Source organism: Eriocheir sinensis, chromosome 28, assembly GCF_024679095.1.
Source record: "Eriocheir sinensis breed Jianghai 21 chromosome 28, ASM2467909v1, whole genome shotgun sequence".
In the NCBI taxonomy this organism is placed as follows: Eukaryota; Metazoa; Arthropoda; class Malacostraca; order Decapoda; family Varunidae; genus Eriocheir; species Eriocheir sinensis.
In genome coordinates, this window is record NC_066536.1 from 17,457,419 (window position 1) to 17,527,201 (window position 69,783).

General features: G+C 42.1%; 5 protein-coding genes and 1 long non-coding RNA gene across 18 annotated transcripts in view; 3 read left to right on the forward strand and 3 right to left on the reverse strand.

Moving 5' to 3' along the window:
* LOC127004665 (epimerase family protein SDR39U1-like) overlaps positions 1–4,051 on the reverse strand; it is a 5,441-nt gene extending 1,390 nt beyond the window's left edge. The window contains exons 1-5 of the mRNA XM_050872743.1: positions 3,906–4,051; positions 1,690–1,796; positions 1,148–1,287; positions 606–673; positions 343–489 (exon numbers count right to left, since the gene is read on the reverse strand). Of these exons, the coding sequence (XP_050728700.1) occupies positions 343–489; positions 606–673; positions 1,148–1,287; positions 1,690–1,796; positions 3,906–3,939 (496 nt within the window). The 5' untranslated portion in view covers positions 3,940–4,051. The remainder of the gene's footprint in view (positions 1–342; positions 490–605; positions 674–1,147; positions 1,288–1,689; positions 1,797–3,905) is intronic.
* A 946-nt stretch (positions 4,052–4,997) lies between these two features.
* Positions 4,998–10,941, reverse strand: LOC127004664 (DNA-directed RNA polymerase III subunit RPC5-like). 3 transcript variants are annotated; one of them, XM_050872741.1, is made up of 11 exons: positions 10,811–10,941; positions 10,373–10,676; positions 9,304–9,405; positions 8,911–9,065; positions 8,589–8,788; positions 8,242–8,389; positions 7,707–7,933; positions 6,830–7,038; positions 6,286–6,452; positions 5,776–5,854; positions 4,998–5,389 (listed from the first exon to the last, which is right to left on the reverse strand). In XM_050872741.1, the coding sequence occupies exons 2-11, from the start codon at positions 10,412–10,414 to the stop codon at positions 5,228–5,230; spliced, it is 1,491 nt and encodes a 496-aa protein (XP_050728698.1). In that variant the 5' UTR covers positions 10,415–10,676; positions 10,811–10,941; the 3' UTR covers positions 4,998–5,227. The 3 variants fall into 3 exon arrangements, with proteins under 3 accessions (XP_050728698.1, XP_050728699.1, XP_050728697.1); XM_050872742.1 differs by having other exon boundaries at positions 4,998–5,386; positions 10,373–10,889; XM_050872740.1 differs by having other exon boundaries at positions 10,373–10,886.
* Positions 10,942–13,928: 2,987 nt separating this feature from the next.
* LOC127004666 (uncharacterized) lies at positions 13,929–35,667 on the forward strand. 7 transcript variants are annotated; one of them, XM_050872748.1, is made up of 26 exons: positions 13,929–14,066; positions 17,159–17,282; positions 17,742–17,825; positions 18,104–18,201; positions 18,654–18,808; positions 19,173–19,380; positions 19,579–19,742; positions 20,012–20,137; positions 20,651–20,774; positions 21,004–21,185; positions 22,357–22,400; positions 23,283–23,389; positions 26,084–26,174; positions 26,692–26,844; positions 27,569–27,670; positions 27,869–27,964; positions 28,119–28,376; positions 29,057–29,140; positions 29,901–30,054; positions 30,670–30,719; positions 31,123–31,252; positions 31,478–31,635; positions 31,789–31,933; positions 32,537–32,769; positions 33,205–33,391; positions 34,047–35,667. In XM_050872748.1, the coding sequence occupies exons 2-26, from the start codon at positions 17,160–17,162 to the stop codon at positions 34,085–34,087; spliced, it is 3,297 nt and encodes a 1,098-aa protein (XP_050728705.1). In that variant the 5' UTR covers positions 13,929–14,066; position 17,159; the 3' UTR covers positions 34,088–35,667. The 7 variants fall into 7 exon arrangements, with proteins under 7 accessions (XP_050728705.1, XP_050728706.1, XP_050728707.1 ...); XM_050872749.1 differs by lacking the exon at positions 13,929–14,066 and adding an exon at positions 15,022–15,188; XM_050872750.1 differs by lacking the exon at positions 13,929–14,066 and adding an exon at positions 15,453–15,596.
* Positions 35,668–38,157: 2,490 nt separating this feature from the next.
* LOC127004667 (protein bric-a-brac 2-like) lies at positions 38,158–51,271 on the forward strand. Of its 2 annotated transcripts, none has more exons than XM_050872752.1 (9): positions 38,158–38,273; positions 40,743–40,929; positions 41,565–41,756; positions 41,988–42,406; positions 43,362–43,509; positions 43,700–43,868; positions 44,066–44,284; positions 44,665–44,778; positions 45,084–51,271. In XM_050872752.1, exons 2-9 carry the CDS (start codon positions 40,744–40,746, stop codon positions 45,167–45,169), a joined length of 1,533 nt encoding a protein of 510 aa, XP_050728709.1. In that variant the 5' UTR covers positions 38,158–38,273; position 40,743; the 3' UTR covers positions 45,170–51,271. The 2 variants fall into 2 exon arrangements, with proteins under 2 accessions (XP_050728709.1, XP_050728710.1); XM_050872753.1 differs by having other exon boundaries at positions 43,365–43,509.
* A 2,345-nt stretch (positions 51,272–53,616) lies between these two features.
* Positions 53,617–66,617, reverse strand: LOC127004671 (uncharacterized). Its single transcript, XR_007757912.1, has 2 exons — positions 66,509–66,617; positions 53,617–54,790 (listed from the first exon to the last, which is right to left on the reverse strand). It is a non-coding gene; the product is annotated as an uncharacterized LOC127004671 (long non-coding RNA).
* The window catches only part of LOC127004669 (uncharacterized), a 25,198-nt gene continuing 10,060 nt past the window's right edge, over positions 54,646–69,783 (forward strand). Inside the window, exons 1-5 of one of the 4 annotated variants that reach the window (XR_007757909.1) lie at positions 64,534–67,224; positions 67,573–67,797; positions 68,005–68,073; positions 68,221–68,307; positions 68,817–69,783. The exon at positions 68,817–69,783 is cut by the window's right edge and continues 600 nt beyond it. Coding sequence is in view for 1 of the 4 variants with exons in the window: in XM_050872756.1 (XP_050728713.1) it covers positions 55,816–56,067; positions 56,276–56,344; positions 56,488–56,574; positions 57,092–57,193 (510 nt within the window). In the remaining 3 variants the exon portion in view is untranslated. Of the gene's footprint in view, positions 56,068–56,275; positions 56,575–57,091; positions 67,225–67,572; positions 67,798–68,004; positions 68,074–68,220; positions 68,308–68,816 lie in introns of those variants that run through there. The other 3 variants (XR_007757911.1, XM_050872756.1, XR_007757910.1) reach the window with 3 other exon arrangements.

Consider the following 69,783-nt stretch of genomic DNA (forward strand, 5'->3'; position numbering starts at 1 on the left):
CTTGAAAGTAATAAGGAAAGTGGGAAGTGGCACGAGTCTAGGATGATGATACCAATTCTAGACTCCTGGATCACTGCAGCAAATGATGAACCCTAGCAGTAGTTCTACACACTAGAGGTAAGTACAAAAACTTCTCATATTATTAATGTTTGATGATACTAATTATGAATGTACAAGTTTTCAATAAATACAAGTGGCATGGGAGTCAGAAAAAAAAAAAAAAATCAGTGAGGGGCTATTGCTATGTGGATTAACAGACTTTCATTTTATATTCTTATGAAGACCATTCATTTACTAAGAAAAAATAATTTAAAGAACTCAAGAGCAGCTGTGAGGCCATACCTGTTCTGATCTTGACGGTGCGCACGTCAAGGGTGTCTGGCAGGGTGGCTGCGGCCTCCCAGTCAGTGCACAGACGGGACAGGAAGTCAAAATCACCTCCTGGGCCGTCCTCGTTGAACGTCTCCTTTTGGCCAGGTGGGTAATAGCCTGCACACATGCCCAATACCTTCAGTCTAACAGCATTAGCAATGCCATGCACATGTATCAAATGTTCATGAATTATGTCCTAGAAATGCAGAACAACTTGAGTCTGATTCACTTACCCACTCCTGAGGTTGACACAAAGACTTTGGGTTTGACTTTTGCATCTTTTATAGCATCAGCTAAGTATCTGAAAAAAAAAAAAAAAAAAAAATTACTATGCCTGCCAGGGATTTTTAAGTTAATCAATGTTTGGAAATATGATCTATATCAGGGCTACTCAACTGGCGGCCCGCGGTCCGAATCCGGACCTTATGAGTGTTGTAACTGGACCCCAAGTTCCAGCAGTAGAAAAATATAACTGATTTACATGGTCCTGGTAGTGATAGATTCTTGCAAGTATATTTCCTTGCCTGACTGTAGGCCCTACAATCAGTCAAGGAAATACACTTGCAAGAATCCATCGCAAGGACTTTCATAATGTAAAATTATATTTTGCTACTCCTGGAGCTGGGGTCCAGCTACAATATTTAATCGGATCTCTGCATACATTTGTACTTGTCTAACTGGACCTTTGCTCATAATGGTTGAGTAGCCCTGATCTATATGATTCAGTTTTTCAAATACGATTTATTATCTGAATACACAGAAAACTCTCACTGACGTGGTTGTGTTGACGCGTGATGCCCAGACGTTTTGTTTGAATCCTTCGGTCCATCTCCTGAGTGGGTCCAAAACATTCTGTCCAGCGAGACTGACAACAGCAGTGGTGGATTCTGGGAGACCATCCCTATTCAAGTCACTCTGCAAAGAATTAGGTATAAATACCATTACTGACTAACTGTTAGAAACTTGATTCATATGCTCATTACCAATAACCCCTTGACAGCAGATTTCCTACAAGAAGACATTACAAAGCTACTGGAATGGAACAAAGTGGCACTTCAATAAAAAATTTAAGTCATGCACCTTGGGAGGGGAAATCCAGCATACCAATACCACATGGGAAACACTCCACTATCCACCACAGAGGCAAGGAAAGACCTGGGAGTATATGTTACCAGGCTACCAATGAAGGGGAAATCCATGCTAATCACAGCAGACAGATTAAGTGTCCAAGTGTTCCCTGTGATGGCAAAAGTCTGTGAGTATAGAGTCTTACGAAGATTTCAGTAAAGCGAAGGCAATTATTGAAGTGAGACTCACCCAGCTTAGCCTGTAGAGCCCCGGCTTCCTGGAAACCAGTACCACCTCGTAGCCACGGCGACGCAGGCTGTTGGCGAGGGCCGTGCCGATGAAGCCCGTGCCTCCGCCTGTGGGTGATACTTGTTATCAATGACTGGAAGGGACAAGGCTAGTGCAGCATGCCAGGGGAGCAGTGAAATAGTTGGCACCCACCTTATACAATGCTGTCTTCTTAAGAGAGAGAATTAACTGGCCTAGGAGGAAATATTATGAGAATTAACTGGCCTAGGAGGAAATATTACAAGAGAATTAACTGGCCTAGGAGGAAATATTACGAGAAAGAGAATTAACTGGCCTAGGAGGAAATATGAGAGAATTAACTGGCCTAGGAGGAAATATGAGAGAATTAACTGGCCTAGGAGGAAATATTACAAGAGAATTAACTGGCCTAGGAGGAAATATTACAAGAGAATTAACTGGCCTAGGAGGAAATATTACGAGAAAGAGAATTAACTGGCCTAGGAGGAAATATGAGAGAATTAACTGGCCTAGGAGGAAATATTACAAGAGAATTAACTGGCCTAGGAGGAAATATTACAAGAGAATTAACTGGCCTAGGAGGAAATATTATGAGAGAAAGAGAATTAATTGGCCTAGGAGGAAATATTACAAGAGAATTAACTGGCCTAGGAGGAAATATTACAAGAGAATTAACTGGCCTAGGAGGAAATATTACAAGAGAATTAACTGGCCTAGGAGGAAATATTACAAGAGAATTAACTGGCCTAGGAGGAAATATTACAAGAGAATTAACTGGCCTAGGAGGAAATATTACAAGAGAATTAACTGGCCTAGGAGGAAATATTATGAGAGAAAGAGAATTGGCCTAGGAGGAAATATTACAAGAGAATTAACTGGCCTAGGAGGAAATATTACAAGAGAATTAACTGGCCTAGGAGGAAATATTACAAGAGAATTAACTGGCCTAGGAGGAAATATTATGAGAGAAAGAGAATTAACTGGCCAAGGAGGAAATATTACAAGAGAATTAACTGGCCTAGGAGGAAATATTATGAGAGAAAGAGAATTAACTGGCCAAGGAGGAAATATTACAAGAGAATTAACTGGCCTAGGAGGAAATATTATGAGAGAAAGAGAATTAACTGGCCAAGGAGGAAATATTACAAGAGAATTAACTGGCCTAGGAGGAAATATTATGAGAGAAAGAGAATTAACTGGCCTAGAAGGAAACATTAAAGAGAATTAACTGGCCTAGGAGGAAATATTACGAGAAAGAGAATTAACTGGCCTAGGAGGAAATATTACGAGAAAGAGAATTAACTGGCCTAGGAGGAAATATGAGAGAATTAACTGGCCTAGGAGGAAATATTACAAGAGAATTAACTGGCCTAGGAGGAAATATTACGAGAAAGAGAATTAACTGGCCTAGGAGGAAATATGAGAGAATTAACTGGCCTAGGAGGAAATATGAGAGAATTAACTGGCCTAGGAGGAAATATGAGAGAATTAACTGGCCTAGGAGGAAATATTACAAGAGAATTAACTGGCCTAGGAGGAAATATTATGAAAGAGAATTAATTGGCCTAGGAGGAAATATTACAAGAGAATTAACTGGCCTAGGAGGAAATATTACAAGAGAATTAACTGGCTAGGAGGAAATATTATGAGAGAAAGAGAATTAACTGGCCTAGAAGGAAACATTACAAGAGAATAAACTGGCCTAGGAGGAAATATTATGAGAGAAAGAGAATTAACTGGCCTAGGAGGAAATATTACAAGAGAATTAACTGGCCTAGGAGGAAATATTACAAGAGAATTAACTGGCCTAGGAGGAAATATTACAAGAGAATTAACTGGCCTAGGAGGAAATATTACAAGAGAATTAACTGGCCTAGGAGGAAATGTTATGAGAAAGAGCATTAACTGGCCTAGAAGGAAATATTACAAGAGAATTAACTGGCCTAGGAGGAAATATTATGAGAGAATTAACTGGCCTAGGAGGAAATATTACAAGAGAATTAACTGGCCTAGAAGGAAATATTACAAGAGAATTAACTGGCCTAGGAGGAAATATTATGAGAGAATTAACTGGCCTAGGAGGAAATATTCTGCAAGGAACCTCCACCAATCCCCAGTCATCCGCCACACGATAAACGATATATTTCACCGTGGCCAGAGAATCGCGTGGTCATTGTGCCTCATACAGTAACACCCACCTATCAGGACAGTTCCCAGGTGCGCGCAGGACATGATCAAGACGGCAACAACCGCTCAAGGAGTCAAGGCCACGGTTTGTTTTGGTAATTTGGTCTTGGTCTTGGCGGGAAGCTTAGGGCGTTGGGGGGTTTGCCATTGAAGATCATTGTAGAGGGGCCTAGCATAGTACTCTTTCAGTGTTTTAGAGGGCTGGGGAGGTCATTGATGTCATAGAAGCCTTGCTATTGTACCTTCTCCTAACATAGTATTTTTCCAGTGTTTTATAGGGCTGGGGAGGTCAGAGGTCATAGGAGCTTTGCCATTGTAGAGGGGCCTGACATCGTACTTTTCCAGTGTTTTAGAGGGCTGGGGAGATCATGGAATGCAGGCAGAGTCCCAAATGTGCAGGGTGCTTGAGATTTTTATAATATAATGTACCCCTGGAGTGGGAACTAGAGCTTACTGAGCTGGCCAGATGTCTGTAAAGTTGTGGTGAGCTTGAGGACTTGAAATACAATGCCAGAGGTCAGTCACTGCCTAGTAGGTCTTTGAATATATGAGCTCCAACAAAGAGCACCTCCTAACCTATTCTCCCTTTGATAAAAATCTCTATCTTAGAGGATTGCAATGTTCAGCTGTGGCTTTCATCTTCCTTCACTGGCCCTGGTTAACAAGCCTACAACTTTGCTCTCCTTACTGATCTAGATTCTAGAGCAAATGGTTTAGATCTTACACGTATCTGGCCGCCTTGGAGACATGCCTAACGTTCTGGACCTCATAACCTTTTACCCTTCATCTTTAATCAATATGCTCTGTTGGACTCCACCAGTCATGATCTTATTACCTGTATAGCCTCTGGACATACCAAAGAAATGTTGCTGTTGGTATTATGTTTCAGCTAGGGTAAAGAACCTGAGGATGTACGTTTTTGATTTCCAATGAATCATTTACAGCCTCCAGGTCAGAGATCACTTGGTCTTGGTGTGTGCCCAGGCCACGAGGGAAGTGATTGTCTTTGGCATGAAGGAACTATTCCACACACTAAAAAGCTCTGGTTCATTCACTTTTTCTTGTTCTGTCAAACAGCAGAGGGAAAATGAATATGCCAGATGATTAAGTATATAGTGTTTTCCTCAGTCGTTTAATTGATGTCTTACATATATGGCATAAGATGAAAAAATGTAACACATCAAAGTTTTCATAGTTGAGAGATGACTTGTGTAATGGTGATATCAAGAGATACAATGGATGACATAAAAAAGTCAGCTTACTGCCATGATCTGGTTACACAAAATGCATTCAGTGAGACCACAGAGACACACAGTTACTGGAGGCTCCAATCTCATCTTGTTTCTTTGTGGGCCTTGCGCTGCTTGGAAGTTGTAGGCCTGGCTTGGGAGTCCGCCACTTCCTCGTCTGGCTCAGTCTTAATTCGGGGAGACCAATTCTTCTTCAGAGACGCACTTGAAGCAGCACCTCGACTGGCTTCATCCTGCTTACTCTGCTACAGGGAAGAGTGGATCAATGAGTGAGGTCCAAGGCTGGTATTATAAGACACTTTTGCTTCTCACACCAACTATTTCTAAAGGTCAAAGAGAGAATCAATCAGGTTCTAATGCGTGTTTCTTTACGTTCATGGTACAGAAGGGTCATACTACCACCAGGGTCATAAAACTACTCCTGGATATGCCCTAAGCTCTTAGGAAAGCCTTGTCAAATAGGTGAACTTGGGTGATGAAAGACGTATAAGAAAAGGCTACAGAAAAATATGCTGGAGGAGATGAGAGATAAAAGTTTTTTTTTTAAGGGAATGAGGAGGTAAAAGGAGTATGGAAGAGGCATTAGTGGTTTAGAAAATAGCATTAAAATACTTTGATGTAAACAACCTACCTTGTCCTTAAAATTATGCGCTAATTGTTCACTCCTTGACTGCCAGATCATCTGCTGCCGCTGCACCACCTCCAGATACCTGCCAGGGGGAAAAGGCAGTCTAGAGCACACTCCCTTCAGAAATAATTTGTAAGCTACAGAATTATATATAGGCCCAGCATACACAGAAGAAAGATCAGAAAGTGTAAGACTGCAGCAACCATGTCTAGAAGAATACATCACTGAAGAATACTTGTTTGAAAATAAATATTGTGAAGGAGCAAAAAAACTACAGAAATTTGGGATGAAAAGAAAAAAAAGAAAGAAAATGAGGAAAAGAGGAGACCCAGACAGTGAAGAACTACATGAAGGAGTGCCGTTACAAAGGCGAAACTCCCAACCGTGAACTGAACTGAGCTAAATATGATATAAGGAAGGGAAGTCCATATCCAGTCTTTCTGCATAATCAAAGGTTCAACGTATACTGAGAAGATCAAGAAACAACACCGTCTGCAGGACACATTAACTTACTTGTTCACAAATCCTGTGTCTGTAGGCAAAAGGAACTCCCAGATGCCCCGTGCGCCCCTGTAGCGTGACACTCCCCGCAATATTTCCTTCAGGTCATTGCTGGGCAGCCCCACGACATCTGCTACTTCCCCCCGCAGGATGCCTGTAGTCTTGGTGAAGAGGTACAGCTGTGGAAGGATGATGCTGATGAAACGGAATAGTCATAATATACATACCTAACAGTGCTGATCTTATTGAGAGAATGAGCTGAAGCTTAACTTTGGAAACATGTAAGAATATTTAAAACCAGGATGGAAAAAATGTGCACCTGAAACTCTGAAAATAATATACCACGTTACTGATACAAATTTGTGGATAAGCACAGTCATCAAGAAGTAAGCAAAAAACTGTTTGATGATCCAGTTCTGAAGTTGGGTTATTTTTAGCATGATATATCATATGAAAGATTATATAAAAAGATCTTGCAAATGTATCATGCTAAGAATGCTGAGTATTACTTAATGATATTTCCATGTAAAAGAGCAGCATGGTCTGAGACACTCACCACATAGTCCCTTCCTCGCTGAATGAGGTCATTTGGCACACCCGACTCTGACTTGATGTCCTTGGGGTAGATGATGTCTGACTTGACCACCCAGTTGCCCTGAACCAACACTGCCACTTGCTGCAGTACCTTCAGCACTGACTGGGCTGACTCTGTGTTGGCTCCCATCCCCAGCACACTCAGGAGCTCCCCAAACGATGCAACACCAGCTGAAAATTAAAGAGACCTGGCTAGAACCCTAGGCTGTTGAAGGCCACAATTCCAGGGCTTGAATACTTTAACCCCTTGAAACACTCCACTATCCACCACAGAGGCAGAGAAAGACCTGGGAGTATATGTTACCAGGCTGCCAGTGAAAGCCAAATACGTGCCAATTGCAGCGGAGGGGTTAACTGTGGTGCGATTTATGCTTACTGGGGTTACTAATTACCAGTCTATGGGGTGCCGTTGTGCAATCTTTAGAAAAAAACATAGAAACTGCTGAAATCCAGAATGTTAGCTCTGACCGGTGACAGGAATAGGAAGTTGACCACAGCCTTTGAATAAACCATGCCAGAACTGTGATCTAAGTATCTAAACCCATGCTTTTGGTACGAGGAATACAACTGCATCTAATCTAAAGTTACTCAACTTAATATTTCCAGCAGAATATAACAACTTTCATGGGGTTATTACTGCCATCCACTTGCAGATTTTGAATGGGTCAGGGAAAGGTTTGTGGTCATCAGTCATCAAACCTCTGAAAAAAACATGATGAACAAAGCCTAGACAAAGCCTTAATCTCTCTCTCCTCTCTCTGACTTACTTTGCACTTTTTTTTTCATTGGTCAGAGAAGCTTTTCTCATACATTCTACGGCAACAACAGCCTGTCCTCACCATTGACCATGACTGTCCTGACCCGGTCGTGCAGGGGAAGGGAGGCGAGGGCGGTGCGAGACATGAGGTGAGCAGGAAGGCCGGGCGCGGCGATCTGCACCTCCTCTGTGGGTGGTACTAAGTGCTTCATGTACTCAGCAGCTCCGAGGCTAAACTGGTCGATGTGCTCGTCCTCGTACAGGCAATACAATTTCCTCCTTTCAAATTCACTGTGCTCACCACCAAACCTGTAGAGTGACAATTATTATCCCATGAACACTGGAACATGATATTAAGGTCATATAAATTGGAATAGGTTGAGCTCTGATTTAGAACTATGGAAGGAGTTACATAAAAAATAAGATATCAGAAACAAAACAGAGTGGTTCTTCCTTTTCATAATAAACCACAGCCCTTTCAACTTAGTCAACCTACATTACCTTGCAGAAAAATTGGAAGAGAGGAACACTTATGTGCATTACATTTTATTTTAATTGTAATTATCTAATGAAGGCTGCTAATGATATTAATGACTTTAACATCAATGACAACTAACTTGTGGTAGTCAACTTCAATCCACGGTTCTTCATGTATCTTCCGCAGGAGAAAGCCGTAACTCTTCTCTTTGGCCTTGCGACTCTTTTCAGTTTCTGGGTTCTCAAATCTGACTGTTACTTTCTTTGCTTTTTCGTCCTCATCAGAATCTGAAAAAGGAACCAAGGCTCAAACTACTTACTAATATCTATCAATTCCCAGGGAGGTTGAAAGGCCTGAGAAATATAATAAATCAGAAGATCTTATGCTCAGTCCATTTTAATAGTAGTTTAAAGATTACAAGATAACTATATTTCATCCATTTTAAAGATTTTTCAGTTGAATTTATAACACGAGCATGCGTGTCACCTTCCTCCCCAGCCGTGTCCTTGCGGTCCTGTCTGCCTCTTTTGTCTGCCTGGTCCAGATAGGAGAAGGAAGGCCGAAGGGCGAGGACTGTGGTGATAGGCGAGAGGTGCAGGCTATTGTCACGCATGACACCCACAGCATAACGGCTTGTGTCACTCAGAGCTTTGCTGGATGTCAGAATTAGCTTGTCCATGACATTGCTGGAAGATAGAAAAAAGTGCAGTGCAATAATGGACAAAAGCAAATAATTCCTGTCAAATTTTCTGGCAGGAAATAACAGGAAGTGCAAGCAATCCAGTATCTATAATTCATATTAACTTACCTCTTGTAAAAGTTGTCCTCGGAATCTCGCGATTCCCTGTATGTTCCATCTACGTTATATGCAATCTGTTCCCCTTTGCTCTTGTCATAGGTGGGTCCTCTGGTCCTCAGTCCCATTTCCATTTCTATGTGTCCACTCTGGGGCCGGATTCTTGTCTGAAAATTTGTTAAGCGCATACACCGTGCTCTTATTCTCAGAACCTGTCCTTGAACCTCTTTCATGATTCATTATTGTTGGAAAAAAAAATCTAGCTTCACAATGAAAATGTAATTGATCATGAGTGAAAGAAAACAACTATGAGGCAGCCCACTGTACAGTCCCTAATATCACCCAGGTACTAGAACGGTGTAGCTACTAAGTTGTTTTCATTGCAACTCTTGGCTCTGTGCTAACCTTGAGGATGGTGGAGTCATCGTAGGTGTGAGAGCGAGGCCGCACTGGGTACTGCAGCACATACAGTTTGTCCAGCAGAGTCTTAGACAGGAACACAGGAATCTGTAATGGCAAAATATTCATGAACATTTTACGAATTTTAAGGTTAAGGGTCATATTTTTAAACATTTCTGTATGGGACTGTATGGATATAAAAAGGATACAGCAAGAAGAATTGTAAAGCTGACAAGTATTCCTGATGCAGTGCTGGGAAAAAAGTGCACAAATGCTCTACAACAAACAAAATTATAATGCAACAGTGTATTACAGTGAGGAAGTTAAGTAATACAGTACCATTGAAAAGCAAAGTGTGTGAATAAACAGAGGAGAGGACCGAGAGGAGGAGGACCTAAGAAGCGATACTGTAATGCCAAGAAGTTTAGTTTAAGTGGAATGTACAAAACGATCACAAAAGTAGATTTAAGTGTACGTAAGTATTAAGTATGTCCCTCCCAATGGCTGAAAGGGGGGGGCCATACTTAATACTTACATAGGTACACTTAAATCTACTTTAGTGATACTTCTGTACATTCCACTCAATCTTAACTTCTTGGCATTACAATACAAAGCATTACAGGTCAAAAGAAGAAGAAAAAGAAGAGGGATGGGGAGGAAGGTCAGGAGAAGGATGGGGCGGAAGAACAGCGGATGGATGGGGAGAAAAAGACAGGGACAGTAATTCACCACGGCCTGATCACATATTGGACTCGTAAGAAGAAAACATTTGAGAATAGAAGAAAAAAAAGAGGGATTGGGAGGAAGGACAGGGGAGGGATGGGTGAGGAGGAAAGGACAGGGACAGTAATTCACCATGGCCTGATCACGTGTTGGACTCGTAAGAATTAAACATTTGAGAATAGAAGAAATAGAAGAGGAATGGGGAGGAAGGACAGGGGAGGGATGGGGAGGAAGAACAGCGGATGGATGGGGAGAAAGAGACAGGGACAGTAATTCACCACGGCCTGATCACGTGTTGGACTCATAAGAGGGAAATATTTGAGAATACCGCCGCCTGGTTATCTCTGCTCACCTCGGCCACCAGCGGGTCACTCTCTGCACCCTCGGCCTTCATCCCTGCGGCCACGACAGGGACACCAGTGGTAATTTGACACTCCTTTTGACCCTAGGCGAGAGCAGGGACCCGCTGACATGAACCACACGTGTTGTCAAATGTCAGCAGCTCCTCCTTCTTCTTCTTCTTGTTGCGTTTTGTATCTCTTCTTTTAGGTCTTCCTTGGTACTTCTCTCCACTTAAATACTTCACGACGCACACTTAGTTACTACACTGTGCACACTTATATATACTTCAGCCAGCAGCGGTCAATCCTGAGAGGCTGAGAGGGAGCAAGGTGATAAATGTTTTTACTGGTTTATGTGAAATATTAGCAAAAGGAGGACATGTTATTTGCTTTTTTATGGTTTTGTTGTTTTTCTAGGTCATTATTATTAGGTAGGATAGCAGACCCACACGTAGAATAGCCTCCTGCTGGCGATTACGAGTCCAGCACGTGATCATGCCGTGGTGAGTTGCTGTCCCTGTGTCTTTTTCCTCCCCATCCATCCTCTGTTCTTTCTCCCCATCCCTCTCTTCCTCTCCCCGGGCTCCCTTCCTCCCCACCCCACATGTAGAATAGCCTCCCTTCTCCCCCGTCCATTGTCTGTCATTTCCTCTCCATCCATCCGCTGTTCTTCCTCCCCATCCCTCCCCTGTCCTTCCTCCCCACCCCGGTCCTTCCTCTCCATCCTTCCTCTGTCCTTCCTCCCCACCCCGGTCCTTCCTCTCCATCCCTCCCCTGTCCTTCCTCCCCACCCCGGTCCTTCCTCTCCATCCATCCCCTGTCCTTCCTCCCCACCCCGGTCCTTCCTCTCCATCCCTCCCCTGTCCTTCCTCCCCACCCCGGTCCTTCCTCTCCATCCCTCCCCTGTCCTTCCTCCCCACCCCGGTCCTTCCTCCCCATCCCTCCCCTGTCCTTCCTCCCCACCCCGGTCCTTCCTCTCCATCCCTCCCCTGTCCTTCCTCCCCACCCCGGTCCTTCCTCTCCATCCATCCCCTGTCCTTCCTCCCCACCCCGGTCCTTCCTCTCCATCCCCTGTCCTTCCTCCCCACCCCGGTCCTTCCTCTCCATCCCCTGTCCTTCCTCCCCACCCCTGTCCTTCCTCGCCATCCATCCCCTGTCCTTCCTCCCCACCCCGGTCCTTCCTCTCCATCCCTCCCCTGTCCTTCCGCCCCACCCCGGTCCTTCTCTCCATCCCTCCCCTGTCCTTCCTCCCCACCCCGGTCCTTCCTCTCCATCCCCTGTCCTTCCTCCCACCCAGTCCTTCCTCTCCATCCCTCCCCTGTCCTTCCGCCCCACCCCAGTCCTTCCTCTCCATCCATCCCCTGTCCTTCCTCCCCACCCCGGTCCTTCCTCTCCATCCTTCCCCTGTCCTGCCACTCCCTCCCTCTCTCACTCTCCCTTGCCACTTCCCCTCCCTCCCTCGCTCTCCCTTCTCCTCTTTCACCCACCTCCCTCCCCTCCAGACCTCCCCCTCCCGCCTGGTCGCCCCGCACAGCAACCCTAGCTATGATGTGCTATTGGATTCGTGTTGGGGCTCGGAAAGCGGCTCAAATCTGCACTCTTCCTCCTCCTCTTGTGGCCATTCAAGTCCTCCTCTTCTTCCTCTTGTGGTTTTTGTGCTCTTCTTCTTCTTGTGGTTTTGACCGATAAGTTTTGCTGCCTAACGTATGGTTGTGGTCAAGACTTTGATTTTTGACGCCCTTATTATGGCTTTCACGGCGTTGGTTTAGGTCTCGTTTTAATGGGTGTTACTTTTGACGCGTTTGGGTATATTTGGTTTTGTTACTAATGCTCGGGTTTATTTGTTTTGATAATTTATATGCTGTCGACTCTCCTCTTTGTCCCAACAGCAATGAAAACAGGACTCACACACTAGCCTTGTTTCCCTTCATAAAGCGTTACAGACCCCATCAGCCATAAGACAACACTTAATAAAGAATATAGAGCCAATTACAACCATTTCTAGGGGTCAGAGAGGCGTATTTACATTTGTTTACCTAATGTTATATATGCGCACGGCTTGCTCATCTGTTATCAAGACCAGTTAAGTTTAATCAGAAGACAATTGATCTGGCTATCTACGAATATTTCAAACCTATCATACCTCTCAGTCTATAGAAGAACAATTACCAAACATAACTGATCTACTATAGGCCTCTAAATTGTCCCAGAAAAGTAATTACAGGGCCAGAAAGGTATATTATTAACTGGCAACTGATACATGAGGGAAGAAAGAGGAGTGAGATAATTTTATAGGAGGAGGAGAAGGAGGAAACAGAGGAGAGAGGTAAGGAAGAAGAGAGAGAGGGAATTAGGGAGGAGGATGTAACAGGAGGAAGAGAGAGAGGAAGAAACAGAAAAGAGAGGGAAGGAGGAGGTAACAGCTAGCTAGGTGAGAGGAGGAAGGAGAAGAGAGAGGGAAGGAAGAGGAGGAAGGAGAAGAGAGAGGGAAGGAAGAGGAGAAAGGGAGGATAATAACAGAGAGAGAGAGAGAGAGAGAGAGAGAGAGAGAGAGAGAGAGAGAGAGAGGCGACTTTAATGTTGGGTTTATCACTAGGTTTATCACAAGGTTTATCACTATAGGTTTATCACTGGGTTTATTTTTCATTGGGTTCATCATTGAGTTTATCATTGGGTTTATTTATCATTGGGTTTATCACTGGGTTTATCATTGGGTTTATCACTGGGTTTATCATTGGGTTTATAACTGGGTTTATCATTGGGTTTATAACTGGGTTTATCATTGGGTTTATAACTGGGTTTATCATTGGGTTTATAACTGGGTTTATCATTGGGTTTATAAGTGGGGTTATCATTGGGATATATATGTAATGTTATTTTCTTGTATAGTATCTGTATAGTAATATTGAGTATTGCTAAGTTAGATAGGATAAAAAATAATCTTCTGATATTTATTTGATTGACTGATTGATAGTTTAATTATTGCTGCAAAAGTACCTACACAACAAAGGAGTAGGGAGGAATATATTTATTAATTTTTAGATAACAGTTTTACACCCAAAATTGCGATAATATATACACAGATGGCTATGAAGATGGATGTGAACATGATGAATGATATGAATACAATGAATAAGAGAATGAATAAATAATCTGATGATATTTTCCAAATATAACCTAATTTCTGAATACGACCATAGATGGATGTGAATATGAATGTAAAAGTGAATGAATTTGATGAATGATATGAACACTATGAATAATTTTAAGATAATGGCAAAATAACCTGATAATTTTTTTTTTTTAATTCGTGTTAAAGCTGTTTTCCACCAAAAATAGAATACGATAATAGATGAATGTGAAAAAAAGATGTATAAGGAGATTATATGATGAATGATATGAATACTATGAATGAGATAATGACAAAATAATCTGAAAACATGTTTTAATACGTATTTTAAAGCTGTTTGATCCACCCAAAATATCCTATAGTACGACAATAGATCGTGAAAAATATGGATATGAAAATGGAAGTGAATATGATGCATGACATGAACACAGTCAATGAGATAATGACTAGATAACCTGACAGCACTTTTTGATTCGTGTTTTAAAGCTGTTTTCCACTTCAAATAAAGACTCCCAGAATCAGTCCAGTCCTCAAGGGCCGTGACGTCACGCCTCCAGACGCGCCGCATGACCGAGGTACGTACATGTTTTAAGCGTTTTTTCTTCCTTTCAAGCTGCACACGACCTTATATTTCGGTCAGTCGATGCAACAAGGAATGGAGTATCTGTAGGTAGCCTAATTAAGGAGCGTCGTTGTGGCGTGAGGGAGAAAATAGGGGAGGAAAAGTGACCCAGGCCGGAGGGGAGGACTCCGCTCGCAGCCGCAAAATACCTCGCAGAGACATTCAGCTTGCTTATTTTTCTTATTTTGCTGCCGTTTACTTGTCGTGCTTCGGCTCTTACACATGGCACAATGACCAGAGCAACAATTTTCATCCATAGAAGGCAACACCCAGACAGTATAACCAAAGAATAGGGGGGATTATAGAAAGATTATAGAAATTCAGCTTGCTTATTTTTCATCTTTCTTATTTTGCTGCCGCTTACTTGTCGTGCTTCGGCTCTAACACATGGCACAATGACCAGAGCAACACTTTTGATCCATAGAAGGCAACACCCGGGCGTTATAACCAAGGAATAGGGCGGATTATAGAAAGATTATAGAAATTCAGCTTGCTTATTTTTCATCTTTCTTATTTTGTTCCCGCTTTTGTTCGGCTTTAACACATGGCGCATATATCGGAGCAACACTTTCAATCAGTATAGAAGGCAACACCCGGGCATTATAACCAAGGAATAGGACGGATTATATAGAAAGATTATAGAAATATAGCTTGCTTATTTATCTATATTTCACTCATTTACTTGTGTTTCGGCTCCAACACATGGCATAATCATCAGATCAACACTTTTAATCAGTAGAAGGCAACACCCGGGCTTTATAGGAAGCGAATAGGGTGGATTATAGGAAGAATTATAATGTTCACGCCGTGTCCATTTGTCTGTTTGTCGGGCGTGTTGTTATCTTGGTCCTTTAACTCCACCGCATGCCACAGAGCCTAGACAACCACCTGCGGCCAATATCAACCATTATCAAAAGATCACAAGTGGACAAACGAGGACATAGGGGGACATATTTCTGCGAGGAGGTATTTCTCGCAACACCGGAGGGAGGACGTGTGTGGTGTTGCGGGGGCAAGTTTTGTTATTCCGCTCAATTATCTGTTTTGCGTCTTGCCATCCTCCTCTGCCTCCCAGGTGAGTTCAGGCGTGGTGAATTGTGTCGCCTCCCGTGTGCTCGGTGCTGGGGAATGTCTATGGGCGCGGCGACAGGCCTGGATAAAGTGCCTGTCCATTTTGGTTTTGTCTGTGTGGAGGGAAATGGCTCGTGTTTTATTTCCAAGACGTTTCTTGTAATCTTGTCATCGTCGGAGTGCCCATCTGGTGGCCGTCGGGGTATATTCGAGGTGTTTCAGATCAGCAGTGTCTCTGTGTTGGGTATTCACAGTGTTGGGTCAGCAGCTTCCATTAATCTCCTCCAGCTGGTGTTGACCCCCGTGCCATGCAGCTCGGCCCACGGCTCCTGCTGGCATTTAAAAGTGTTATCTCTACTTGAACAGCGTTTCTTTAACTACCTCAGCTGTCGGCCGCTCAGCTGCCTGTTAGGTTGTGGTACATTATTGTTTTTCCTTATCATCATGTTGCCTCCTGTTTTGTATCAGGCATTGGTGTAGCAACAAACACAGCAGCTGAGTTCATGCCATGTTAACTTACCAGTACAGTGAGTGAGTGAGTCCTGTTCTGTCCAACAGTAGGCATGGAATGTGCCTTTTGTATTGGCTCCCATTGCTTCCACTCAATACCTTGTGTGGTCTCTGTTTCTATGCAGTGTTAAATTCTTTGTGCTGTGCTGTTTTATTTTGTGATAAATTATGCCAAGGTGTGCATCTGTGATGCTGTATATTTCTTTTCTTTTCCAATGTTTTTTACTCCTTTGTTGCCACAATTTTTCAATTAAATCTTTTCTGATTTCTATTTCTTCAGAACTTAACTAACTAACAGGGATCATACAACAGGGAGCACTTTGCTTGACTCGTCTGCCGCGTCCACCCGCAATGTTCCTCACAAGTCAGCCCCCACACAGTTATCCTTTCCATTCTAAGCCACTCTTGGCAGGATCGATTAGTTTGCCCCAGCCATGAGTTATATTGGCATTCCCTTGATCTCCTTCACTCAGGGTAGTCTTATATAGAATTAATGAGTGCCATTTCTATGCAAATGACCGGTTGCCTTGTGTCAGTCATAGGGGCAAAGGGGTCGTTGGGCTGAAGGATTTGAGCAGCTGCACAAGGCTGATACTCTTAGCAAGCAGCTCCCAACTACTTGCTTAGAAACCGGATATGCTGATCCAACTAATGACCCCCCCCCCCCTAGTGAGGCCAGAGAGACTGTGGTATGGTTGAGGGGTGGAAAGAAGTTAGTGCCATAGAATGGGTGAGGTGCATATGTCCCTGTTATTAAAGGAATGTCTCTTAGGGAGCAATGTGTGGCCGTGTGCCTCGTCTCGTCAGTCATCTCACAAAGGTGGCTGGTGTTTCAGGTCTTTTTTGCCCGGCCTCTTGGCAGTTACCATTACTTATTGTGGAAATTTTCTCTTTGGGATTGATGAAGACCAAAAGAAACAAAGAAAAATCAGTAAGAATGTGTATTTGTGTGGTAGAATTGATATCATGTGCCTTCCTCTCTTTAATGTCTTGGGGCTATGGCAGCTGGTGCCTCTCAGTGACCAAGTCCCTTATCAGCCAGGGGCAGGAACCACACAGAGTAACATGCAAGATCCTTGCAGATACATTATAACTATGCATTTCTTTCCTGTTATTCTTTTGTTATGATCTGTCATGGCCTGTGCACTGACTTTGACAGCTTGCCATGTTGAGGATGTTCAGATCCATGGCTCTTAGTAACCATGTGCCTTTTTATGAAAATACTCTTAGAAATGCTTGTCACAGGAATGCTTAAATCAACATAACTTATTTAGAACATAAATCATTTGGATTATTTCATATTCAAAACTGTTTGTCCAAAAACATCAGTAACTGTTCCCTCAGCTGCTTTTGAACATTTTCATGGCACCAAAGTCACCACAGGCTGAAGCTTCATTGGTTTGCTCTGTTGAAATGTTACAATGCACTTGGCTTGATCTGAATGACCATTTTTTGTGTGTGCAGGATGCGGCGGCGGGTGAACAGCCGTGTGTTTGACCCTTTTGACGAGTGGCTGGAGTCACAAGGGCTGTACAGGAAGCAGGTGGCTCGGGACGGCTCTTGTCTTTTTCGTGCTGTTGCTGAGCAGGTAAGAGTTTGGGTGTGGTGATGTTGATATAATATGTTGCCTTTTCACCAACATGAGGATTAAAGAAGTTTAACAATAATGTGCTGGTTTAGTAATTTCTTGGATGAAGTTCACACTTTGCTCATGTCAAAAATGTTTTCTGCAAGTAGGAATGACCCATATATATATATATATATATATATATATATATATATATATATATATATATATATATATATATATATATATATATATATATATATATATATATATATATATATATATATAATCAGTAGAATTTGGATTGTCTAGAATTTTGTCTGGAATATCCCAAATCTATATAATTTGAAATCTGTAAGATCAAAGGGAATCTGTGTAGGTGTTTACATTTGTTTACCATAAAATGAGGTTTATGGAGGAAACGGATGGAAAGGGAGACACAGAATTCATGGGCTCTGATACCAAGGCTTTGTGTTGCAGGTGTATATGACCCAGACCGAACATGCGAGTCTGCGGTCACAATGTTTGGAGTATATGATGATGCACAAGGAAGAATTTCAGCCCGTGAGTATTATTTGAGAGAGAGAGAGAGAGAGAGAGAGAGAGAGAGAGAGAGAGAGAGAGATGTATGTTAAATGTTTTCATAAACTAGGTTCTTGTTTCGTGTGTTCAGCATATCGGCATTCAAGTATGTGTCCAACCTACTGCCACCCTATCCTCAGTAAACTGTATAATTATGATCTTTTTATGCAAGTTGCTCTCAAAATTTAGCCACTGAATGTATGAGGACTGAATGCAGTGTTCATGTATCAAATGAATGTATTTATCCTCCCTTTTCCTAGTATTTGGAGGTGCCCGTGGACCACCATGTGTACAAGCTGCAGGATGTGAAGGAGTGGGGCGGACACACGGAAATCATTGCCATGGCACGCCTCTTCAAGTAAGTGCAGTTCCAAGCAAGCATACACATCTGAACTCACCCACAAACAGACAGACACACCACACGCACATTTTGCACATTTTCTATTTTTATTTTTTGACTCGTAATCTCATAAATATAAAACCAAATATAAAACACCTTAAAAACTGCTTGCCCCCTATTTTCCAGAGTCTGAGTGTGTCATATACAGTTAGGATGCATCTGTTGTCAATTGTCATATTTATACCCATTTGAGAAATTAGATTTGTGGCATATATATTGGATTTTTCTCCCCTTTTTTTTCAGTGTTAACTATACAACAAACACAGTACAGAAGTGCATTTTGGTTTCACATTGCTTTTTTCCAGAGTGTACTCATTATGAATGTTGATAATTTTGTGAACAACTATGTTCTTTATTGTTTATTTGATCTCATCTGCATTTCTACTACTTTTGCCATTATATTCTTCCAGGGTAGACTTCCTCATCTACCAGACGATTGGCTCCCCACCCACTAAAGCCACTGAGTACAACTACCCCAAAACTCTCATGCTGAGCTTTACCCAAGGCAATCACTATGACATTGTTTACAAGAAGGAAGCAGCTGTCACCAGGGGATTTTGCCAGTGTGAGTGTCTTTGCCTTGTGTTTGTATGTTTGTATTAACTTTGTACCATGCCACAGCAATAGCACTGTATGTATAGTGATAATGATTTGAATTCCCTTGATGCTGTTTCTTTACCAGCAGTTGACAGTGATAGCTTATTACATGGCATTTTGGGAAGATTTTGTCCTAGGATGTGAGTGTGTTAATAAAGCTTTTATATGTGAAGTGTTTATTGGGAGGAATTTTACCACATGTATCCATTTAATTTATTTATTTATGATTTTTTCTTATCTGCAGCTGTGGAGTTATATTTGTAAGTGAGCTTTAGTTTTGATATCTTTATCATCGCCCGTTCTTGCTCCTAACGTTGATGCTCCCTTTCCAGCACTGGTGTATGAGATCCTATATTGTAATGTGTTCCAACTAAAGGATGTGCGTCTGGCTGTTGACACAATGCTTCATGACAAGGAGTATGCTTCCATCAGGAGAGACTCAGCCAACTCCGCTGAGCTGAAAGAGATCGGGGCACTGGTGGAAAAAATTCTTGGTACTAGTATTTCCCGGGACAACAGCCAGGAAGAGGCAGACAAGGGGTGAGTGGATGATTAAGATAAACCTTAATTTGGTGTTCTGTTGGTGAAAGTATTTTGGAAACTTAGGAACATGCAAAAATTGTCATCTCACTTGTGATTGGAAACATTTGGGATGCCAGAATTTGAGGGGTAAGATGCTCAACTATTTTTTCCAAGGAAGAATGGGAATATTAACAAGCCCATTGCCCCCCACAACAGTGCTGGTGCGGAGGAGCGGCCCAGCATCGAGGACATACACCAGGATGACGTGCGTGGCCTCCTGGCTCACGGTATCCCTCCCTTTCCATACAAGGTTGCCAAGTCCCTTGATCCTGATATTTATAGGAACATTGAGTATGATGCATGGAACACCATACGCCGGGGTGAGTGATCATTTGTGTGTGTGTGTGTGTGTGTGTGTTCATTTACCTAGTTTTAGTGTACATGATTCTTTCCTGTGTTGCCTTATAGTAGTCTCCATCCCAATTGTGATTATATATGGTTTTATTTTTGTATATGATGGTCAATGGAAAGAAGGAATGTTCTTTTTATTAATGTCATGGTAAAGAAAAAAAATTGTACTTGGGATAAGACAGCAAAAAAATTTCAACAAAATGCTGATGTGGCTGACGTTTGCACACCAACCTTGCAGAAGCTCGCTACGGCCCCATTGACTACAATGGCTTCCAGGCGGGTGTCAAGGTGCTTATCAAGTTGGATATGCTGCCTAACCGTGAGGAGGTGGAGGCCATGAGGAGGGCGCACATGGCAAGGCAGGGTAAGCACAGTGATAATTGACTGAAGCTTAAAGTCAAAAGGGCACTATATAAATTATCCTGGGTGGCAAGGCAGCCAGCATCATTGAAGGAAGTTATCACTAAGAGAGGATGGAGGTTAGATGATGCAAGTAAAATGGTGGGGACTATGTAGCTCTATAGAGGGAGTGCAAAAGGTTGTAAATTTTATGTTCTGCTCAAGAGGTTGACTGACATATTCCACTTCAGCATTCTTTTATTTAACTTCATTTTTTTCTCTATCATCTGTCTTGTTACCCATTCACCTTGCAGTTCTTGTTTTCTCACTTCTAGAGGCCTTGCACCCAGCCATGCCTGTTATTTCCACCCCTATACTCTTCGATGTTTATCAAATTTCATGAAACTCTACCACTCACTCACTCCTTTCACACCCTTGCCTCCCTTCCAAATCTCTCCATACATACCTTATCCTGATGTCTCTCACCCACCACCTGTCCGTGTCTACAACTCATAGTGTAATCTTGTTCCCCTCCCAGGCTATGGTGACGGTGTTGAGAGGAAGGGTGCTGAAGAGAAAATCATCACCTACCAAGGCCACATTCAAGAGATGTCAGAGAATAAGGGGCCAGTAGATGTCTATATAGAAGAAATAGGTCGTAGGTAAGTAACATGATTTCAGCTTCCCACTCACACCCACTCATAATTTATATACTTATTCATATACATATTTTTTTTATAGGTTCATAAGTTTCACCTCTAACCCCAACCCTGAGAATAAGTGTTGGAATTAGGGATCGTTCAACTGTCCTGCACCATGGAGACTTGTATGATTCATCTCTATTTTTTTTTTTTTTTAGGTCGTGAAGTAAATTAATACACTTCTTTACAGGTTGAAGGTGCCTTATGAATCCTTAGAGAGGGTGCCTCCTTCCCCCCCTCGTTCTCCCTGGCACCAGCAGCCGAGTGGGGGCCCAGGAGGAGGCCCTGGCGGTGCTGGGTCCTCTGTTTCCAACTATAAGAAGCTCTCAGGATACTACCAGAAGGCACCGCTCCCTCCTGAACCCGACTACTGTGAGCAAACACTACTACGTTTTTAATTTAATGTCAAGGAATAGAATACTGCTTTGATTCCTGGTTTACTTTAGGCAAAGGGAATCCATCAGCCATGCCCCTTGCCTCATCTCTCTGTTGTGAAGTGTATATAATGGACCTTGTTAACCCGTCCGCTGCGATTGGCACGTTTGGCCTTCTCTAGTAGCCTGATACTATATACTCTCAGGTCTTTCTCTGCCTCTGTGGTGGATAGTGGAGTGTTTCCCATGTGGTATTGGTATGCTGTATTTCCCCTTCCAAGGTGCAGGACTTTACATTTTTCGTCATTGAATTGTAGCAGTCACTTTTTGTTCCATCCCTGTAGCTTGGTAATGTCTTCTTGTAGGAAATCCGCAGTCAAAGGGTTAAGTGTTTGTGGTTCTTTATAGTTATGTTTACAGATCATATTGGCAGCATTTTCTCGAGGAAGTTTGCGATATTGATATCATTTAGAGAGGGAAATAAATGCCCACGATACTTATATTTTTTAGAAAGGGAAATAATTGCCCACAGTACTTTTATCATTTAGAGAGGGAAAAAAATTCCCACAATAGTTATATCATTTAGAGAGGGAAAAAAATCCCCACAGTAATATAATTTAGAAAGGGAAATAAATGCCCACAATATTTACATAATTTCTTTCCTAGTTGATCACTTTTTGTCCATCTGTTGTCCCTACTCCTTCATACATGTCTTTACCATCACCTCTTCTTGGCTTTGATTGCTTTTATTATCTTCTCTACTTCTGTCTGTTCTCATTCTCATTTGCATTTTTTTATCCATTCTAGTGATTCCCAGCATCAGTATCCCTAGCCTTCTTTGGGCACATCCTTACCGAAGTTTAAATGGTACTTGTTTTGCACTTCTTGTGCTGCAAATGTCATTATATACTATTAATTAATGAAATGTTTAAAAAGAATATAGAATGGGCTGCAGGGCTTGGCTAACAGGACCACTTAGCACAAGATGACTGTAGCAACCAGGAATGTAAGAGCTTTACTTCATCCTTTGTTTAAAAAAAAAAAAAAAAAAAAAAAAAAGAATAAGGTTACAGTATTTGAGGGAGTTGTCGGAGGTGGGGATGCTGAAGAAAGTATACCGAGACACTTAACCAGCCGCTGTTCTGATGTGTTTTACTGTTTCTCCGCAGCTGCAGGGAAGAGCAAGAAGAAAGGAGGGAAGCAGATCCGAGAGGTAGTAACATTGTACTGATTGTCTTCTGTAGCGTATCTTGTAAGTGGGATGTTATTGTAAAGGAAGTATTTAGCAGAAACTTACATTGTGTGAGGTGAATATCTTTTAACCCCTCTGCTGCGATTGGCACGGATTTCTCCTTCACTGGTAGCCTGGTAACATATGCTCCCAGGTCTTTCTCTGCCTCTGTGGTGGATAGTGGAGTGTTTTCCATGTGGTATTGGTATGCTAGATTTCCCCTCCCAAGGTGCATGACTTAAATTTTTCTTTATTGAATTGTAGCAGCCACTTATTGCTCCACTCCTTTAGCTTGATGATGTCTTCTTGTAGGAAATCTGCAGTCAAGGGGTTAACTATCTACTAACTTCCCATAGAAGTGAGACTTGACTTTCCACTAATTTCACTAATCTCTCGTCATAGAAAGGGAACTCTTAGTGAGAGGAAATGCTTTTGATTTCACCATTAAGACAGGTATTGAAAGTTAGACGTGGCACTCTACTTGTGCATGTGTCACACAGGAACATTTTGTGATCTTGCAGGCATATTAGATGCTGAGAGTTGAGAGAGCACAGACAAGACTAACAGTTTGGTAGGTAAGCAATAGGTTGAGTGGGGGAGTCAGAGGGAAGGGATGGGAAGGAGTAGAAAGATTGGGAAAGGAGAGGGAAGGTTTTGGAAGGAGAAAGAGTGTGTAGGGAGGAGAGGGAAGGTGTGGGAAGGAGTAAAAAGATTGGGAAAGGAGAGGGAAGGTTTTGAAAAGAGAGAAAAGTAGGAAGGAGAAGGAAGGGGTGGGAAAGAGTGGAGAGGGATAGAAAGGTATATGATGGAATAGACTGATATTCATGACATTCATTTATCTGCCTTCTCCGTGTTCTTCCACAGTCTCCAGTCAACAACTGTGGGATGAGGGGAAGGTCCGCCAGCAGTCCCACTCCCCCTAGACCTCGCACACCTCAGGGACCGCCCCACCAGTCTCCGTACAGTGCCAAGTAGGTCCAGCTGCTACTGCACACACCTCCACCGGGTGTGGCAGCATTAGGTACATTAAGTAAGATTTGTGCGTTAATAAAAAATTGAAGGTAAAGAAATAAAAGTTGGTAGATAGATGTGAAAATCATATATTCTTCTTCAGATTGATTTATGATGTTGCCATTGCCTGCATTCTGATGCTTAGACCTTAGTTATGAAATTGTGGTGTGGAAATTGTTGGAGGTAAAAAAGAAAAAAGTGCTTGATTCACTGCAATTATTTAGAAGTGATTAGGACTTGAAGTGAATGTTGGAGGTGGTGAGATATTTATATGCACAGCTTCCTTAATCCGGTAGCTGCGGGGATCATGTTTGTTAATGGTCCCTTTAAGCGAGAAAAAAAAAAAAAAAGAAAAAAAAATCATCACTCACACAAACCATTTCATAATATATATCAAAGCATTTGTGATCAGTTTATGTATCATCTTTCTTGGGGGGGTTATATCATGGCACAAATTTGGCCCGTCGCTGTTACACGGTAAAGCCACAAATTTGGCCCGTCACTGCTACATGGTAAAGCCACAAATTTGGCCCGTCACTGCTACATGGTAAAGCCACAAATTTGTCCCGTCGCTGCTACCGGGTTAATAAGAAAGGGATGATGCTACATGCTTTAATTTTTTCAAAATAAATTTGTTTTAAATTTTAGAGAAAAAGGGAAGTTTCTCTTCCACATGTCATTACAACTAAGGAAATGAAGCTGTAGTGTTAGGTTCAGTGCATTAGCTGCACACCACTGTTCGCATCTCTGGTATAAAATTTTAATGTAATTTAGTAGTTGTATGCAATTTCTATTTAAAAAAAATATATATATATATATATATATATATATATATATATATATATATATATATATATATATATATATATATATATATATATAATATATATATATTATATATATATATATATATATATATATATATATATATATATATATATAATATATATATATATATAATATATATATATATATATATATATATATATATATATATATATATATATATATATATATATATATATATATATATATATATATATATATGTATGAATAGTATGCTTTCTGGGCCTATCCTTACTCTACTATGAATCAAAAGCGTGTAATTTACAAGCCTCTCTGTCTGCTGCTTGAAGGGGACTGGCGCTTTTATGGCCGTAAAAATTGAGTTAATGATTTTTTGCTGAATGCGTCTCTGTATTGTACATGGTGAGGTGTCTTCTGTGGAAGGTCTGCGTGTAACAGGAATATTCATCCCGTCAAATATTAATATTCGAATGTATGCCTTAGCTGGAGTACCCTCCCTCCCCTTGCAATGACCCGCCTTCTGTTTTGTGTTGCCACTGATCAGTGCTATGATATAAATATACGTCCCTGAGCGTCGTTTTGATTATATCCCACAACATATCTTGTGCATACACAATAGATCGTATTGTATAACGTATACAACCACACGTTGTATGTAAAACTTAAGCTTCTGATTTCTCAAAACATCAGACACTTTGTAAACCTGCTAAGCAGTCTACCAATGAATTATGAAAAAAAGGAAGTCATTGACTTGAAGAGCAATGAAAGGGGAAAAATATCCAAAGAAAAAAGTATGTTATATGTGTACTTGTGTGGATCATCCACATTTTTCATTGTGTTTAATAATGCATAAAATTTTTGTCTGAGTGAATTATTTAAATGAAGCAGCTGGATTGAAAATAATGCTGAAATATCTTTCCATTGGAAACAGATTATGGGATTGACTTGAAACAAACAAGGTGTATGTGCAGTGTGTCTCCACAAACATACTTTAAGATAACATTAAAAGACGACTTTACCTGTCAAGAGTAAAAAGCGTCGGGTCCCCTCGATAAATAATGTTGGGTAGCGTGTCCAAATTCCCAGCCTGTGTAACTGTGGTCTCTTATCTGTTGATCCATGTATCAATTCCAATGCCTGCTCTCTGAAGCTCCCAACTCACTGGAGAGGCAGCCAGGACAAAAGAGGCTCCACTTCTTACCTATTTGCATCATGCTCCAATCCTCTCATTCTTTTGTTTCTTCTCTGAGATATAATGATATTTTGCCATCATGTTTGCAGCTTGTTTAGACAAAGTATTTAAGAAACTAGAATGGGATAACGCAAGAGTCAATATATACAGTGAATACTGTAACAACCTTGTAGTAACAGATGATATACTTTTACTGAGTCTGAGGAAGACTCACCAAGCAGAAAATGTAGTGTCTGCAAGAAGGACTGAAGATGAATAACAATGGTGATATGCGATAGCCAGTTAGCAGGATAACAAATAATGATTGGGAATGAAACACACACAAGAGTGAGGAATGCACATATCCAGGACAATTAATCAGTGCAACCTCAGCCCACCAAAAATATATCCGATAGAGAATTGAACTGTGATGGAGTGCTTTTGGTAAACACATTAATGTCAGGAATAGCAACTAGCCATTTTTTTAAGAGGAAGGTGTATAATAAATGTATTCTGCCAGTCCTAACATGCGGTTCAGAATCTTGGTGGCTCACTAAAGCTTCATGGAGAGGCTAAGAAGCACACAAAGATGAAGGGAGAGACAGGAGGTGAACATCTTGGCTTAGAGAACAGACAAAGGTTGAGGATGTTTTAATGACTGTTGCCTTCCCCTCAGGAGCTACCCTCAGCGTGGAATGGCCCGTAACAGCAGTGGGGGCTACAGGGGAGCTCCCAGCCCTGCCAGAGAACCCTTCCCTCCCTTTACGGTAAGAATTGAGAGGGTAATGAGTTAATAAAGTACAATAAACCTTCAGTAGATGGAAATTGGGTATGTTGGATATCTTTGAGCAGTCAGACATTTTACACTATAAGTCAGAAAGTGTTTGACGTATAATAATGGGAGTTGGACACCACTGAGGCAGGTTACTTGATCATAAGGGTTGTGGTCACCTCAGTTCTGTGAACATGCTGGGTGGGCAGGATGGCTCAGATTGGTTTGAAGTGTTACTGTGTTTGATATGTATTCATTTCTCTTGCTGATACATTTATTTTTTGTTGAATGGAGTTAGTAGGAGCTGTAAGGAGAGTATCGGGACACCTCTCCACCTGAAATTGACACCTCTTTTGGCCACTCTTCTAACTCTTTTATAGGGGCTGTGATTAGCAGGCTTTATTTTTCTTCCATTATGGTTTCATTTTTTTGCCCTTGAACCGCTTCCTTTGATGTAAAAAAAAAGTTCCTGTAATTATTAGATTTGTGCTCAATTATCCATATTTTTTCAGCCTAGTGGAATGAATATGGACATGGGTGTGGAAGGTGTGTGGGCAATAAGGGGCAACAATCCCCCTGTCAATATCCACAGTGGTGCTCCGAAAGGCACTCTTCCCTTCCCACCCATGCCTCACACCCCACTGACCCGCCCACCACCGCCATATGTGAGTACCAGTATTAATCCATCTGCTGCGATTGGCACGGATTTCGCCTTCATTGGTAGCCTGGTAACATATACTCCCAGGTCTTTCTCTGCCGCTGTGGTGGATATTGAAGTGTTTCCCATGTGCTATTGGTATGCTGGATATCCCCTCCCAAGGTGCATGACTTTACATTTTTCTTCATTGAATTGTAGCAGCCACTTTTTGTTCCATTCCTGTTGCTTTGTGATGTCTTCTTGTAGGAAATATGCAGTCAAGGGGTTAAGCATCCCAGTAACATGTGATAAGTATTTTCTTCTGCCCCAACTCGATAAAGACTACTGAAAAAGGACCCACATTTAGCATGAAATTTATTTAGCACAAGTTTGTTGGGTTCCCATCTTGTGTTGGGTTGAGGGTCTTCTGTATAATGCAAGCTGCTTCTGTTGGTGAAATGAGGGAGTCTAGAAGGACGCTAGTGTTTTGCTGAGCTGAGCCGATGCAAAGGTCTCTGTTGGGTTTGGGCATTGACGTCAGGTGATGTAAAGGACCTTGGCTGCTTATATGGCCATATCATAATTTGAACACCTGGCCCCAGTCATCTTACAAAGCTTTTCATGTGCAATTTTACCCTTACCTTGACTCTTGCTACTCGTAACTATACTGACCCACTGCTTGAGGACCTACATGCCTGGTTGGATCAGTCTGCTTTTGTTTAACATGGGCTTCCTGTTTATCATTGTCACAGGGGGACAAGGATGCTCAGGTGCACGTGAGGGAGGTCACCATGGAGGCCCTGCAGCAGGTCATGAGTGCTGGGGGCCAACAAGTCAGGGTTACAGGCCAGCAGGTATGTTTCCCTCCTAAATGGGGCCATTCACTACATGAGGAAATAAGAAACTTGTCATAATGGCCAAATATATTTTGATATAAAGTTTACTATTGTCTCTTACATTATTTACATTTGTTTCCCTCACCTGTATCTTGCCAAGAAATACTCAGCATCTATGAACTTAGTGTTGCATGACATGTATGATTGTCCTTACAGCTGGAAGTTGTGCCTGTAGAGAAGCCTGAGGAGATTCATGTTGCATCAGCTGTAAAAGAGACTGCACTGGCAGACTGCACTGCCCCCACAGCTCAGGTAAGGGGTTGTGCCTATCACTCTTTAATTTCAAAGCCATCATCCAAAACATTACATAAATTGTGGAAAATTGTGGAAAAAAGAAAAGCAAACAAACTTAACAAGTAACTGTGTAAGGCATGACAATTAACGTCTTTCTTCTTTTCTTTTGCAGGTAGAGGAAGAGGTTAATGGAACTCCTGTCACAAGTGAAGCTGAAATCTCTGAAATTTCAGTCAAACCCAAAGATGTTCCTCCCCCATCCTCATTACCACTTTCCGAGGTAGATAATAGCCTGCAGATGGACCCTCTCAAGCAGACCCCTACATCACAAGAGCCAAATGGTGAAGTTCCTCAGCCCCTGGTGTACTCAGCAGACCCAAGCATTGCATTCATATCACAGCCGCCGCCACTCCACGTGCCACCCCCACAGGTAGGTCTTGTCAGCAGGGCGGAGAGGCACACTCACTTGTGTCTTCTTGAAGTGTGTCTTGAGTAGCAGGCTCAGGCAAGACAGGCATCCGGTCTGTGATGATGTACGGGAGCTGTTTGTGTAAGTTTATTATATTAAATGGTAAAGTAATTGAGAAGTGTTTCAGCTTGATGCTATCTATGTTGGGACCCATTGATTGATTTCTCATTAATCCCAAAGCATTTCAGCTACCACTCATATTTTTAAATCCCTCCTCTAGAAGTAATGCTGTTATAAGGAAAATTCAACGGTAATATTTGTGTGACAGCTAAGATGTATGTTTCTGAAAAGTCATTAGAAATAAGTTGCACCACCTAGCTTTAAAAGGGTACTGTCCTGTAGAGCCCTTGTACCTTCTCCACCACTGCTGCTGTAGACTTGCTTTTGTGCTGGTGAGAATGCTGCAGTGTTTGCCGGCCCACAGCTGAGTATACTCTTTGGCTTTTAAGTGGAAGGCAGTATGAATGCTATTTGATTTCTTTTATGATTAGGTGTCTCATGAAACTGATATATTATTAAGCTTATTGAAAAGGTGATTGCATTGTAGCTAGATTGATTGATTTGGAAGATTTTCTGTTGCTGTTATTTTTCTGTTGTTCTTTTCCTACTTGTTTTTATTCTTGTCCTACCCAAACTCTCAGCTGGGAGACTCCCCATCACCTCAAACTGCCACTATGTACACGGTGACTTACCCTCCACCCTACTCCAGCCCAGGCCTCATCCAGGTGAGCCTCCTCTTCATCACCACACTCTCATTGATGTCTTCACTAGGAAATTTGCTGTTTGTTTACTAAATTGTGATTTATCACTCAAGTGTATTTAGTTTTTTATAAGTTTTAAAACCACATTTTTTTACTTTAGTAGTTTCAATCCAAGATATACAATTGAAATTAGCATAAGATGTAAAATCTGCGGAGGCTGCAGGATAAGCAAAAGGTCTGTATGCTGATCCCCTGAGGCACATGGCTGTCCTGCTCGTGTTTCATAGTGTCCTGAATCAGTGTGCCAGAGAGCAAGGCAAGACTGGAGGTAGGGATGGAGGCCTGCACCAGCCACAACCCAGGTGTACAGAAACGTGGCGGGGGAGTCCGTGGGCATGTTGCTCCCCGTCCACATAAATTCCCCACATGACCTGTACATTATGCTGAGTTCATTACCTTTAAAACTAGAGATAGCAGCAGTTAATGAAAGTGAGTTCTCTTTTTTCATAAAATAGTGTTTACAGTAGTGGTTACAGCCTGTGTTAAAGTGTAGGATGATGGCATTTGAGTGGAATGTCAATAGTTATATGACACGTTTCTATGTCATATTTTCCTCTGGTTTTGTATCTGTTGACTATCTTCTCAGTTCTTGATCACCATCAGTGCAAGGGTTACAAGTAGGGTGTTGATGATGGTAATTGTGATGGTGTTGAGGATGGTGAAAATTCTATATTAAGTTTACTGTGTAGATTCTCCATGGACTCATGCTAGTGGGATCTCATAGGTATACAGTCCAGTGCCTCCTGGTGATGGGAGCTGCACCCCTGCCGAGTACAACACGCCTCCGCCCCAGCCGTTGTCACTGCCGCCCACTACCTCCACCGCCACTGCCACTTCCTTGCCTCTGAGACCGGAGGCATGGGACGCCAATGTTCAGGGTAAGTGACTCGAGGTTCTTTATTCTCTGATATACTCCAGGGTTTTAGTATACTTAAGCAGTACATTATGATTGTTATGTAGGTTCCCTGGGCATAAGGGGCATAGGTTACTGTTTGAGAGGGCCAGGTTACTGTCAGGTTGAGGTTACATTACTTGGTCTGTTTTGGTATTGCCTAGAGCAGTGCAATACATACAGTGCAGGGGTTGACCATTTGTTTTATTGCCTGGGAAAGATAATTTTACCTTCCAATTTTATAGTTGAATAGGCTGTTCTAACCTTGCTGCTGTATGAGTAAAAAGTTGTATGTAGCTATGAGGAGAATTCATAGTTATTTTTTTTTTGGCGTGAAAAAGTTCCCATTATTAGACTGTGGGTCGTACTATTAAACATTTCAGCGCCCAAGTGCACACATTTAACAAGGCTTTCATAAGAGTTGCGGGCATTCCCATGGGTGGTTTTATGACCCTGGTGGTAGTTTGATCCTTCCTCTGTACCGTGAACCTAAAATACCACTCATTAGAACCCGGCTTATCTCCTCTTTGGCCTTTGGAAATAGTTGATGTTAGAGGCAGAAGTGTCTGACAGTACCAACCTATGTATTTTTGCCTTTCAGGAGGAGACCCGGAAGCAGTAAAAATGAACCCAGGCGTACCTCCCTATATGGTAAGGAAGGATCATAAATAGGTGCTTAATAATTCTAATTCCCTCACTTCTCTCACTACGTTTGCTTACTTCGAACTGTCCCAAAGTATTAAAATTTAGTTACATCCTCCATTGTCCCTCCTCCCAACCTGATCTTACACTCTGTCATGCTCTCTGCTCTAACTCTCTATGGCTTAGTGAACTCCATAGTCTGCTCTCTTACCTTCTTACACTTGCCAACATTTACTTTCAACTTTCTCCTCTTACATACCTTGTCAAATTCATCCACTCACTTTCTACTAACAAAATCTCAATCATTTTTTCAGTAATTACTCTTCACATTAATAGCTACAGCAACTTTCCCACCCTCTGCTGCTCTGCTCTTCAAATTGTAATATACCAATGATGGACCTAATTCTTGCAGGTGTACCCCATGCCCATGGTGTACGGAGGGTTTGGGGGCTACGGCTACAATCCTCAGTGGGGCTACAGTGTTCCTGTCATGCCTTCACCTTCCACGATTGAGGAGGGCAAGCAGACTCCCATCATGCCAGGTCAGATGAGTAATGGTGCAGTATTTTCATCCTTCCGAGAGACTGTGTTTATTGCTTAACCTTATATTGTGTCTCTGAATAGTATAATTTATATTTGCATTATATTGACTAATGACATCAAGTTTCTAGCCATGCCCTTGACCTTTTAGTGACTTAAAGATGTGTTTGTTCATGAATGAGAATATATTGAATTATTTTTTTATTGTTTCTTTTGAATGTGCACAGGTACAGATGGGTATCAACAGATAATGGCTGTCAGTAGCTGGGGGCAGGGGTACATGGGTGATGTACCTCCTCACTCCGTACTCTGCCCTCCCCCTGCACAAGGCTATCCCCCTGTGCTTCGAGAGCCATCCCCCCTCCCCTACACACCGCTCTCTATTGTGAGTAACAGTCTCTTAGTAGTGGAGTGGGTGTCAAGGCATGGTGTTATTGCCCCAGAACTCCTCTGATGTATTATTGCTCAGTGTGCCTCCTTGTTTAGCCATCTTCCCCAGACTAATGGTATCCATTGCCTGTTTGTGTTGATTTTGCAGCAGCAGCAGCAACAGCCAGAGGGCAGAGAGGGAGGAAGGGATATCCCTCCATTCCATCACCAACACCACCACCCCCGAGGGCGGGGGCGGGGGGGCCCCCACCATCGAGGAGGACACCACAATGCACATCACAACAGTTTTCACAGTAAGATCTCAATACTCATAATGCACTTTGTCCCACCTCCTAGTGTTAATCAAGATTATGTTTTATTTTTCAATGAACACCTGACACAACACTGGACTGGAGGGTTTTGGCCAAGCAAGGGAACACAATGAGAGACTACCACTGTGCCTATAGCAAAGGGTTTTCAGCCGGTGCCTCCTCCCCGTCATGACACATGAATCAGAGACATGGACTTTGCCAAGTGTCTGGAAAGGAAACTCAGAAGTGCCAGCAATGGACAGATTGATGCTGGGAAAAACTGCAAATGGATGAGAGAACAGACAAAAGTAGATTACACAATAAAGACAATTAAGATAAATAAGTGGCAATGGTCAGGACACATGTGTATAGAAGAGAGGGTAACAGATTACTTGAAGAAGTGACAGACTGGGAAATAGCTGATATAAAAGCAAAAGGAAAGGGAGGCTTTTTAGCAGATGGTGGGATAATATTAAAAAGTTACTCCATCATAATCTTGCATACGAAACTGTATATAGCACCACAATTCTTCCGTGTGTGTCAATTTAATCTAAGAGCTTTTGGATTTTATTGTGAACAAGCTTAGTTTACCTTGTGATCTCCCAGCCCCAGCAGCACACCTAGGCAACTTCTACCGAGGGGGTGGAGGCACTCAGCGCTCACTGCCGCCAAGATTCCACCGTGGGGGAGGAGGTCCACCTGGGCGAGGAGGGCCGAGGCACTTCCACAATAACCACACCCCCCCGCACATCCACCACCAACGAAGCCACCAGTATGAGGGGCAGCCGCTGATGCAGATGGGCACCAAGAAACCCATGTCAGACAGTTTGGCATCCCAGGTCAGTGTCTAAAGCAACTCTTGAATGGGAGTCGCTGAATGATGTGGTGCATTAACCCAGTAGCTGTGGGGATCATGTTTCTTAAAGGCCCCTTTAAGCGAATTAATGAGAAAAAATCATCACTCATGCAAACCGTTTCATAATCTATATCAATGCATTTGTGATCGGTTTATGCATCATCTGTTTTGGGGGGGTTATATCATGGTAAAAATTTGGCCCGTTGCTGGTACATGGTAAAGCCACAATTTTGGCTTGTCGCTACTATCGGGTTAAACATACTAGGAGTCTTAAACGCGAAAACAGATTATTTCAGTACGTTTTGCATCCTGTTAGTGACAATGATGCTTCTGATTTGCTGGGGGCTTTTAACTATTCATTAACAATTTTGATATTTTCACCACTGATGTCTTATTTATTTATTTATTTTATTTTGAGAAGGGAGTGGCAGGAGGTATGGGCCCAGCTGTGGTTCCTGTCAGTGTCGCTTCTCCTCCGATGGTCACATTTGTGGATCCTGAGAGGTCTCCGGGTGTTCTGCCTCTCCCTCCCCCAGATGCTCAGGCCATGCCCCCCCAAGAACCCATGTCAGTCCCACCCCCTGGTTACTATTCAGCACCCCCAGGTGAGTGATTGCAAGTTAGTTAAGGATTTGATAAACTGACAAAGTTATTGAAGCATGTGAATGTGAATGAGAAATGAAGAGAGGGACAAGTTAATGGGGACTTTCCAACCCCCATGTAAGTAGGGGGCAGCACTGTGACATCTGGTCCTTCGACTTAAGGTGATTGAAATGCAATACCTCAGATCCGCTTCTCTAAGAGGGCTGTGAGGCGAGTACTATACTGTTGGATTCAAGTAATCTATATAATTTTGTATGAATATGTAACAGAAGAATGCACTGCCCACCTTGCTTTATTTCTTGGAAAAGATATCAGTTCTTTTGCCAAGCAGGCAGCCCCAATGTTTTTATTGCTGTCTTATAGATATGATGCAAAGGTGAGTGAAATCAGGGCTCCAGTGATATATGATCCATTCTTGTGAATTAACTAAATACATGTGTCAGCTGTGTTGGCTTTGCTTTTTGGTAGAAATATATGTAGAGATGATGTTGGTACTTGATAAAACTTGTGTGTGAAATCTAAACTTTGGTCATATTCTTACCTTATGGTCAAATGTGGTTTTGCATTAAAGGATGAAATGCAAGTGAGCTCTGTACCTCATAACTTTTGCTGTTTACCTAGTGGCTTTTGCGAGTGATGTCCCTCTGTTCCCTGCAGGCTACGTGATGACGGGGCCGTGGATGTGGAAGATGATGTAAGTGATCCTTCCATCTGCCCACAACAATTACTTGCTGTTGTTTTCCAATGGCTTACTCTCCTGTTTCTGATGTGATGGCTCTAGAATATTTTAGATCTCTTAAAATTTCTTGTATGAATATGTTATATTATTATTAATTAAACCTTACTCTTTGGTATAGCCTTGTTCTATTTTATTCACTTTTATCAAAAGCAGGTACACTGATGTTTAGATATTTTATACTTTCTTAATCATCACGTTATGTAAAGTTGAAAGTTTTGTGAGCATTCTGAATATAGCACAAGGAATTTTAGCAATCCACCAAGCATCACTTTCTTTACTCTACTAGTTTTTTTCATGTTTCTTATTCTGTGCTTTCATTCCCCTAGCATTATTGACTGGTTTAAGCAAGTAATTGTTTGTATGGTTGTACTTTGTGATATTGTACATATAGGTAGTAGGATACCTAGATATAAAATATTTGATTCTTTCTTTTCCTGTAAAGCAGTGCTTTATCAATTTTTAATTGATGTTTTGTTTCCTTAAAATTTCCATTCTTTTTAATGTGCAGATTTGCTTAGTGTTTGAAAGTACTGAAATTAGTTATCTTTTTCTTAATGGTATGTGTTAAGATTTGAAAAGTGCCTTAATGGTACCCGTCCTACAAGCTTTCATTCCATCATTGTTGTTTAGTGCTAACTTGTCATCTCAGAACATCAGGATTTGTTCATTTGTCTAGTCCAGTATACAAGAAAGCTCTTTGATTTATTTTTGTAAACATTTTGTAATAATTGTGATGTTCCATGAAAACAAACATGTCCTACAGGTCTGATGTTATTGCCCTTGCAAAGAAATAAATCAAGATTGGGAGACGATAACAGGAAACTATAATGTTGTCTGAAGTACAGTTAAGCAAATTCATATTATTAGGTCTGAATTACAGACAATTTAAGACAGTTTCAAGAAATTTAAGACAATTCATGTTATAAGGCTTGGTTTCCAAAACATATAATTCTACCAGTACATCAGCACAGGGCAACTTAGGCAACAACAATTTACTTTTTCCTCAAATAAATAACAGCAACAAATTATTTGGAAGAAATTCTTAAATACTAACCACTGCTAATGCACTGCCAATCTTTGCTGGGAAGCAACTATTATATAAACTAAGGAAGTGTTCTAATAAAACATTTTTGAGATAAACAAGAGCAAGTGAGATGGCCTAAAACCTTGTGACTAGACTTGTATTGTTACGGAGTGGTGTTGACAGAGGTCAGTACACCAGAGAGTGAGGCCTCAGTGGCGGCTCTGTTTTCTTGTATGTCTCTCTGAAGGAGGGTGGCCTCATTCATAGCCAGAAAAGCACCCAGTTTGTGAAATGCTGAATATATCATTGTTCCCAGACTATGATATGTTGATCCCAGTGTTCTCAGGTTGTGAGAATGCTGAAATCAGTGTTCTCAGCCCATCGAGATGCTGGGAGCCATATGTTTGTCAAGGGACTGACATGTGATGAAACCTTGTTTATCTTCATCTCTGCTCATCTCCATATATTTTTAAGGAAATGTACTTAATTCATACTAATTATACTGCAAAAAAATACTTTTAAGCAGAAATTTTACTGTTGCCTGAGAAGACTGCACTGCTAAGCTTATTGTGTGCTGTGTAATATGTCAAGTATCACCAACATCAACAGTGAGTAAAGCTGTATTACCCCAAGGCCATAGATAACCGTATGAGGATAAACTTGTTGGACAGCGCTAGGAAGTGTCACGGCAGTCACTTCAATCATGGCTATGTCGATAATGACACAACATAATATAAACCAAGGCATTTAGTGTTGCTGGAGGCGGAGAGATCACTGAGCACACCATCTCGTCATCTAATGCATTAGATATATCTATAATGTAGTACGTAGGTGATGTAGTTTCGGCACCCTTCATTGTTATAAAAAGAAATACAAGAAAGGAGAGAGACAGTGCATGCCATCCCAACTTTAAGGGGCTATTCACTGGGCAAATTTTCCGTGGATCTTCAGTCAAACCACGATTTCCACTGACATGGTTCTCATATTTCCGTGGTTTTCTGACGTGTCCACGATCTTCCAAAGCTACGGTAGATTTCACCGAAGGACGACGGTATTACTCGCCATCATCATCAACAGCAATAACAAGAAACAAATAAGAACCACGCTAGCGGAAATCGTGGTTTGCCAGAGGATCCATGGAAAATTTGCCCAGTGTAATAGGCCCTTTATAAGCAATATGTAAAGATAGAAGGATTAGTCAAAGTAACTTCAAATAGGCCTTGCATTGAGCTTACAAGGGAAAAAAGAGATCAATCCATGTGGGGCATGCTGTCTACTAGTGTCCTAAGACCATATTTGTAAACATTTTGACGCCCAAGGACACATTCGACAAGGCTTTCATAGGAGTTGTGGGCATTTCCAAGGGTAGTAGTTTATGACCCTGCTGGTAGTTTGACCCTTCCTCTGTACCTTGAACCTAAAAACACTCATTAGAACCCAGTTTATCTTCTTTTCAGCCTTTGGAAGTAGTTGATGTGAGGCGGAAAAGATGGAAAAGAATGTGTATAAGTGGAGGGAAGTTTTCTGAAGATAGAGGGATTGAATTATTGATTGATTGATTGACTGATAGTTTATTGTTGCAAGTAAACAACAAAGGAGAAGGGATTAGCAGGAAGAAGACAAGATAGAAGGATCTGAGAGAAGGAAAGAATAAAAAAGGAAGGATTTAAAAGGATGAATTTGAGTGAAGGAAGGATTTGAGAGAAGGAAAGGATTTAAAAGGATGAATTTGAGTGAAGGAAGGATTTGAGAGAAGGAAAGAATAAAAAAATATTTAAAAGGAAGAATTTGAGTGAAGGAAGGATTTGAGAGAAGGAAAGAATAAAAAAGAAAATTTAAAAGGATGAATTTGAGTGAAGGAAGGATTTGAGAGAAGGAAAGGATAAAAAGGAAGGATTTTAAAGGATGAATTTGATTGATTGATTGAAGAAGGAAGAATTTGAGAGAAAGGATTAGAGATTTTAATATAACGGAGGATTTAGAAGAAGGAAAAAGACAGCACAGAAGGATTAAAAAAGGATTAGGAAGATTTTAAGATTGATTGATTGAGGTTTAAGGGGTATAACTTAGAGGGATCGAAGTTACGTATGTATGTATATATGTATATGATATAAGGGAAGATTTAGAAGAAGGGAAAAGACAGAACAGAATAATTAAAAAAGGACTAGGAAGATTTTAAGAGGTATATAGCTGATGGGACGCGCGTATCTATCTATGTACATATGTGAAAGGGATTTAAAGATTGAGCTTATGTGCTACCAGGTGAAGGCTCGGTGAAGTGAATAATGTCAACTAAATACATTACAATTACTATACATCCGAGTAACTATGTATATTTATTTGTTTATCTGCAACAATAAACAATCAATCAATCATTTAAAAGGGGCTGTTGCTTTGGCGGAGATGTATTTCGAGTTGCGGGTTGTCTTCTCATCCACACAAATACAGCTTTAATGTGTTGTACGGATGTGAAGGTAAGCATATTTTCCCTTTAAAAATACATTGACAACTAGTGTATACAGTTTTATCTTAAGTTCTCACAGGAAATAGTTACAAACGAAGACTTATTATTATTTTTTTAGAAGAGTGTAGGGGTCGGAGCTTCTGGGCCAGTATTTGTAGACTTACGATAATTATTTTAAACATACGACACTCGGACCATTTCAACTAACGCTAATTTATCCTTGCCACTCAGAAAACAGACCAGCAATTACGTTTTTCGGACAATAACTTGGATTTAAAGAACGCTATATGCCTAAATACGATAATTGATAGCCTGAAAGAGATTGATACAAGGTGCTGAGTACGAGAACATGGCAACATCAAGTCTGGACCAGTGTTTGTATGCACGAAAATCAACCCAAAAATACGATACCAACACCACTTATAATAACCCTAATATACCCTTGCCACTCAAAACACAGACCAACAATTAAGTTTCCTCGATGATAACTATGATTTAAAAACGTGATATGCCTGAATGACAGAGTAAATACCCAAAAATAAAAAGATACAAGGCGCTGAGTACAACAATTTAGCAGCGCGGGTCTGGGCTTGAGGCGCTGCGGGCTGACTACTTACCTCGGGGACAGGTCAGGCGAGGTCAAACCCTTGGTGGCAGGTTAGTGGCGGTTTATATCACGATCTTTGACCTGGGGGGAGGCGTGGAGGGTCCTGGAGGGTCATAGAATAGGTCAGGGTGGTCAAGTAGAGGGAGGGAGGTTAGGGAGAGGAAGGCATGTAAACAAACACACAAACAAACTCCTGGCCATTCTTGACCATATATATAAACTATTTTTGCCTTATTTTGAGTCTATTTAGTGTGTTTGTCAGTGGGAGGAAGCCATGTAAATAAGCACCCATGGCCAAGCTTAATGATGGGTAATTAACACTCATGGTCATTCTCGATCATATAAAAGAACCTATTTCCCTTATTTTGGGTCTGTTTAGTTCTTCTATGTCCTTGTCCTTGGTCATTCGTCTCACTCCTTCTTCCTCTCTCTCTTGGTCATGGAAAATAAATTACTTCCTCAGTCTTGGTTCCTTTTAATTCCTTGTATGTCGAATTGTTTTATAGTTAAGGGATTCTGGTTCTCCTTCTCTGTTTTCCTTCTTCCTCTCTCTCTTGGTCATGGAAAATAAACTACTTCCTCAGTCTTGGTTCCTTTTTATTCCTTGTATGTCGAATTGTTTTATTGTTAAGGGATTCTGGTTCTCCTTCTCTCTGTTTTCCTTCTTCCTCTCTTGGTCATGGAAAATAAACTACTTCCTCAGTCTTGGATCCTTTTTATTCCTTGTATGTCGAATTGTTTTACAGTTAAGGGATTATGGTTCGCGTTTCAAAGGTCTCGTCAGTTCCCTCATCCATCTCTTTCCTTCTTCCTCTCTCTTGATCGTGAAAAACAAACTACATCCTCAATTTTGGCTGTGTTTAGTCCTTGTGTGTCAGTGGGTTTTAGTATTAATTGAGTCTGGTTATTGTTATGCTCTCTTCCCTTCTCTGTTTTCCTTCTTCCTCTCTCTTGGTCATGTAAAACAAATTAGGCTACTTCCTCAATCTTAGTTCTTTTTAGTCCTTGTATGTCAAAGCGTTTTATTGTTAAGGGATTCTGGTTCACGTTATGACCTGCTCCCTCATCTCAGTCTCAGTCCTTTTCCTCTCTCAAGATGTACTTTATTATGCTCTTGCAGCCCTTCCCCCTCGACTATCATGGTCTATCTCAGTGTTATTCCATAAGTATGCCCTTCTCACTGCAGAGGATATCTTTGTGCTATGTGAGGTACTTTGCTCACGTACAATGCCGTGCTGTATTGCTTGGCCATCACAAATCACTTGTTTTTGAGATGTTAAGTTATTAAAAAGTGGTCTGTCTATGGATTTATTTTTGTCTATTGCATTTTGGCAGCAGAGCACAGGTCAGGTATAGTTAGGTTAGATAAAGTTAACCCAGTAGCAGCGGGGATCATGTTTCTGAATAGTCCCTCCAAGCGAGAAAAATGAGAAAAAATCACCCCTCACACAAACCATTTCATAATATATATCAAAGCATTTGTGATCAGATTATGTATCATCTATTTTGGGGGGTGTACATCATGGCACAAATTTGGCCCATCGTTGCTACACGGTAAAATCACAAATTTGGCCCGTCGCTGCTACCGGGTTAAGTTAGGTCAGGTAAGATTTAGTTTGGTTAGAGTTAATTGCCTATGAAAAAGACGTGATATGATTCACTTTGAACCATTTGTTGTTGTCACTGGCAGTTGGCGGCCTGGTGGCGTACTTCTGGAATTTTACCATACTGTGTGCACAAAAAACACTACTATATTGCTTTGTTATCACATATTACTCCATCTGAAATTGACTTTTCTTTTGGCCACTCTTTACTAATTGCTATATGAGAGCAACAGTTAGTGGGATATTTTTTTGCATCTTTTTGTTGCCCTTGAGTTGCTCTGTGCTGTAAAAAAAAAAAAAAAAAAAAAAAAAAAAATCTCAAAATGTGGTCTGGGAGGTTATATTGGATCATAGTCACCAACCCCTGACTTAGACGGCCCTCCCTTATGGCCCCATATGATGACCTTCCTTGATAGCCCCACACATATAGTATACCATCCCATGAGTGATAATCAGTGCTGTAGAAAACTCACCTGCTCCTTTGTTATATTTTCCATTCCAGGACTTCCTTCAATTACCTCCTCAGAGGATGCCCTATTGTCTGCCTCTTTCTCGTCCTCCAGCACTGTTCTCACACTTACACCCGTAGATAATTCTCAGCCACAGTATTCCTCTGAAATCAAAAGGCAATCGTGCACACACAACATAGCTGCCTGTGACTTAAACTCTTTCAAGAGGAGAGTGTCAGGGCACCTCTCCACCCAAAAAATGACCTCTCTTCTGGTTTCTCATTCTGTTTTCTTTGATTGGAGCAGCGTCTAGCAGGTCTCTTTGTTTCTGTTGTTTGTTTTTTGCCCTTGAGCTGCCTCCCTTGCTATAAAAGAGAGAAAAAACCCCACACACACACCAAAAAGATGCTACTGTAGATACTGATTGTGGTGGAAAGAGAGAGTAGACACAATTTCTCTCACCCAGGATGGGGGAGCCACGACGGTGCTGGCTGCGCTGGCACAACTACAGTGACTCCGTGACGTCAGCACTGGAGGCCCTGCGTTACGATGAAGACTTTCTAGATGTCACTGTGGCGTGCGAGGGGAACACTGTCAGGGCGCACAAGCTGGTGCTGTCTGCCTGCAGCGCCTACTTCAGGAAAGTGCTCAAGGTAGGTTGGAATCAGAACCCTTACCCTACATGGCCCCACCCTACCCTGCCCTACCTTACCTTTCCTAACCCTACCTTACCCTACCTTATATTTGCTCCTTGGAACTCCCTTGAAGAGTGTTGCTGGGCATACAACAATGCAATCATGGTACTAGTTTTTTTCATGTCCTTGTAATATGTCTCTTCCTACTCAAGTTTTAATTTTTTACACCAGTTGGTTGTTTTAAACTGAAGCACCATTTTGTTATGATTATTATGCAGTTTTTGTAGGGAATAGCTTTTGTTGGGCATTGATCAGTTTATTTTTAATTGATGTAATACTTACTTATTTGCCTTTAGTGGGACATGAAGGCAGAATCTCATGCAGTATTTTTCGTTTTGCCCTGTGAATCATTTCCTTGCCTCCATATGTCTTAGTATATATAGTCCTTTTTCTCTATAATTTACAAGTCTTCATCTCTCCGTCTCTGTCATCTCAGGACTGTTAATGTAATCTTTTTTTCTCTTTCTTGCATTGTCAAAATTTATGAGTCTTCATCTCTCTGTGTTATCTCAGGACCATTACAGTAATTCTTTTTCTCTTTCTATCATTTCCAAAATTTACAAGTCTTCACCCCTCCATCCATGCCATTTCAGGACCATCCGTGCGATCACCCCATCATCATCCTGGACGGCCTGGGGTGGCAGCAGGTGGTAGCACTGTTGCACTTCATGTACTGCGGGGAGGTGGTGGTGGAGGAGGACCATCTGGCTGACCTTCTGAACGCAGCAACCAGCCTCAGCGTGACCGGTCTCTCCCACGTCACCTCGGCCCTCATCAGCAGTCAGGTACTATGATTGCTTCTTTTTTCTTGGTTTGCGGTTATCTGTTTTTCTTTATTCTGTTCTTTATCCTCATTCTTGTGTTCTCTTTCATCTCACTTCAATTCAGCCCTCATCAGCAGTCAGGTACCATACTATATTACAGAGTGAACTCTTTCCTTGTTGAATTATACTATAAGTTGCTGCCCTTTGTGTGTGTGAAGATACTCCACACTTAACGCAACAACAACTCAACAGGTAACCCAAGATGAGAGTGACGAGGACTTTGAGGATGAGGAGGAGGACGAGGAGATGGAGGACAACCAAGCACAAAAAGTCTCAGAGTCCACAAACGTGAAGAACGAGGGTGAGAGTGAAGGAGACTCATCCTACGACAGTGACGCTCCTCCGGCCAAGAGGCAGCGCACAGAGGAGCCAGACAAGTCAACAGAATGCAGCAGTACGGCCGAATCTCAGTCAAGCAGAGAGGCATTGCTAGCGGCTACCACTAAGCAGGGCCAGGCCGAGTGTAAACCCACCTTGGCTGACGACACTGCCTTCACCACCACCACCACCAGCACCTCTACCACCACCAGCACATCCAGCACCACCAATGGTCCCCTCAAGAAGGAAGCTCTCCCACCCACCACACCTGCTGTCCCACCAAGCAGCGACAGGTAAGGCTAGTATTAAAGCATCAGTTACTTGGCATCAATTCAGTGGATAAATGAAGGTTTCGGATAATGGTCAGTATTATCAGATGCTTCTGCCTCTCACGTCAACCATTTCCAGATGCCAAAAAGTAGGTCAGTCGGGTTCTTGTGAGTGTTATTTTAGGTACATGGCACAGATGAAGGGTCGAACTACCACCAAGGTCATAAAACTACCCCCTGAACATGCCCCCCCAAACTCCTACGAAAGCCTAGTCAAATATGTGTACTTGGGCAACGAAATGTTTAATAATAAGACCCAATGTGGAAGGAATTCATATGACTGACCCTCCCAGCACCTCATTCTTGTGTTATGGTTTGAGATTTTTGCCTCGGAGCACCTGGATAGTTTGCTGATGTGAGTTGCATTATCTAAAAATCAAATGCCTTTCCGCTTGCCTCATTTCAGTAGAGAGCTTCACAATATCACTGTTGCCATAAGAAAAAGACCACCCTGCCTGAAGCCCCATCACCCACTCTCCTCAGTCCATTCTTTTGTTGTTTAAGTGTGCCCTAACCATGCCTGGTGTAGGAAGGAGAGTAGAGTGATGATGAGTATTGTGATTTTGTAAAAGTAAGAGTGTTTAGTTCATATATCTCCTTGAAGTTAGGGTTTTGTCATGGCCCAGTGTTTCTAGTTAGTTGAACTGATGCTTATAATTGCTCTCCCTTTTCTAAATTCTCTATTTTCATCTTAGTTTCTTTACCTGCATCAACATATTCCTACATCTGTCTATCTACCGTATTCTATATCTCCGATGCCCTGCTCCCTCATGGAACCTTTCCTCTAGTGGGTGGCCGTGGCAGAAGTGTCTCCATCTCTCCCTGTTCTGGCACTCCCTCTCAGCACACTCATCCTGCTACTTCCTACTTTCACTCCAATGCTCACTCATCCTACTGATCCACTTCACATTTCTTTCAGCAGTAATAAAGAAAATGAAAAGATGGCAGACAACCACACCGACAAAAACGTGAAGGAAGTTAGAAGTACCGGCAGCAAAATGTTGAATGGCGACTCTTGGGTCAAGGAGGAAGTGGAAGAGGTTTCGGTGGATGGAGAAATGATCATGGTAAGTTAAAATGTAAAGCCCATATTCTTAGACATATCGGCCCCTCTACGCCTGTTTGATAAGCCTCTCATCCATAAATAGCTCCATGTATAGCTTGAAGTATACATGCATTTTCCTGCAGGGAGATTTGGACTCTGGTCTACTTGAGAATGGTGATGTGGATTCTTTAAAGACAGCACTGTCCCTGCAGGGCGGCAAGCTGAGCCAGAGTGACGGGGACAGCAACAGCAGCAATCCTGTGGCCGGGTCATCCACTCCTCCAGGGCCAGTCAATTACATTTCTTTTCTGGCATCCGAGGGCCTTTTTCCTCCCACCTGTAGCAGCAAGGCAGGCACCACGCTGCTCCTCTCCACACCAGGTAACTTTGTATTTGGTTTCTTTGTGTGCAGTAGAGAGGCTGGTCTGGGTTGCTGTCATTTTTGTACACCTCTCACCCTAAGCCAAAAAGCAGCTATTTGCATGGTCCCCTGTTATCAAGTTGGGTCACTGTGGCTGCAATATTGGCATTGTCATGAGATTGTAGGGACCTTAGTAATGGTTGTCAATTTTCTTTAGGACTTGGTAACACGGCCATAAGTGAAGGCCCCTTGAGCATGGAAAAGGTGGTACAGAGGGTGCTGCTGCCGTCCCTCCCAAGCACAGGCACCCTTCCAACCAGCCTGACGCAGCAGATGGCCGGCACAGGGCCTTGTTCTACTACCAGCACCACCAGCACCAGCCAGCCATACATCCACCCGTCACTTGTGTCAGGGAAGGAGGTGCAAGCCACTTTGGGTAAGCACTTGTAGAATTACTTTTATACACATAGTGCAAACCAGCATCTTTGATTAAGTCTTTTACCCGTCTGCTGCGACTGGCACAGATTTGGCTTTCACTGGTAGCCTGTTAACATATACTCCCAGGTCTTTCTCTGCCTCTGTGGTGGATAGTGGAGTGTTTCCCATGTGGTATTGGTATGCTGGATATCCCCTCCCAAGGTGCATGACTTGACATTTTTCTTCATTGAATTGTAGCAGCCACTTTTTATTCCATTCCTGTAGTTTGGTGATGTCTTCTTGTAGGAAATCTGCAGTCAAAGGGTTAACAGTTAACAGTATCCAGGACGGCATAATTTAGCAGTAACGATAAAGTTTAGCATTGAAATTTTCTTCCAGAGCAATACCAGCGCAAGTTAGCATTCCACGAGCCCCGGCCTTGTCCAACCTGCAAGAGGATGTACAGGGATGCTGCCACACTCCGCACCCACATGGCCATCATGCATGCCGAAGGTTTGTTCTTGTTTGTAGAGCAACAGTTACTGACAGCTCTCCATTGAACACCTTTCTTTATTTGACAATGTTACCTGTGAACTTAAGTTTCTGTAAAGGCTAGTGTTATGGTTGCCCTGCATTTTGATTGGCTACTGGGAACAAATTATGATTTATATTTTTCATAGGTGCTAGTGTAAAATGATAAAAAGTCTGCATATGAATAGCTGATGTACAGTAAGGGCATAAACTATTGAATACTGTTGTTGTGATTTAAGTGTGAAGGACAGGTGAGTGAAGTTGACAGTGAATGCTTTCCGTTGCAGGGAAGGAGCCATTCTCATGTTCTTGCGGTGCCTTGTTCCGCACCAAATACGACATGTACCAGCACAAGAAGAATGGCCATCGGTAAGCCTCCCAGCCGACCCTCCAGACCAAAGATGCTGCTTCATTGGAGAGGGAAGTAGCATTGAAACAGTCTTTTCATGCATTGATTTTTTTTTTTTTTTGTCAGATACAATTTTTTTTAACCACCAAAGATTATTGAAGACTCAAGTTACCAACTACAATTTGGCACAAAACTTAGGGTATGTATAAGGTGATGTGTTGTCTTCTCAGCACTGTTTGGCTCAAGTCTGAGGTGAGCAAATTTTGAGTTTGAATATGATTTATGGGACTAATAGTATAAGAATGTTAAGAAAGACACTATTTGTGCCTGGGATTCGCGTCGCTTGGTTTGAGCTTCGTCCGTCTCTTCACTACCTGTCTGTCGTCATTACTAACCTCCCTTGTGATGTTGTAGTCGCATTTATGTTCTTGAACCAACAATCAGATCTTGCTCAACTAGCAAACCAAGTGTTCCCTGGTGTTGGGTGGTGCCTCAAGCCACACACCTGTACTGGACTCTCCCAAGGCTAGCGTCCTCATAATGACTCCCTCCCTTTTGAGGTCCGGTGCTGTTGAAACTTTCCCAGTGGATAAGTGGTAACGTAGAAGTTATAGTGTTAAGGATTTTCTTGTGCATGAGATTGCCAGCAGAAGGTGACGCTGCCTTCACGTCATGCCGCCAAGAGAAGGATTATATTTGTTGTCAGCCATCAGTGAGAGGCGTTGGTGGTGGAATATAAGTGTGTGCTTTCTTAGTACGGGAATGGCATATGAATGAATGAGGGTGAGTGAGTGAGTGAGTGAGTGAGTAGGTGAGTGTCCTTTGTGGTAGATGGCAACACAATCTGTTAACCTTCTTATGAGCTTACTAACGTATTTATGATCGTATTTATTGAAATTCTGATGATGAGGATTATAGCAGATAGCAGTGGTTCAGTTCCGGTACCTTTGATCTCAAATTAAAGGAAATTTGTTTTGCATTGCCATGTGTGATGCAGTGTTGATTTGATATGATGATATGTTTTATCACATCTAACTTATGATATGAGAATTCCTGATGAAAAGGAAATGATATGACATACCAAGCAGCTTAGGTGTAACTTTGTAGGAACTGATGTACAAAGAGTGTGCATGGAGCTGTTACCTTGTCTGGTGCAGGCCTCGAGGGTTGAGGTTGTTGGCCAGCGCCGCACCACAGCAGCTGCGCGGCCGCCTTGCAACTGGTTACCAATCAAGCCAATTGAGTTAGAGCTTACTTATACTTACCAATGGGAAATTATGGTTGTGTTATATTACCTTCTGTTAAGGTTGAGGGAAAGTTACCACCAAGTAGTTTTAGTTTGCACTTTTTTCCATTGAGATGTTTCTTTTGTTACCAAATGATGGTGAGTAGAATTTTTATTTTATTTAGTTTTAAGAAATTGTTGCTGTACATTCACTTTCCAGAACCAAATATGCAGCCAAGTTTGAAGAGTTGGGTGAATGAGGAGTGAATCAAGCCTTTGTACTTCTGTGAAGTTACAACTTTTCCCTTGAGCAGGGGTTGGGGTGTGCCTTAACTGAGTCCTCTCATCAGTATTGATAGTACAACCATGACAGCAAGACCTGCAGCCACCTAGATCCGTTTCTCAGTGTTTCTTGATGCCATCAATGGCATGAATCGCTGGCAACATTAAAGCAACCTCTTAGTTATTATAACCATCATCACCAACATCGCCGCCACCACCGCAATCATATCATCACTCACCGCGTATCCACCCATGAACAGTTTGGGAATTAAGTTCATATAAAAATCAAAATGTAGTCAGTCTGAGTAGTACTGTAGTGCAAAGAGCCTCAGATTCATAATACTCAGCTCAGAAAACTTACTTGAGATGCAGTATGATATTTATATAACCAACTCTCACTGTGATCAGGTGCTGGCTCCTGTGCCAAGTCCTTTTGATATCCTACCTTCCAGTGTTGGTGTGTGGCTCAGGGGCTGGGGTGCACTGACAATAAATGATTTGAAGTAGATTTCATCCTTGCCAAAATATTGTAAAGTTGCAGAACATTCTAACGTGATTTTTCTTTTAATCTGGAATCACCATTAAGTAGTATATTTTGTGCTTTGCTAAAAACTCAAAATATTATCCAAGTTATGTTTGTCTTATATTTCTAATGTTTATACAATTTTTCATTTTTACACCTATCAGAGATATCTTTCTCATGCCCTCGCATCATCCACTATGAGGTTGCTTTGCCAGTCAGCAGTGCATTGGTGTCATGACAGGATTTTTTTTCATTTTTGTGACAAGGTTGGACTATTGGACCAGAGCTTTTAGAATATTGACTCCTCATTCCTCTGTGTGGCTTATGGCTGGGATGGATTCAGCTTGTGGTTGAGAAGATAGTAATTTAGTGAACATTTCTGATATGCAAAACAAAAACGAAAAAGAAAAGGGATTACTTGGAATGTGAATGTTTGCTGTCCTTTCCACTGTGTACCATTTTAGTTTGCCAGTCACATTCAAGTATCTATAATGCACAGGAGTATGGTATTGGCAATGGATTGCCATATTGGTATAAAGTTCACAATGCGTAATAATTAATTATTTTTTTGGTGTGTGTGTGTGCATGAATTGTAGTAATAGCACTTCTGGGAAGATTATATTTGGCTTGAACAGTGGATATTATACTTTCTGCCATTTTTCTTCTTTTTTGTTTCAGAAAGCTTCCTAGGATCTTGTTTGATGTGTGTGTGTGTGTGTGTGTGTGTGTGTGTGTGTGTGTGTGTTACCCATATCTTTTGTTCTGTAAGCTTTCAGATACTGTAAGTGCTGTACCATTAGCTGCCATTGGGGCATTGTTGCCAATGGATTGGAAGGGTCTTGGACTGATAGTGAAATTTGCTTGACATGAATCACTCATGTGTGATCAGCATGTTACCAATAGTCTTACTTGTTTTAGAAGGAAGCTGTTTTTGTTATGAAAAGTAGGTTTTACTGGTATGCTTGTGACTTGAGTGAGATGTTGTCAACACAGCTTGGTGATATGGGGCCAGGGTTCAGACTCAAGTCTGGTGTACGCCTCACTGGTTACTCTCCGGTGGATGAAACTACCTATTCCTGAGGCAGGTATTGACGAATTAGCCTAGAGTCGTATCTCCATTACCTTTCTTGAAAGGGTTTACTACCGGTGGTTCGAAATATTTATGCTAACCTTCATTACTTAAATGAAGGAATATTAAGGTGTGTTTGGGAGAAAAATGTTTAACATGCATTGACAAATCTTTCATAGTCCACTGTCAAACATTATATGATGTACTATTATAAGTGCTATGTACAAATGTCAAGGAAAATGGTTATAAACTGTGATTTTGTTGGAGCTGATGACTTCCATGGATTATTGCTTCAGGCTTTCCCTCAGTTGTTCAATGATCACAGTTACAAAGATGTTCTGAATGTGTGACTGAAACTTGCCTGAAGCTTTCCTGCATCAGACAGTTTTAGGTAATGCTTAGGCCGGGCCCAGACCCTTAGTGGTCTGAGAGCTGTGATAAGTCCATAAAGCAGATGGTAAATTGGTGATGGCTTCTAAAGCTTTTCATGATTTTTTTGGCAACCATATCAGTGACCAGATTTTACCATTGACTTAAGCGTGTCCAGAAATTGTATATCATGTGCTTTAGCCATTGGAACTGTCTGGGGCACATTGCACCCATCATGCTTCCTTTGCACACATCGGTGCTCTGGGCAGCTGTCCAGAATGTTGCAGGATGCCACAGGATGTTGTGCAATGTCAGTGACATTTGCATCAGCTGCAGTGTTGCTCATTTCATGAAATTCCTGTTTATTTGTGTGTTAACATCTGTTTTAGTAGATTTTGTTCATATGTTAAAGGGTACAATTTTAAGGCAAAAAAATTCCTGAACTGTCGTTGATGGCATGTGAGGCTGTGCTAAGCCTAGTGTGGTGAGCACTACCACCGTTGGTTGCCTTAAAAGCAGAGCATCATTACTGTAGTTGGATAGGATGATAAGGAATTTTTTACACTTTAATATCCACATAAATCTTCCCAAAGGATGACTATCTTTAAACAGTAAAGTAAATGATAAGTTTTGTCTTTGAATAAGACTATGCTGAGCACCATTAGTTAGTTGATTCTGGCACAAACTGTGGAAACTTTCTCCTGATCTGTTGCTCCAGATAGCATTAAGGTATCTCTTAGCAATTTAAGTTTGTATCATAGGCATTTAATAGAGATAGACTCTTGTACATTTGTTAATAGATTATAGTCAGTTTTTATACAGTTTGACAGCTGTGGTGCAGTTACCATTTGACTGCCAGTGTTTACCTAAGATAAATTTAGTTACCATTGGTGGACCTGGGTGTGCGTTCTCCTCCCTCTCGTTCTTGCCTGTAGGAATACACTGAACTCATTCACACCTGCACTCAGACTCACCTCCCACGGGTTGGAAAACAATATTTTTCAACAACTTTTAAATATACTTCTAAAATACAATTTCATTGAGGGGGACATAAATTTACTTAGGTTAATATAATACTGTGGGCTACAACCTCAATACTCTCCACCTATTTTTTGAAATAATTATAAAGCCCTTGGTTGTATATTTTTGCTAATCTTACTCAAAGCTTATGAGGGGTCTTCAAGTTACCATAAAGTTTTCATCGAAGCAGGGATAGTTATTTAATGGCTTTGAACATTTGTTCCATTTGTCAGCACATTTATGGAACTTAGAATGTAAGCCATTTGTAAGCCAATTTTAAGGAAGTCAGGGTTTTGCAACATAAATCATTACAGCTCCTGACATCATCAGCGGCTGAAAAATGAATTCCCTCAAGGTGTGTCTTATCAGTTTAGGAATAGAGAGAAATCAGGTGGGGTTATATCTAGACTAGAAAATGGATGACAAAGTAATTCCTATTGGATTTCATGCAGAGTTGTCTCCTCAAGACAAGAGAAATAAATAGGTATGTTTATTGTGGTGAAAGTGGACTCTGGTGAAGTTTTTGAGGGCATTTGTTTCCAGTGTAATATTTTTTCAACATTCCTGAGTGGTAGCTTGCATCTGTCATGTGCTGACTTTAAAGGAAATTCTCAGCAGCCTACCTTGTGTATCCTGGAAGCTCCAGCCTGGATTGGTGAGGGTTGCCGTGGTTGGTGCATATGTGTCCCTTGGTAGCCATTGCTTTGACTGGTGCCTCTTTTCAAGGTCATACAGATAAACTCGGATGTTATCCCTGATAACAAATCTTTACAAGGTCTTCATAATATGCATCCTACAGTTCCAACTTTTCATAGATTATTTTTTTACCAGCTGATCCTCACACAACAGTTAGCTCATTGAGCACAGATGTTGCTCATCTTCACTCTGAATTTTGTATGGCTTATGTGGACACTATGAACATCCCCAGGGTCTGCCATCAGCACTGTAATACAAAGATTTTCTTCAATTGCATTCAGACAGGTGGTGCCAAGAGAGACTTTTTTTGGGGGGGGGAGCTAAAGTCTACCTGAAAAACCCCTTAGCCTCCCATTAATTTTGTATGAATTATTGTTTTTTTCTCTTGGTACAGCCTCGGCTCACCTTTGCTTCCCCCTTGTCCTGCATTATAGCTTAAATGTCATTTTATTGTTGATGGAGGTTGTTGGTCTGCTACAGCATTTGTAAGGATTGATATCTCCCCTTCCACTTGATAACTATGAACAAGGCCTCCATGAAGCATAGACCTCAAGTGTCTTTTGCCCTATCTAAGTATGACCAAAAGTTTGAGGCGGTGGCCAAGTGGTTAGCGTGTGGGTGTGGCACCCAGGAGGATGTGGGTTCGCGTTCCGCTTGCCACCACAAGCTGGGGGTTTCTGTCACCACCGAGTGGCCTAAGACTATATACATGCCCTCCTGAAGACCACCTATCAACCCGGACTCTAGATTCTCTCTCTAAAAAAGAGGATCAAAGATGAGCTCCTTGGGGAACCACATGAGCCAAGCAAGATGGTGCCACTATAAACACTTGCCTGTACCATAAAAGGCTGGGGCCGACCACCAGGCCCCACCAAGGAAGCCTACTGGCACCATAGGAAGAACATAAAAAAAAAAAAAAAATAAATAAATAAATAAAAGAATTCATGTGGGTGACAAGGTTCCTCTCATTAAACTACCATTATTCCTTGACAATGCATCAACCATGAAGGCTTGTTGAGATGTGTAATAACATGTTCATTCATGTTTATTCAGATGGAATGATAAGGTCAAAAGCATGATGTTCAAATATGATTTTCTGGGACTTATTTTCTATACCCCCCATTTAACTGATTTGTATTATATATATATATATATATATATATATATACATATATATATATATATATATATATATATATATATATATATATATATATATATATATATACATATACAATTCCCCCAATTAAAAATTTCTAAGATGAGTGCAGTAGGAGGCATTCACATTTCAGGTCCACACATTACTTGCACACCTTATCCATGTGCCTTACCTGAGGAAGAAGTGCTCACAGTGATAGCTTTGTAGAGTGTCTTAGTCAGTGAGGAATGTTGTTGCCCTTATACTGTGCTGTTCAGGAAGATGGGGTGTTTCAAGTGTTTGGTTGGCATTTGATGATTTGTGCTGTGTGGTCATGGCAGCGCTGTGACATGGTATGAAGGTGCTCAAAGGTTAAATGTATTCTAGCAGTTATAAAGAAGTCAGGAGTATGCAGACTCAGAGTAAGGCATCATTTATGTTAATGAGGATGGAATCTCAAGAGTAAAACTTTCTGTGTGTGTAACTGTGCACCATGAAAAAAAGTCACCTCTTAGATCTCTCGGAAATCTTCTGAAGAGACTTAAGGAGGATGGCTGATATGTCTGGCATGGCATTTTCTTCGAATGTGGTTGGATTAATGTTAGCGAAGGAAATTGTTGCTTAAGTTTGAATGCTGCCATTGCACCTCTCATGTCCCCCCAGGCAGCATAAGGGAGCAATAAGGGCAGGTTGTAGGAAGTGGAAATGTACAAGTCTCAAAATAAGTTTAACAATTTATGCACAAACAGATGTTGCCTTGGTAGCTTTTAAATATTACTTGTATATCTAGTGGCAAGTTCAGTGGCTGGTGAACACCAGTATTTAGAGATTGCCTGTCATCAGTACTGTAAACCCAGTGAACATTAACAAATCATTTAACATTGACTGTCAGTGTAAAATATATTTGTCTTCTTACATAATTTTGTATTAAATGAGATTTTTATACTTACCTTCTCCACTGTATCTACTGATGCATCAGGCTACATCTCATTAAAAAGATTGCCATATTGGCTGCAAAGTAATCATAGTGAATGTTTATTTCTATTGAATAAATGTCATTGAAAACATGGCAATGTTGGCATGAGTTATTGCTGCAGACTGGCATCACATTTCAGTTGAAGAAAACTTTAATATTAAATACTTTTGTAATTTGTTCCAAACTCCCTATACACCAGACACAAAACTCTGTACTTTAGGCTAGATTGGACCTCACCAGCTTCTTCATCATCTATATATATTCCTGATAGAAGAAAGTCTTCCCCTATTATCTAATGTCACAGTTATGTCTTGGCACTTGCAACTTACACAAAGTAATGAAGACCAGAAAAAGCTCAACAGGATAAAGATGAAGAGTGGTAGCAAGATATTTGAGAATGTAAATGTCTTCCTCTTTGGTTACTTTTTTGCCCTTCATTTGAGGCACATGTATTTATCATTAGTGAGGAGCCTTTGGCTGATCCCTAGCTCTGCTGCTAATGCCAAATGAAAAATTATTCCTGAGGAAATCCACTCCATGTGTGATTGCCAGCACAAAACAGCATAATTCAGAACTATTACAAGGTAGTGACAGGAAAAATAGTTTTATGTTGACTAAGGTTTTATATCTATAACCTAAGGGGTATTCTAGTAGAGGAAGAAACTAATTTGTAGCAAGATACATGATATATTCTCAGTATTCACACTAATCTGAACACAGCTTCTCACAAGCACAATCAAATGTGAGTTTTGCTAGGCCACAATGAGTATTTCTGGATACATGATTGAAGTGCAAGTCCCAATACATGGCTCAGTGCTGTCCATGGCTGCTGTGGCCGGCAGCTTGCATGACACTCGTGGAACAGAAGCTGAATGTGGTGCAAATAATTACAAGTTTGCGTCCATGTTAATTTTTAGATTTATTTTCTGTGGAAATTTAGTTCTAAAATATTGTAAACTTATTGATCCTATACCTGTCATAATTAAAGTTTGCCATTGTTTTAAAAAACGTTACATCAGCAAGTGCAAAAGTGTTAGTGTGTATTAAAAATATTTGTTTTAGCAGTGATTTGTTCTAAGGCTGAATATACATACAGAAAATCAGCTTCATTTGGCTCCAGCCTAGGGAAGGTGATCAGAGTACCTTGCCCATTGATTTATCTGTTGCCTGAAACACACACACACACACACACACTCTCTCTCTCTCTCTCTCTCTCTCTCTCTCTCTCTCTCTCTCTCTCTCTCTCTCTCTCTCTCTCTCTCTCTCTCTCATGACCTTGAAATTATTTGTTCGAATAGAGTATTTGTTTATATCCCTTACTAGTTCATCACAAATGCATTATTCAGCTAATTTTAAAAGTTCTTTTTCCTGTCTTGTGGGTGAGAAAAATAGTGCAGTGAAATCCAATCATAATTATGTTGTCCTGCATTGTTATTTGTTCTTTAAAAAACATGTTCATTCTACCCCCTTCAAAGGTCTGGTCTCAGTTCACTGATTTGCGCACAAATATCAGGAAGTCAGCACTTTCACTGTAGCTTCAGCAAAATTGCTTGCTTCTCAGATAATCTGCTTCAGCACTGATGTAGCTGGTGGCAGTAGAGATATTTTCAAGGCTTTCAGCACAACAGGTTTGGAAAAGTGTTGTGTCATGGTATTACAGGGTGCACTCCAGGTTATCTGGTGTATCCAACTCAGGTGTTGATACAACACTGTTTTCATACAAATGTCAGTTGTACATAAACAAGAGAACTTTGTGCCAGTGGTAAACACATTGTTTGCATGGCGTGTATAAGGCCTTTGGGACATGAGGAAGGCAGCTTTAGGCGGTCCGCAGCAGACACGTCCGTACACAGATGGAAGGCAAGCGTATCCGTTCACTAGTTAGGGTTCTACAACTGCCTCTGAGAGTAATGCAGTGATAAGGTCATGAAAGTTAATGTCAGCATTTTTATTTTTGCTAAAATTTGCATTTCACATTTTTTGAAACGTTAATATTGTTAAATTTATATAAAAACGAGAAAAAATAAAAACACTTCAATCTTCTGTTAGCAGTTTTTCTTATAGAATATGTTCCTCATTTTACCAGCTGTTTGATGTATTTGGTTAAGGCCTCACTTAGACAAAAAACAGTAATAGAAAGAGTAGATTCCCTTGCCATTGATCATGTGTAGTGTTGAAGGTCAATAGTTGCCGCACTGGGTAATGTCCTACAATTGCCTGAATGATGGAATTGATTCACGGTGGGTTGGCCACGCCCTCAGCACACCGGGAAGCAGCGGCCTCAGAGCATCGCCTGGCGACCCCTCAGAGGGCCCTCACCGGCGACAGACTTGCTTCGGCGACAAACCTTTGAGGACTTTGGTCTCAGCCATGGTGGCCCAAACTCGCCACGCCTCCCGGCCTTCCAGCCTCAAGTACCTCGTCTGGGCCCTTCAGGGTCTAGGACTTTATTGTTTCAGGAATCCAACCGCCGCCGCCGCCGCTGCTGACGCTGTGGAGATAAGTCTCCCCCTCCTGCTGTGGGCCATATTTGTGAGAACATTCGAAATCATTCAAATTGTAACCGATGCTTTTCGAACCAGTTCATCTTACACAGGCAACGTGGGTGCCCTGGCGGAGGCCCTTACCGCTACTCTCACAACAGCTGTAGCGATGCTGGGACAGTCTATGCTCTTAGTCAAGGGTCCGGTTTTGAACCAAATTATATCAGAATGTGAAGAGCCTTCACCTAGTAAGACAAAACAAGTCGGCTGTTCAGCCACAATAGTATTTTTGACAGACAGGTTCACGACTCTGCTTTTTTACTGTTCATTTGTTGTGGGTGTTTACCTCCAGTTTTCTTTTCTATTTTTTTTTCCTGGCTATTTCAAATTTGAAATGACAATGTACATGATCCATGCTGCTACCGTTCTGTTTGGAATTATGGTGACTGCCGCGCTTTTTCGTGAACTGCTGAGCATCGCTTCACGGAAGCTAGACGCTGACCTCCTCCTGGACGAGCGTGTCCTCCAGGGCGGCGCCGAGGGACTCACCCAGCGCCTCCACGTGCTGGAGAGGACGATTCGGAAAGTTAGTACAATATTTGTTTCATTGCTCTTATGTTTCTTTTCTAATTGATTTTCATTTTCTTATAAAAGTAATAGCCTGACAAAAAAAAAAACCCTCAAATTTCTGCATCTTCATTAGCATCTGCAGTTACGAGTTTATCATTCATCGAATGAACGGCACATGAACAGCACAGCTGTGTCACACATGCATGCACTTGTGTGTTACGAATCAAAACGCCGCGGAGAATTAAGGTTGGGTCACGGGTCACAAACGGGAAGGGGAGGGATTCTGGAGGGGGAAATGTAACATCGTTGTGTGAAAGTAATGATCTCTAATTTGTTGTTGCCACAGGTGGAGTTGTTACGAAGAAAGACTGTCGATTACTTTATGTTTGCTGTCTCCACGCTGATGTGTGGCTTCACGATATCTGTCATTGTCTGCCTGTACTGCGGCATACGCTCCCTGACCGGTGAATATTTGGGGATAGTAAGTCCTTTCATGAGGATTGTGTCCTTTGTGATCTGCAGCACCACCCTCTTTCACTTGTGCTACAGCACCCATCATTTCTCCCAGCAGGTAAAAGGCGTTTACCCGTCTTTTTTATTTACTTAATGATAAAAATGTTACTTGTGACTGGAATGCATAATTGTAGGAAACGTTTGAGATCATGTAATATATTTAGGAATTTCACATGCCTCCTGACATTAGAAAAGTGCATTACTTTGAACCCGCGATGGTTGTGCTCGTGATAAAACATCTAAGAGGCTTTTTTCGGCTCTTTCAGGTGCAGCGCGTGTCCAGCCAGCTGAGGGACCTGAGGGTGGTGGCGCCCGGGGAGGAGAACAAGGCACAGGTGAGGACAGGCTGTTCCTCGACCCTCTTGTTATAACTGTGTGTGTGTGTGTGTGTGTGTGTGTGTCATCTAGTTCTGGTGGTGCTGCTGCTAACATACCTTTACCATCTTGGGGCGTGGCTCTACGGCCCCCTCCCCCGCAGCTGCACTACCTCATCTGGACCCTGGAGAGCATGGAGACCTTTGACATGGGCTCGTGGTATCACCTCAACCCCAACACCCTCGTCTCGGTGAGTGAGTGCCGTTTTAGCCTTCAGGTGTTCCCCAGGTTCTTGTAACAACAACTGCGCATGTGTCGCAAACTGCTCCATGTACACAAACAGTGGCGGGTGCTGCCTCTACACATGCCACCTCGGCCCACCTGTGCCAGGCAACACAGTTACAGAACAATGGAAACCTGTGTTCTGTGTAGTGGAGCCAAGGGGGTGCCCACAAAGCTCGTGGGCAAAACATCACCGAATTGCGTCTGTAAGATACTATTCTTATCCTGTGTGGTGGAGGTTGATCCTGCAGTGGGTTATCAGGACGAGAGCGGTGGCGGGGATCTCAGGGAATGGCGTCATAGGGTGGGTGAGGCAACGCTCCCTTCGGTGTATGCTCCCATTGATTGATTGATTCTAACTTAGTGTAGTCAGCACCGTTTCTCGCCTAGCACCTGGGGTGCTGGAGCACCCTCAACAGCACCATTGTGAAAATATCCCTCCTCACAGAGGATGAAGAAAATATAGGCTATACGTTTCTCTGCAGGTGACGACCTTCGTGTTGACCTACCTGGTGGTGCTGCTGCAGGTGGGGAGCTACAAGATCCAGGGGGAACCCTCTGCGTGGGCGAACATTACAACCTACTAGAAAGCTTATGAATCAATCTGGAGTGGATGCACGATGGTTTTGTCACCGCCGGGGTTCGTAATGGACTCGCAAATCGCAATCGCCACGTATTCAGTTTTAGGTACGGGCGCGTTTGTTTGTGTATGATATATACTTGTGTATCCGATGTGTTACCGTCCACATGGTACTTACGATAGGGTGAGCACTGAACATGTTATGACAGCGGGAGGACTTTTTTGTCCATTTACGTTCGGCCTATGGCGTCGGTAGGGTTTCGCAATGTGATCCTTAGTGGCGCAGGGAACTGTTTTATAAGGGTGCCATCTTGTTTGGTTCATGCTGCCCCCTGAGCTCCACTTGATCCCCTTAGAGAGCTTCGCCTGTCCGGATTGATAGGACAGCATGTGAGTAGTCTTAATTAGGCCGCTCGGCGATGACTGAAAGTTGTCAGCTTGTAGAGGTGGGCGGGTCTTGAACCCGGGTCCTCCAGGACACGGCGCCCGCACCCTGACCACTCAACCACCGCTGAATGATATTTTATCGAAACGTTTTAAAGTGTATCTAAATAGATTTTTCATGCAATGTGATACATTCTTGATTAGTGTATAAACTCGGCACATCACGTGATTTTAAGTGCATGATACTTTCAAGATTGAATTAATGAACCAGTAGGCTACTTAGGTGGACTTTAAGTATTGTGTTTCGTAACATGTTTGTTCTAGCCGAATGTAATTAACGTAACGCCACAGAATAAATGGTCCTGCAATCCCATACATGAGGAGACGGTGTCACCACCATCACCTCCACCACTACGGCCAACACCAAGTAGCTCTTGGATGTCTTGTTGAGGTTCCATAATAGTCAGGTCGAAATAATTTGTTAAAATTTAGTTCACAAAGAAACATCACATAATAATAACTTTGCACCTCATACAGTATTCCCTTGTATATGGTATTAAGATGATATTAAAGTTCTGTAAAGAGATGTCAAGTTTGCGTGTTGTGGCGCCTCCCCTTCATGGAATGTCGAGCGATGCGTGGAAATACTGACATGCTTACGTGTAATGGTGCCTTCTGCTGCCCACCCATTGTTGCAGAGAGGAATGGGGGCTTGTTCGTTTCTTCTTAATAGGCAGAGAAAAAATATGCTTTGGGTGTGCGGAATTATGTTGTGGGCAGCCGGTAGTATTTTTTAAATGATTGCCGTGGCCGCTGGTAACGCCTTGGCTATAGGAGGAAGGGAAGTATTAACATGTTTTTTCATATCGTCACAATATATTTCCACATCGTCATTCTCGTGAACAATCTGCCCAAGTAATTTCTCGGCGATTTTCCATAATTTTGGCGCCATCAATTTTTCATCCTGTGACGCTCGAGTAGCTTTTGTCATTCCAGTGTTCAAATATTGTCTTAAAACTTTTCTGCTTGCCAATATCACAAGCCGAATTATAGAGAATGAGACAAGTTTATTTCTTTTATCGATTTCCCTAAAATTGTAAATAAAAATGAATCAAGGCAGTTTGTTAATGAAGATATATAGCCTAGCACTCCCCGACACGGGCGCGCCCATGTATAAAAAAAGAGCCTTTGTATTTCGGGGGTGATGTAGTGAAAGAAGAAAAATATTAGCCTGTGTGAAGGAACTGTGGAATATTAGAAGAGTGAATTAGCCGTGAAGCAGACCTGGACCTAAACTGAAACTACGATTATTGAGCACCTACAAAAAGACTTAGGACAGTTTGTTAATGAATGTGATGATATAAAGCCTATCTTTCCCAGCCACGAGATATGTGAAAAAAAAGAAAGGCTAAATTAGCTCTGAACTAACCCCAGACCCAAATTGAAACTACTAGCCTATTATTACGCACCTAGAAAAAGATTTAGGACAGTTTGTTAATGAATGTGATGAATGATATAATATCCTATCTTTCCCAGCTACGAGATATGTGAAAAAAAATGAAAGACTGAGTTAGCCCTGAACCAACCCCGGACCGAAATTGAAACTAGCCTATTATGTATTATTGGGCACCTACAAAAAGACTTGTTAGGACAGTTTGTTAGTGAATGTGATGATATATAGCTTATCTTTCCCAGCCACGAGATTATGTGAAAAAAAAGAGTGAATTAGCCCTGAACCAACCCCAGACCTAAATTGAAACCACTAGCCTATTATTACGCACCAACAAAAAGACTTAGGACAGTTTAATGGATATGATGATATATAGCGTATTATTCCCAGCTATGATCGAGATATGTGAAAAAAAAAATAGAGGAAGACTGAATTAGCCCTGACCTATATAAATTGAAACTATTATTGCGCACCCACAAAAGGACATAGGGCAGTTTGCTAATGAATATATATATATATATATATATATATATATATATATATATATATATATATATATATATATATATATATATATATATATATATATATATATATATATATATATATATATAGCCTAGCATTTCCATCCACTATAGCGAGCTTTTTTTTTTCCTTAGAGGGGCGATGTAGGAATACGAACAAACAAACTAAAAAAACAAAAAAAAAACAAAAAAAACATGAACGACAAGGAGAGGCATTAACAGATTTCACGGAGGGAATGAATCGTAGGGAGGCTAATCTTTATTTCTATTGCTGCGTGTTTGTGAATTTATTATTAGTTTATTAGAATGTGCATCTGTTTTTGCGTGTCTGTCAACGATCGTATTATTATTATTAGTAAAAGTCAATAGGCAAGGTATTCTGATCGCCTTCCCAAGGCTAGAGCAGATGAAGCTTAGAGCTTAGAACAAAGCACTGCTAAAATATATATTATTAATATATGGTAACACTTTTGCACTGCATAAAAACGTTTTTGAAAACAATGGCAAACTTTAATTATAACAGATATAGGATCAATAAGTTTTCAATATATTAGAACTAACTTTCCACAGAAAATAAATCTAAAAATGAACATGGACACATACTTATAGTTATTTGCACCACATTCAGCTTCTGTTCCACGAGTGTCATGCAAGGTGGGTGACTGACTATGTCTGACCCCCCCCACCCCTTCTCTCTCTCTCTCTCTCTCTCTCTCTCTGGGGTTCTTGAAAGGTCGACTTCTTGAGACCTCGTAAAATTCTCAGTAATAAAAAATATAAAATAAAGTTTCTGAAAATTGAGTTCTCAGGCTCACAGCCCCTTCTAGTCACTTATTTATGACCCGTCACACACCCATAGGTTAAGCAAAGGCCAGATGAACGAGCTCTTAAGATTATTTATAGCAACAAAGAAAACTCGCTGGAAAAATAAGGAATAATTAATTAATTCCAGGCACACAGCAACCTATCTGTCTATCTCAAAACATCCTATGCAATAAGTGTACTGAACTGTAGGTGGGCGAAGCACTCTCTCTCTCTCTCTCTCTCTCTCTCTCTCTCTCTCGTCAGCGCCTTGCCCTCACCCCGAGAGGTCAAACCGCACGCGCTCCCACTTCCGTGACCTCTCTCGCTTGCGACTCCACCCTCGTGTGCTGTACTGAACTGTACTGTAGATCTTGCTGTGCTGTGTGCCGTGTGCTATTTCGCGTCGTGCTGCGTACTGCTTATTGTCAACCGAGTTAGCTGCCCGCAGAGGTGTGCTGTTTGCTGTGCGACCACGTGCTTCGCCGGACAGGATTAAGTGTTGCCCTTATTTTTACTACCTCTCTCCGCCTGTATCTACCCTCTCGCAGTAGCGCCCTGTAAAACATATATACACCTATACACAAAACACAGTGTTACACTCTTTCCGCCACATTCTTTATATATTTCCAGATTCCACTCCGACGCCACTTCCTACGCAGGTGTTCAGACCTACCTGACCTGACTTGACCAGATTATTCCCCAGAGACCAGTAATCCTCCCTCCCTCCCTCTCGCGTTTCGCTCCTCCTCTTCTCTCGCCTCCCCTCTCCATTGCCCCCCCCCCCTCTCTCTCTCATTACTACCCCCCACTTGCCCCTCTCTGTCTCTCCTTCCTCACTCCCTATCTCGTTCCCACCCTCTCTCTCTCCCCCCCTTTCCTTCGCCCTCTTCCTCCCTCCATCCCTATCTCCCTCCTACGCCTTCCCATCTCTCTCTCTCTCTCTCTCTCTCTCTCTCTCTCTCTCTCTCTCTCTCTCTCTCTCTCTCTCTCTCTCTCTCTCTCTCTCTCTCTCTCTCTCTCTCTCTCTCTCGCTTATTCACGCACGCGTCCCTCTGCCCTACGAAAAGAAAAAGCAAAGCAAATATATAGATACCTCCTCCTTACCAAGATGGCGCTAAAGAAATGTTCGACTTGCACAGGAAACTTCTCTGGTCATTTCTTCTCAGGACGATCGACCGTCTGCAAGATCTGCCTGTTGACTCAGCAGATGGAAACGAGACTCCTTCAACAGGACGAAAGGCTGACGGCTGGCGAGAAGAAGATCACCGAACTAACAAGTACTGTTGATACCTTGCAGGAGTTTATCCAGGCCAACATCGTCGCCCCTCCTGCAATTGACGCCTCATCACCCTCCTCACCTGCACTCGATGCCCAGCCACCTTCCGAAGAAGGCACGTCACAGGGAACCGGTAGAGCTGACGCTGAATGCTTCACCCCGTGAGAGGAGGAGCCAGACCCGCCCCTAGAGCCATTTATCCTACTCATTGCTACAACAGATTTGCCATACTGGAGGAGGAGGACGAGGAACAGAGCACCTTCTTGGTCGGTGACTCTATGATTCGCCATCAGGTGGTTGAATTCTGTGGCAGAGTCCCCCGTCGTAGGCGTAACTACTGTTATCCTGGAGCTGGTGTTGACGACATCACAGCTGCCCTGGACGAGGTCTCCGCTGAGGCCTCTAATGACTCACTCTTTGTTCTCCACACAGGTACAAACGACGTCACCACGACCCGGTCTGAGGAACTGCTGGACAAGTACCGTAGGCTCATCTAGCAGTATAAGACTAAATCCCCTAATATTTTGATTTCAGGAATTCTACCACGGACATGGGATGAGGGCGACTTCTACAGTAAGGCCTTCAGCCTCAACAACCGCCTGCAGACTCTCTGCGGAGAGCTTGACGTCGAATTCTTTAACGCCTGGAACGATTTCTACGGCCAGAGTAGACTTTTCCAAAGGGACGGCATACACCTGTCCCCCATCGGGGCAGCCAGATTTGGAAGGCTCCTCAACAACGCCGTACGTAACGCCCGACCACCAAAAAACGACTCTCAGCCACGTCCTTCCATCCCGCCCGTGTAAATAGACACCTCACACCGCAACAGACTCGTAACATTGAACCCTCCAGTACCTCTATTACCAAGCTTCAAGATAACCTAAGAGTCCTTAGTTTCAATGCGCGTAGCCTAAGAAACAAATTTGATGAACTGCGATGTCTTGCTCTGACAGAAAACTTTGACGTAATTGCTATAACCGAAACATTTATCGACACCACTAATATTGATTTAAGTTCCGAATATAACATAGATGGCTACAGATTCTTCAACAATGATCGTGTAAACCGTAGAGGGGGTGGTGTCGCCCTTTTGTCAAAAGCTACTTGCAACCTACTGACAAAACACCAAGAAACAGTAACGTTGAACATTTGTGCGTGCGAGTAAACATTGCAAAAGTCAATTTAAATATATCTGTCACTTACAGGCCTCCGGGGCAATCACTTGATGGCGATCTTGAAATGTACAGCGTCTTAAGGCAGTCACTTAATAACAGCGACTCACTGATACTAGGAGACTTTAACCTCCCCATATCGACTGGGCGACACTGTCGGGTACAGAAGGTGAGTCCCATAGAATGATCGAATTTCTAGAGGAAAATTATCTAAGCCAAATGGTTTCTGAACCAACTCGACAAAATAACATACTTGACCTTGTTATAGCGACCCAAGATAACCTAGTCAGTAATGTCACGGTAGGAGAACACCTCGGTTCCTGCGATCATAAACTAGTGCGCGTTGACATTAGAGCTCAAACATCGGTGACTGAAAATAAAGTTAAGGTGCCCAATTTCAAAAGAGCCAACTTCGTAGAAATCCGACGAAAACTAATAGATATGCAACTATCAGATGACGGCAATGCAGAGGACGCCTGGCTAAACTTTAAAATCACTTACTCACTCAGCAGGACACATTTGTCCCCTTGTGCGAGAAGCGAATTAACACTAATAAAGTCCACCTTGGTTTAATTGCGAAATTACACTCTCTGTCTTGGAGAGAATATTGTCTTACAGGTTATAGATTTAGCAAAGCACGCCCGATTAAATTAGACTTTACAATGATGCTCGGCGACGAGTAAAAGATTAGTGCATCAGGCAAAGCGTAGATATGAAGAAAATATTGCAGCCAACTGTAAAAATAATCCGAAATCCTTCTTCAGTTACATAAACAACAGAAAGGCGATCAGAAGTGGAATTGGACCTTTAATAAACAGCGACGGTGCACTAGTGACTGACAGCCAACACGTTGCAAACCTATTAAATAATTACTTTTCCTCGGTGTTTAATAATAACAGTCCTCCCACCACCACCACCAACACCAGTACTAATGTAAATCCCGAGCATGCATTGTCTAACTTTGAAATAAAACCCGATGAAGTCCTTAAAGCCCTCAAATCACTTAAAACAAATAAAAGTCCTGGACCTGATAAAGTATATCCAACTCTGCTGAAAGAAACAAAGAGCGAAATACTCTCCTCCCTCACAACCGTATTCAATATGTCCTTGCGACAAGGCATTGTCCTTCAGATTGGAAAAAGGCTAACGTGACACCGATTTTTAAGAAAGGAGACAACAAGTACCAGGTAATTACAGGCCCATTAGTCTAACTTCGGTTGTAGGTAAGCTACTTGAGGGCATAATTAGAGACAAAATTGTGAGTTACCTTGAAAGCCACTCATTAATTGGGGACTCACAACATGGCTTCCGAAACAAAAGATCCTGCCTATCAAATCTATTAACCTTTTATAACGACCTCTTCACTGTTTATGACGTAACCAAATCACTGGACGTAGTCTATCTTGATTTCAGAAAGCGTTTGATAAAGTCCCGCATCATAAATTACTTTACAAATTAAAACAAATAGGTATTGACGGTCAGGTAAACCAATGGATCGCGAATTGGTTGAGCAACAGACAACAAAGAGTAGTGATTGACGGATTTAACTCAGAGTGGGCGCCTGTCACTAGTGGCGTCCTCAGGGCTCGGTTCTTGGCCCAGTGCTCTTCATTATTTACATCAACGACGTGGATGTTGGACTCAATAACCGCATTAGTAAATTTGCAGACGACACAAAGATTGGTAACTCGGTTCTCACTGACGAAGACAGGCAAAGCCTCCAAGAGGATTTGCACAAAATTTCAGCTTGGTCGGATAGATGGGAGATGCCCTTTAACGTAGACAAGTGCCAGGTCCTTCAAGTTGGAACGAGGAATAAAAAGTTTGATTACGAAATGCGCGGCGTTAAACTCAAAAGCGTTCAATGCGTCAAGGACTTGGGGGTCAAAATCGCGTCAAACCTCAAATTCTCACAGCAATGCATCGATGCAGCAAATAAAGCGAACAGAATGTTGGGCTTCATTAAAAGAAACTTTTATTTAAGAATAAAGATGTAATACTCCCGCTCTACAACAGTTTAGTCAGACCCCACTTGGAATATGCGGTACAGTTTTGGTCTCCCCACCATGCAAAGGATATTGCTAAATTAGAAGGTGTTCAGCGTCGGGCAACGAAAATGATCCCTTCCTTGCGCAACAAATCCTACGAAGAAAGGCTTTCTACCCTTAACATGTTCTCTCTTGAGAAACGTCGCCTCCGAGGAAAACTGATCGAATGTTTTAAAATACTTAATGGTTTCACGAATGTAGACAGATCAACATTGTTTATGATCGATGACACTTTGCGCACGAGGAACAATGGCGTAAAACTCAGATGTAGACAAGTAAATTCAGACTGCACCAAATTTTTCTTCACCAACGTTGTAGTGCGAGAATGGAATAAGCTCCCATCATCAGTAGTCCAGTGTAACACGATTGACTCCTTCAAAAATAAGCTCGACCGTCACTTCCTTCAACTTAATATCAACTAGAGTAGAAATGCAACGTTTTGGAGTCTTCTGATTAATGTAAAATCACTTAGGTTTAAGGACAGACCACCAAGTCTGGACCATGGGGTCTGTGTGGTCTGATTTTCTATGTAAATCTATCTATGTAAATCTCTCTCTCTCTCTCTCTCTCTCTCTCTCTCTCTCTCTCTCTCTCTCTCTCTCTCTCTCTCTCTCTCTCTCTCTCTCTCTCTCTCTCTCTCTCTCTCTCTCTCTCTCTCTCATGACCTTGAAATTATTTGTTTGAATGGAATATTTGTTAATAGTCTTTACTGGTTCATCATAAATTCATTATTCCGGTATTTTTAAAAGTTTTTTTCCTGTCTTGTGGGTGAGAAAAATAGTGCTGTGAATTCCAATTATGATTACGTTGTCCTGCATTGTTATTTGTTCTTTCATAACATGTTCATTCTACCTCCTTCAAAGGTCTGGTCTCAGTTCACTGATTTGCCCACAAATATCAGGAAGTCAGCACTTTCACTATAGCTTCAGCAAAATTGCTTGCTTCTCAGATAATCTGCTTCAGCACTGATGTAGCTGGTGGCAGACAGTAGAGATATTTTCAAGGCTTTCAGCACAACAGGTTTGGAAAAGTGTTGTGTCATGGTATTACAGGGTGCACTTCAGGTTATCTGGTGTATCCAACTCAGGTGTTGATACAACACTGTTTTCATACAAATGTCAGTTGTACATAAACAAGAGAACTTTGTGCCAGTGGTAAACACATTGTTTGCATGGCGTGTATAAGGCCTTTGGGACATGAGGAAGGCAGCTTTAGGCGGTCCGCAGCAGACACGTCCGTACACAGATGGAAGGCAAGCGTATCCGTTCACTAGTTAGGGTTCTACAACTGCCTCTGAGAGTAATGCAGTGATAAGGTCATGAAAGTTAATGTCAGCATTTTTATTTTTGCTAAAATTTGCATTTCACGTTTTCTGAAACGTTAATATTGTTAAATATATATAAAAAACGAAACAAATAAAATGACTTCAATCTTCTGTTAGCAGTTTTTCTTATAGAATATGTTCCTCATTTTACAAACTGTTTGACGTAGTTGGTTAAGGCCACATTTGGACAAAAAATATTAATAGGCGGCGTAGATTCCCTTGCCATTGATCGTATGTAGTGTTAAAGGTCAATAGTTGCTACACTTGGTAATGCGCAATTCCCTGAAATTGATCCACACGTCGGGTTGGCCACGCCCTCAGCACACACCTGGATGCAAACCTTTGAGGACTTTGGTCTCAGCCATGGTGGCCAAAACTCGCCACGCCTCCCGGCCTTCCAGCCTCAAGTACCTCGTCTGGGCCCTTCAGTGTCTAGGACTTCATTGTTTGAAGAGGCCAACCACCGCCGCCGCCGCTGTTGACGCTGTGGAGATAAGTGTCCCCCTCCTGCTGTGGGCCATATTTGTGAGAACATTCCAAATCATTCAAATTGTAACCGATGCTACTCGAAGCCATTTATCTTACACAGGCGACGTGGGTGCCCTGGCGGAGGAGCTTACCGGTGTTCTCACAACAGCTGTAGCGATGCTGGGACAGTCTATGCTCTTAATCAAGGGTCCGGTTTTGAACCAAATTCTATCAGAATGTGAAGAAGAGCCTTCTCCTAGTAAGACAAAACAAGTCGGCTTTTCAGCTACAATATTTTCGACAGAGAGAATCATGACTCTGCTTTTTTACTGTTCTTCTGTTGTGGGTGTTTGTCTAAACTTTTCTTTTCTACCGTTTATTCCTGGCTATTTCAAATTTGAGATGACAATATACATGGTCCATACTACTGCCGTTCTATTTGGAATTATGGTGACTGCCGCGCTTTTTCGCGAAGTGCTGAGCATCGCTTCACGGAAGCTAGACGCTGACCTGGACGAGCGTGTCCTCCAGGGCGGCGCCGAGGGACTCACCCAGAGGCTCCACGTGCTGGAGAGGACGATTCGGAAAGTTAGTACAATATTTGTTTCATTGCTCTTGTGTTCCTTTTCTAGTTGATTTTCATTTTCTTACTATAAAGGTAATAGCCTGACAAAAAAAAAAAAAAAAAAAAAATTCTGTCTTCATTAACATCTGTAGTTACGAGATTATCGTTCTTCGAATGAACGGCACATGAATAGCACAGCTGCGTCACACATGCATGCACTGGTGTGTTACCAGTCAAAGCGCCACCAACCTCTGTGTCACGAACAAAGAAGGTTGGGTCACGGCTCACAAACGGGAAGGGGAGGGATTCTGGAGGGGGAAATATAACATCATTGTGTGAAAGTAATAATCTCTAATTTGTTGTTGCCACAGGTGGAGTTGTTACGAAGAATGACTGTTGATTACCTTATGTTTGCTGTCTCCACGCTGATGTGTAGCTCCACGTTCTGGATCATTGTCAACCTGTACTGCGCCATTCGCTCCCTGACCGGTGAATATGTGGGGATAGTAAGTCCTTTTAGGAGGATTATGTACTTTTTGATCAACAGCACCACCCTCTTCCATTTGTGCTACAGCACCCATCATTTCTCCCAGCAGGTAAATGGCGTTTACCCGTCTTATTTATTTACTTAATGATAAGAATGTTACTTATGACTGGATTGCATAATTGTAGGGAACGTTTGAGTTCATGTAATATATTTAGGAATTTCACATGCCTCCTGACATTAGAAAAGTGGATTACTTTAAAGCCGCGATGGTTGTGCTCGTGATAAAACATCTAAGAGGCTTTTTTCGGCTCTTCAGGTGCAGCGCGTGTCCAGCCAGCTGAGGGACCTGAGGGTGGTGGCGCCCGGGGAGGAGAACAAGGCACAGGTGAGGACAGACTGTTCCTCGACCCTCTTGTTATAACTGTGTGTGTGTGTGTGTGTGTGTGTGTGTGTGTCGTCTAGTTCTGGTGGTGCTGCTGCTAACATACCTTTACCATCTTGGGGCGTGGCTCTGCGGCCCCCTCCCCCGCAGCTGCAGTACCTCATCTGGACCCTGGAGAGCATGGAGACCTTTGACATGGGCTCGTGGTATCACCTCAACCCCAACACCCTCGTTTCGGTGAGTGAGTGCCGTTTTAGCCTTCAGGTGTTCCCCAGGTTCTTGTAACAACAACTGCGCATGTGTCGCAAACTGCTCCATGTACACAAACAGTGGCGGGTGCTGCCTCTACACACGCCACCTGTGCCAGGCAACACAGTTACAGAACAATGGAAACCTGTGTACTGTGTGTAGTGGAGCCAAGGGGGTGCCCACAAAGCTCGTGGACAAAACATTACCGAATTGCGTCTGTAAGATACTATTCTTATCCTGTGTGGTGGAGGTTGATCCTGCAGTGGGTTATCAGGACGAGAGCGGTGGCGGGGATCTCAGGGAATGGCGTCATAGGGTGGGTGAGGCAACGCTCCCTTCGGTGTATGCTCCCATTGATTGATTGATTCTAACTTAGTGTAGTCTGCACCGTTTTTCGCCTAGCACCTGGGGTGCTGGAGCACCCTCAACATCACCATTGTGAAAATATCCCTCCTCACAGAGGATGAAGAAAATATAGGCTATACGTTTCTCTTCAGGTGACGACCTTCGTGTTGACCTACCTGGTGGTGCTGCTGCAGGTGGGGAGCTACAAGACCCAGGGGGAATCCTCTGCATGGGCGAACATTACAACCTACTAGAAAGCTTATGAATCAATCTGGAGTGGATGCACGATGGTTTTGTCACCGCTGGGGTTCGTAATGGACTCGCAAATCGCAATCGCCGGCCGTGGCCTCGCTCTTATAGCTTTGTTTGTTTCTTTGTTTTCTATAAACTTCTATATCCGATGTTTCACCGTCCTCATGTTATAGCGTAAGATAGGGTGAGCATTGAACATGTTACAACAGCGGGAGGACTTTTTTTTGTCCATTTACGTTCGGCCTGTGGCGTCGGTAGGGTTTCGCAATGTGATCCTCAGGGCCGCTTTCACAGTCATCTGGTACGCACCCTAACCAAAGGCCCTACCATCCTGGTAGCAGCCGTTACCATCGCCTCGATCCGCTTACACAGTCGCTGTTTTCGTGGTATCGGCGACTACCAGCGTGGTGACGATCATGACAACTTGACAAGACGAAGGCGCGTGATTCGGCAGTGTTGGTATGCCGGAGCGGCGGGAAAAGTCAACGTTACATCAGCTGAGCGGAGGATTACGAAGGAGTAATGTGAAAAATAAACGTACAAAAAGTAAACGTGAAGAATATATATAAAGAGTAACTGTGAAGAATAAATATGATGAAAAAATGAGGAGTGTCTCGCTGATACACCCCTCAAATCTGCTGCTAGCCTAATATTTCCTAGGCGGAAAAGGTGAAATAATGGTGAGAAGTATTGATTAAAGTTCTCTTATATTAGCAGATGTCAGCAAGACACTCTTCACCAATATCAATTATATTTATTCATTATTCACACTTATTTATCAGACTTCACATTTATTCTTTACTTAATAGGACTGATTTCGTTATATATATGTTCTATGCTTACATATTAGGCTAACTAGAATAATAC

What these genes read in the sequence shown, in the direction of transcription:
- LOC127004664 (XM_050872741.1), bottom strand. Translation starts at nt 10,414, where the DNA reads ATGAAGGCCGAGGGTGCAGAGAGTGACCCGCTGGTGGCCGAG. An exon ending in GGACACGGCTGGGGAGGAAG is followed by an intron (nt 8,390 to 8,588) that starts GTGACACGCATG and finishes TTCCTTTTTCAG; the next exon opens with ATTCTGATGAGGACGAAAAA. An exon ending in ATTGAAGTTGACTACCACAA is followed by an intron (nt 7,934 to 8,241) that starts GTTAGTTGTCAT and finishes GTCACTCTACAG; the next exon opens with GTTTGGTGGTGAGCACAGTG.
- LOC127004667 (XM_050872752.1), top strand. Translation starts at nt 40,744, where the DNA reads ATGGGGGAGCCACGACGGTGCTGGCTGCGCTGGCACAACTACAGTGAC. An exon ending in CGGCCCTCATCAGCAGTCAG is followed by an intron (nt 41,757 to 41,987) that starts GTACTATGATTG and finishes ACAACTCAACAG; the next exon opens with GTAACCCAAGATGAGAGTGA. An exon ending in GTCCCACCAAGCAGCGACAG is followed by an intron (nt 42,407 to 43,361) that starts GTAAGGCTAGTA and finishes CATTTCTTTCAG; the next exon opens with CAGTAATAAAGAAAATGAAA.
- LOC127004666 (XM_050872745.1), top strand. Translation starts at nt 15,693, where the DNA reads ATGTTAACTTACCAGTACAGTGA. An exon ending in TTCGTGCTGTTGCTGAGCAG is followed by an intron (nt 17,283 to 17,741) that starts GTAAGAGTTTGG and finishes TTTGTGTTGCAG; the next exon opens with GTGTATATGACCCAGACCGA. An exon ending in GCAGACTCCCATCATGCCAG is followed by an intron (nt 31,253 to 31,477) that starts GTCAGATGAGTA and finishes GAATGTGCACAG; the next exon opens with GTACAGATGGGTATCAACAG.